Here is a 72,089-nt window from a genome sequence, read left to right on the forward strand (position 1 = left end):
TTATCACGTGGGGGCTCACTTTTATGAATTTTTTATATATATCCATGCCGATCATCCATTTTTTCAGCTCACTTTAGAAAGTTATACCAAAACTTATGCACATCCAAATCTCGTGTACCACACCACTGGAAAAGGTGGCGAATGACCATTAAAATTTTTTTAGGCCACGAAAGTATGGGATCAATTTGATATTTGTATTTTCCCTTCATCTAGGCCTGGTTGACCTTCATCAATAGGTGGATGGTAAATAAACATTATGGATATGCTTTCGGTGGGTCTTGGTAAGCTTTTTATGGTGGGTGTTCAATCACCACTTTTCCTGTGGTGTATTCTACCTAACATTTGGATCTATTTAAATTTTAGTACAACATTCTAAAATAGACTAAAAAAAGATGGACAGTGTGGATATACAACATATAATCAAGGTGAGCCCCATGGTAAGGGTAACATGTGTAATCCGGTAACACTTAATAGGGTGCCCTACGGCTCATGCCGATTGCGTGGTGTGCACAAGACCTTAGTGGTGCTTAGATGTTATCAAGTTTTGTGGACTCACTATGATGCATCTGTTATATTCATACCATTCATCCATTTCACAAGATCATTTTGGTGCATAAGTGAAAAAATTGAGGCAGATCGAAATCTAAGTGAACCAACACCAAAGAAAGGGTAAGGGACAATGATGCCCACCTTGAAACCTTCAAAGATACCAGCAAATAATGTTTATTTGCCATCTAACTTGTTCCTAAGGTCACAAAGACTTGGATGAGGATGAAAGGACAAAACAAATAAGAACTTGATCCAAAACTTCTGTGGCTCCCAAGAAGTCCTCAATATTAAGCGTTCAATCCCCTGCTTTCTATGTTGTGGTTCGCTTGAGCCCTGTATTCCCCTCATTATTGGGCTTATGCCCTAAAATGATATTGCAAAATGAATGTACCGTGTGGATATAACACTTATCATAGTGAGGCACACATAACTTACATTAGGCAATTCGTTTTTTATGCCCACATCTTGTCGTCCATATTGCCTGCGGTAAGTTAAGTGGTCCACCGTGATATTTGTGAGAAATCCACTCTGTCCAACCTTTTTGTCAGGTCATGTTAAGCCATGGGCCCAAATATAATCAGATCTAAAACTCAAGTGGGATGTGTGACAAGAAAAAGTAGGTAGGGAAATGCTTACCGTTGAAACTATTCTAGTGTCCACCGAGATGCTTATATGCCATCCATACCATTCACAAGTTCATTCCTAATGGGATGAACTGAAAACTCAAAAATATCAACCTCATCCAAAGCTTTTGTAGCCCCGCGAAATGTTGAGCAGTGGAGGTTCAGTCCTCACTTATTCTGTCATGCGGTCAATTTGATTTCCATTAATTAGACAACTAAGAATGCTGGGTCAGTGTTATTTTTGTATATGATAAATTAAAAATGAGACCAACAATTTGGTTGGTCTGGATAAATGTAAATCAGTGTAACATATGCAAAGAGGAAGACTGAACATTGAAAGTCTACATGGTGGGGAACTAACATTGAAAATCTACAGGAGTTTATAGTACATGTGCAAACGACAACCTCATTGGAGTTCTTCAAGTGGGACCCATGTATTATTTATTTAAAATTCACCCCAACTATCAGGTGAATCACCTCAAGCCTCTCGCCTAAAAATCAACTTCATCCGTGATTCAGATGGACTAAATGGTTGGAAAGTCTATATGAACATGCTTACCCTCTAAACTGTTTCTATGCCTGCAGCCCACCTGAATCATAGATGGACATGAGTTTTGGAACCAGGCATAAGATTAATGTGGAATATAATAGTTGGAGTAAATTTCATATAATTATTACGGTGGGCCCGTAAAAATCAAGCGTGGATGTTTATGCCAACATTTTTCTGTTTGTGTGACCCATTTGAATCAAAACACATCCTAATCATTTGGAAAAGGGCCTAACATGGGATTATGCATGTAATGGTTAGATTAGATCTCACACACAAAACTTCGAGAAAATATAATAAAAAATTATACATCCCGTAATTTCTGTAGCTTCTTCTTGGAAATAATTATTACATATTTCTATGGTATTTACCTCTGCACTTGAAAATCAAACAAGCCCTTTCATGTGGGGCCTAGTGTGATATGTGTCTAACATCATCAACACCGTCCATTTGATGGGTTCCCTTTCAAGTCACGGGATATCTAAAATATCAGCTGTACAGGAACTCAAGTGGGGCATATCATGTAAAACCATGTGAAGACATGCCAAAAACATATAAAAGAACTTGGTGAGCTTGAAATTTGGATGCAGCTAAAATTTGGTCTGACAAATAAACATCACTTTCGTCCCCACGATGGGTTCAACGATGGTTTTGGCGGTGGATTCCAGTCCATTTACCTACAGATTGGCTGTCTTGGAGCACGGACGAGTATCAACTCTCGATCTCGGCCCTAGATGGAACCTCCTTGCTGGCGGATGGGACTTGCTGGTAACCTGGAGTGCTCTCGCGGTCTAACTGTGTCATTTGTGTTTGGGATTTGTGCTGCGAAATCACACAGATCTAAATCTAGGATAGTAATTCTATAGTAAAAAAGCAATCACAGAAGAACACAAAGTTTTAACGTGGAAAACCTTTGCGGGAAAAAACCACGGTACAAAGCGACAGAGATCCACTGTGAAATAGAAATTACAAAGAGAGAGGACAATCTCACCCTTGCTACACCCTTTGATTTCCCTAAAACCCTTTTAAAAAGTTTTAGAATTATTTCCCATTCCCTAGAAAAGCCTTAGGAACACTTATTTATAGTTTAGGCAACTTCCCTTTCGCATCCTAGTTGCGAAAGGACTCAGATTTCCGCAATCCGCAAAATCGCGGAATGAATCTACGTAACTATGACTAGTCAAAGGGGAGCTACGACTGGTCGAGCTACGACTAGTTGAACAATCCCTACGACTGGTCGAAGGGCCCGGACATGAAAAACAGGGCTCGCTGGACTTTGAGTCGAGCGGGCTATGACTAGTCGAGTCGCTCCCATGACCAGTCGTGGCTGGCCCACGACCGGTCGAACAACCCAGAAAATTTCAGATTAAAGACTTCTGACAACAATCTCCACCAAGTCTTCAATCTTCAACCGTGTAGCTTCTTGACCTCTTCTCTTATCTCTTCATTGCATCATAGTTTCAATCAACGCTTCTCGTGCACACTCTGTCCTTCTTTTACGCCATCGCCAAGCCTAGAGAAGTTGTACAGAACATGAACTTCTTTGCAGGAACATTTTTATTGATCATGTCTGCCAGATCTAAATCCACATGCCTAACCACCTTTGCTCCTGTCTTCCCAAAAGAAAAGACGTAGTTTTCTTACCATCTCACCGCTACCCAATATTGCTTGCTAAGGTACTTGCTCACAACATTGATAGCCTGTGAAATAACCGGTCTAATCCAGACCATGGCATACACTGCCAACCACATTCAAATAAGGCTCATAGATATCCTATTTTCCCTCATCTGTTTTGAGACATGTCCTGAGGAAAACTCGAGGAGAGACACGTAGGGAACGCTCTCCGGCTTTACCTGGCCCATTACATCCTTGATCAATAACTACACACAAGGTATTCTTCCTATGATTACCAAAGTCTACTCCTCCTTCAGTCTTATTGCCGAGAACATCTTTGCAGCCCCCGATCCTTCATCTTGAATGACCCACTTAACCGAGTCTTCAGTACATTGATTTCAGACATATCATAATTAACGATCTACATGTCATCAATTCCTGACTCACCGTGAAGGAATCAAACCACTGCCTAGGCGACAGGTCAAACCACGACCTCCTGCAAAGTCTTTTCTCAGCCCCTTTAACTTCGAACTTCTCTGGTTGGTTCATGTAGATCTGCTCTTCACTTTCCCTTGCAGAAGTGCAGACTCCACATCCATCTTTCTAGCTTAAGATCACATTGGCCAACAAGCGCCAATCACGGATCTAATAGACACCTGCTATATCGTCGGCGTGAATATCTCTAAGAAGCCGATCCCTTCTCTTTGAGCATAACCCTTTGCTACAAACCTCGCCCTGTATCTATGCTGTATCCTCCTGAAGATCCACCTGCATCCAACCGCTCTCTGGCCCACTGGAAGCTCCACCAGCTCCCATATGTCGGTCTGGTACAACAAATCCATCACATCGCCCATAATCACCTTCTACTTCTCAGCACCAAGCTCACCTAGAGCCATCAGAATAGAGGATGAATCCCCTGAGATATTGGAGTCGTCCATGTACCACGCCGATATCCTGCGATTATACCGTGTGACTCTTCTCACAGGTGGTTGCTCCACCTGCTCTATATCCCTGTCCGCACATCTCAGCCTTCCTGCTCTGCCCGCTCATGTGGCCATGCCCAATATGCCATACACATGCAGAGGTGGAATCCACTACATCCACTATAGCTTCACCTTTTGAAGTGCTCCCCATCAACTTGTATAAGTTACTGAGTCGTTGCACTTTCATGATTACCCGTGCCCCCTTAGATACCTTAAGAGCACTATCAATTCCTGTGTACTTGTATCCTTTTGCCTCAAGTACACCAAGAGAAATCAGATTCTGCTTCAAATTAGGAACGTGCCTGACATCAGTCAGGGTGCGCTCTACCTCATCAAATATCCTGATGCGCACCATACCAGCAGCCACAACATTACAGGCAAAGCCATTGCCCATAAACACCTGTCCACCATCGCACTCCTTATAGCTAGCGAACCAACTCCGATGAGGAGTCATGTGAAAAGATGCTCCTGTGTCTAGCATCCACTCGTCCTTACGATCACTGTATGGCCGCCTGATAGTACACACTGACAAAACATCACCATCACATCCACTCGATCCATCTGACGTGGCAACATTGGCCTCCTTGTACGAAGCCTCAGAATCTTCTCTCTTCGATTTAAGATTTTTACAATCCTTCTTCACATGTCCTTCCTTCCCACAGTTTCAGCACTTTACCTTTCCTTTGCCATTGCCCTTGGATTTAGATCTAGAGGCTGAAGAACCTGTACCTTGTTTAGAATTTCTACCCCTTGTATGCAGTGCCTCAGAAGATATCTCCATGTCGACGTTATCTCATAGCTTTCCCTTGAAGGGTCGAGATAACGGTGTCGACACTCAGGGTTTTATTCGTGCTGCACATAGTATCCTTGAATGACTCATACGACGCCGGAAGAGAATTCAGCAACATACATGCTTGTTCTTCATCTTTCATCACTTCTTCCATATCCAGCAATTTGCAAACTAATTTATTAAAGTTGCTGACGTGAGCCTCTAGATCTCCACCCTCTGCCATCTTGAAGTTATACCACTGCCGCTTCAAGTGTAGGCAATTTTCAGAGGATTTTTTCTCATAGACATCCTCTAACTTTGCCCATAACTTAGCCGTAGTTTTCTCCCTCATGACATTATAGAGAACCTCATCCGTGAGACATAAACAGATCGATGATAAAGTTTTTTTATCAAGAGTATTCTAATCATCATCAGTCATAGTAGACTTTCGCTCCTCGAGAGCACCACCTTCGCCTTGCTTGATTAAGGAACTCATCATCTTGATCTTCCATAACTCAAAATTATTTTTTCCTGAGTACTTCTCAATCTCATACCTAGTACTTCCCATTATTACTAATCCCTCAGATTCAGATCTGTGCCCCAACGATTTCTCTGAAATCACTTGTTGGGGATTTGCTCTGCGGAATCACACAGATCTAAATCTAGGATAATAATTCTATAGTAAAAAGCAATCATAGAAGAACACAAAGTTTTAACGTGGAAAACCCTTGCGGGAAAAAACCACGGCATAAAGCGACAGAGATCCATTATGAAATAGAAATTACAAAGAGAGAGGACTTACCCGATTCGAACAACCTTGACTCTCACCCTTGCTATACCCTTTGATTTCCCTAGAATCCCTTTAAAAAGCTTTAAAATTATTTCTCATCCCCCAGAAAAGCCTTAGGAATAATTATTTATAGTTTAGGCAACTTCCCTTTCGCATCCCAGCTGCGAAAGGACTCAGATTTCCGCAATTTGCAAAATCGCGGAACGAATCTGCGTAACTATGACTAGTCGAAGGGTACGACTGGTCGAGCTATGACTAGTTGAACAATCCCTACGACTGGTCGAAGAGCCTGGACATGAAAAACAGGGCTCGCTAGACTTTGAGTCGAGCGGGCTACGACTAGTCGAGCCGCTCCCACGACCAGTCGTGGCTGGCCCACGACCAGTCGAACAATCCAGAAAATTTCAGATTAAAGACTTCTGACAACAATTTGTATTATAACCACACCGCCCGTTCGCTTCGCGAGCTCATTTTAATGCAACATGGAAGATTAAAAAATGAAGTGAGCCATATCACAGAAAAATGGTGGGGATGGAAATGTTTACTGTTGAAACCTTCTTGAGGGTCATACATACCATCCTACGTGGAAAACAAAAATATTAGCTTGATCCAAAACTTCTGCTAGCACTCAAGAAGGCTTAAATGGTGAACGTTCAATACCCACTATTTATTGTGGTGTGGCCCACTTGAGTTTTGCATCTCCCTTGTGTTTTTTTCATCTCTTGAAATAAGCTGGCGACATGGATGGATGGGGTTCATACACACAAACATGAAGGTGGGCCCCACAGAGCTTTAGGTTACTGGCAAGTCGCTTCCTTGCTTGTCTGATTGGCACAAAACCGGCAGAACCCAAGCAAGGGCCGAAAAGATAGACAGCTTTTGTTGCTTCTCCTTGAGAGCTTCACGTAAGGCGCACGTGACAGGGAATGGCAAGGAAGGGGAGATCGTCCTTAAGATGTGATTTGAGGAAGATCAGAGGTTAGCATTTCTTTTTTTCTTTTCTTCTTATTCTTTGCGAAATCTATGAGGGCTTGTCTGGATGCCTGTAAGTTGGGTAAGTGGGAAGTCACTTACAGGTGGTGTTTGGGGGAGAAAAATCACTTGTAAGTAACTTACAACCTGTAAGTCACTTACAGACAAATCTACCAAAAAACTGCAGGGCGAGGTGGGTGGGAAGTCACTTCCCTGTAAGTCACTTACAGGCTCAACGGTCATATTTTTAAAAAGAGGGGGAGAGGGAGAAACGCACCAACCCACAAACCACCATTATAGCCATGAAGCTCCAGCCAATGAAGAGGAAGCAGCAGCCATTGAAGGAACTCTAGCAAGCCTTGCAGCAGTTCAGCCAATCCACATCCTACAACACTATTACCATAGTAAAGCTTCATTATTACCGCACCAACAACCGCCATTTACCACACCAACAACCACCATTGATAAGCTTCTATAAAAAGGGGATTACAGGTTTTGTCTCTCCATCCCAAGCTCTCTCTCTCTCTCTCTCTCTCTCTCTCTCTCTCTCTCTCTCTCTCCCTCTCTGCAATCTCTATCCGTCTCTGCAATCTCTCGCTGGCAACCTCGCCGTAGTGCCTTCCATCTCTCTCCTCTCAAAACGGTAGGGTTTCATCCACCCATTTTCTCTCCTTTGAAAACGGGAGTGGTTTGACATTACTATATAAGGCACGCTGGCACACCAGCACACGTGCGCATATTTTCACACCTGTTATGGGCCTCTAATCCGAACGGACCATGTGATGCAGCATCCCATGAAAATGTTTAGGGACCAATTTGCGCCCTGATTTAAAACTCTGGTGGACCATAGAAAAGAGAGATGCAAATTAAGGTAGGAAAATGTTTTCTTTTTTCATGGCCTGTTAATATTTTAGAACCAAGTATAAGTTGACTAATGGGGGTTTCATGGGGTTCTGCATAACGTGGACCGTTCGGATTTTGGACTCAAATCACGTATTATGAGTTCTCAAAAAGTTCTCAAAAGAACTCTTGCCAAATGGTGCACGGGTGAGTATTATGCGGGAAGGAATCATGTGCTGAGTAATGTGTAAACTCTATGGATCCACCATGATATAAGTATTTGATCCACACTATCCATCCATTTTAATACTTAATTTTAGACGAAGAAATAGATGGACGGATTGGATAAACCAGTCCTAATTTGGGATTGCATTGAAACTGGTCCTAAACATCAATGGTGCATCTTGAATATTTTTGCTTACATCTCATGAAACCAGTCCTAATTTGGTTTCATAGCCGATTGTTATGTACTGGGAATTTCATAATTTGTTTCTATTTGGTTGGTGTTTTTCTTTCATGTTTGCATTGGTTTCTGTTGCAGTTCTTTATTTTATTGGTTTTGCCACTTGTTTCTACACAATGTATCTCTTGGTTTCTTCCTTTTCTTTTTTGCATTATTTTTTGCTTGCCTTCTCTTCTTTTCTTGGTTTTTCATTAGTTTATTTTCGCTGCTTTCTCATTCTCTCTCTTAGTTTTTCATTGGTTCACTTGTCATCTCAGTTTTCTTCATTAGTTTCTGTTTAGGCATGTTCTCTTGTTTTATTGGCTTAGTTGCTGTTCGCAGGTTCCTGTTTTCTTGATTTCTGGTTTCTGTTCATGGTTTCTCAGGCTTCCTTGAATTTTTATTATTTTCATTATGTGTATTGGTTTCTGTTTACAACTTCTCTTGTTTCTTGATTTCATGCATTGGGCTTCTGTTGGTGTGTTTTCTTCTTTTCTAGATTTACTACATTAGTTCTGATCATGTTGGATTTCTTTACTAGCTTTTTTTCTTCGACTCCTGGTATGGGTTCTCCTGTCCATAAGATTTTCTTTCGCCCTGTAAATCTTCAGGGTCTTGAAACCACTTCATAGCCGATTGGATAAATCATGTGCCGATTGAATATTTTTGGTTACATCTCATGAAACTGGTCCTAAACATCAATGGAATTTATTTCTCACATTCCGCATGTGCTGCACATTTACCATTATTACATCTGGTCTTATGAATTGGAACATCAGTTGTTGCTTTAGAAGGTTGGAAGTTGGGTTGTCAATGGGACAGTTACCTGTACTCGGGGTTGTTGCTGGATGGTTTGATTGCACATACACATGCATCTGGTCTTATGAATTAGAACATCAGTTGTTGTTGGGTGGATTTGATTGCGCATACACATGCCACTTCTATGCATAAACTGTGGTCTCTTTGTATGGCTCGACCCAAGCACGACTTGACTTTAACAGGGTACACCACATGGAACTAACCTGAACCCAACTGTGGTCTCTTTGTATGGCTCTTTGTGACCTTGCTAATCATTTGTTTCAATCTTTAACTTATCTTACTATATATTTATTCTTTGATTTTTAGATCTATTTGCCAAATGGATTCGAATTCTGAGATGGATTTTCATATGATGTCTACAATGACTACGGCTTGTGCATTAATGACTATTTGACTAGATAAAAATAATATGTTAGAAGAATCACAAGAACATTAACGAAATTGGACAGACGCACAGGCTGCGAATGCTATTATTAATGGACCGGGGCCAACATGCTTCAACTACATTCGTATGCACAAAGACGCTTTCTTTAGCCTTCGTGATATGATACAAGAAAAGAGTAACCTGCGAGGCACATTTTGCGTATCACTAGAAGAAGAGTTAGTAATTTTTCTTCATATAATTAGCCATAATATTAAGAACCGTGTCATGCAACATCATTTTAACCATTCTGGGAAAACAATTAGTCGTCACTTTAACAGAATGCTTAATGCAGTTGTACTTTTACAACGCGATATTATAAAACCACCTAGAAATGGTGTACCACCCGAAATAATGAATAGTACGAGGTTTTTCCCGTACTTTAAGGATTGTGTTGGAGCCATAGACTGCTCATATATTTCAGCAGTGATCAGTATAAAAGAGCAAGCCAAGTAGCGTAATCGAAAGAGATTTATTTCCCAAAATGTGTTAGCAAGCTGCTCTTTTGATTTAACATTTCAATATGTACTAGCGGGGTGGGAGGGATAGGCATCAGATTCACGAATACTAGCAGATGCTCTTAACCGACAACACAAATTGATTGTCCCCGCAGGTACTGATCTAAGTAGACATATATATATATATATATATATATATATATATATATATATATATATATATATATATATATATATATATATATTTATTTATTAATAAGCAGATTATATTTATATGACTTTTAAAGTGTTTTTTTTAAAAAGGTAAATATTACTTAGTAGATGCTGGTTTTGCGAATGCGCCGGGCTTTTTAACACCATTCCGTGGCATTCGGTATCATCTAAAAGAATTTAGGCAAGGTTGTCAACCTAGGACAAAGGAAGAGTTGTTTAATCTTTGTCATTCCTCATTGCGGAATGCTATAGAACGCGCTTTTGGAGTATTGAAGACACGATTTCCCATATTGAAGATTGCTTCAGGCTATCCTTTAAATACACAAGTCAATATAGTCGCTGCATGTTGTATCCTACATAATCATATTACCAATGAAAAACGTGATCAAGAGCTTGATTTTGAAAATAACAATGATATCGGTGATGGTGAAGATGAAAGTGAGATGCATGAAGATGAAGGTAATGAGAGTAGTGAAGAGGAGAATGAATGCGACTTCCGAAATGAATCTGCGGTTGCTAGGACGGAAAAACAAAGATGGAGGGAATTTTGACTTGGACTTGCGTCAGCTATATGAGAATTATATAAATCAAAACAGAACATCAATTAGTTTATATATATATATATATATATATATATATAGAATGTGGATGCTGATAGAAAATTATTGCAATTTATAATATTTCTACATCTATTTGCAATTTATATAATATTTCTACATCTTATGTGGCTTTACATGTTTGTAATGTTTAAATGTACAATGTTTTAAGGTATGTCACGAAATGCAAAGGCAAGCAGCAGTGGCCGAAAGGCACAAATTAACTAGACATCATACATGGATGAATGTATGGCAAATGCCTTAATTGAGAAAGTATCGCTGGGAAAAAAATTCTGACAACGCTTTTCGAGAAGCTAGTATGAATAAAGTTGCAAAAATTGTGATGGAGACATTTTCTATGCAAGTGGATGGAGAAAAGTGCAAGAATCGGTTACGAACGCTTAAAAAGAAATATAACTTGGCAAAGCTTGCACTTAGCAAAAGTAGCTTCGGTTGGGATGAAGAAAGGAAATGTGTTACCGCTGAACCAGACGTTTAGGATGAATTCATCAAGGTGAAGTTCATTCAAAACTTGAAGTCATTCATATACAGTGAAAACTAACTAAATTCCATTTGTTTTATAGGCAAAACCTGAAGCTATTCATATCAGAAACAAGCCATTCCCACTGCTAGCTCAGTTTGATATTGTATGTGGGGATGATTCTGCTACCGGGAATGTAGCACAAACTACATTCGATCTTGAGGAAGAAGTGTTCACTCCCCAAGTATAGGGTTGTGATGTAGTAATAAACTCGGTGAGACCGAGGTCAAATCCCAAGGGACTGATACCTGTACGTTATCTGAAACTAAGTAGAACTAGAACTAGACTAAGATGAAATCTAAATCAATTGTAATTTGAGTAATAATTGTGAAATATTAATCTAAAACTTAAGGAATTCAGAAGAAGAAAACTAGGGATTCAGAGGATTCACTTGTAGATATCAGGGAAGTCTACGCTTCATTCACGAACTCAACTGGACTTCGAGTCCCATCTTCATCCAGTTGGAAGATATATCACTAAAATCGAATCTGAATTGTTGTTGATCTAGTTTTCAAGAGACAAGAAGGATGTAAATTAGAATAGATTCCATCACAAAACCATGCCCATGAGACAAAGCAAACAACAGAATTAAACCAATCCATAGCCAATCTAAGTGATGTATGAATGTTAGGAAGGATTCCGTCATCTAACCATGTCCAAGGGGCGATGGTGAACAACAAGGTTTCCTAACTGCATAATAACAATAATGAAAAGGAAATACTCAAACCCATCGCAGATCTATTGTAATTTCAGTCACAACAAACCATTAAAAACTAAAGGTATTCCTTAAGATCAAACCAAGATCAACATCAGTTTAGTAATGAATCAAAGCCATAGAGTCTTCCCATCATGCCACAAGCTTCACCTCTTAGCCCCAGCTAAGAGGTTTAGCCAGCCATGAATGGGCTAGAACTTGAACAAAACAATAAAATAAGAAAACAAACTCTAACTCCTCTACTCTCTCTCCTCCTTTTGATGCATGTCCGACCAGCTACCGATTTTTCCTCCACGGTTGCCCGTCTAAGATTGGATGATCCCCCTCTCTCTCGTTTCCTTTTCTTTTATAGCAATAGGGAGGTCAGTGGTTGGAGTTGAGCACCGACCTCTCTTTCACAGTTCGTTTGCAACAGAGCCGGACTCCTTGTTTCACGTAGAAAAAAAAATCGCAAAAACAGCTTGCGTTTGAAGGATTACCTTGGACGGCCGATCGTTCATCTTTTCTACCTAACTCCATGGCTGGGATAATCCCAGACCTGAGCATCCTCTGGACTGTCTGGATTGGCCGATCGATCACATCCATGACCGCGCTCTAGCCCGCAATTTCCGGACGTGCGTAAGCAGCACCATTGGACTGACGCTGGACGTTGGTGGGGCCCATTTCTTGGTGTTGGTCGCAAGATCCAATCCGTTCATTGGATGAAGAACGAAAAATCAGTTAGAAATGACGTGGTATGGCTTGCATTCGGTGTGGCCTACAGAGATTTTTCTTACACCGTTCGTCTTCTTTTAGACGGTTTGAAAACTGATCTTCATTGTCTTCTGCAATTCGGTCACCTAGGCTTGGATGAGAGGGCACGTAGGCTCCTAATAGACGGTCCAGATTAGATCTTTGTTGTACGATGGTGGCCCACAAGAACCGTCCGCCAGCCATAAAAAATTCTACAAAACAGAGCTTCGCATCCAACGCTGTGATGGTTGGTGGGCCCATATTTGATGTCAGTGTGGAAATCCAATCCGTCCATTGCGTTCCTCTCGAAAAACTAGCTGGAAAAGAGTATTTCTATGTCTTTTGGTTTGGCCCATTAAATCTTTTCTTTCAACGTCCAGCCTTCATTTGATCGCTATTTACAAGTGTGTGCACGCATGGGAATAGAAGGACACCTAGGCGGGGGTCCAGCTTCCCCTCTGGACGCAATGGACGGTCCAGATCTTGTAAAAGGATGATGAGTGGGGCCCACTGGTGAAAACCGACGGACTAACGCCCGTCCGCTGAAGCTGTTTACGCAAAGAAGATGGGTCAGCGCACGCTGACCCGTTTTTTTGGTTTTTATGCACAGCTAGTGCCGTGCACATGGTGTACATACACTGGCCATGTGGGATCCATCGTGATGTATATGTACAATCCGTTCCGTCTATCTCTTTTCTTATATTTTTTTAACCATTGGGACTAAATTTGAGGCATATCCAGATTGCAGGTGGGCCCATAATCTGGATTTTAGGGGCTAATTTGTTCGTTAGGCCACTTTCAGAAGGATCCAAGGGATGAATTTCGACGTGAATGGTTAATTTATGGTCTTGAGGCCATCTATGAAGTTTCCAGTTGAATGGATGGTGAGAACCTTATGATCTTGTATTCTAGATAACTTTCAGGCCACCTGAGCTTCAGTTTCTCAATTTTCTCAGATCTCTAGTGTGTAGGTCTGTCCATCTTGGTCCCCTAGAGTCCGTCCCTTGCCTTGGTGAATTCTGAGCTCTAAATCCATACCTTTAGCATCATTTTTCAATTCAAGCTCGTAAATACACCTTGCATCACAAATACGATTAAATCGGGCCGTTAAACAGTACCACGTTCATAAATCCAGGTAATAACTAGGGTCTGATATGCAATATTTAACCTTCAACAAGAAGTCCTCCATTCATCTCATTACATGGATGACATCCCATTGTCCTCATACCCCTCTGGATCATATACACTATTTGCACCACCTAATGATGTATATTCCGATGGAACACAAAGTCAATATCAATATGACGAAGGAAGCGGTCAAAGGAATGTGAGAAACTCTGCTCCAAGGCCATTAAAGAAGAAGAAGAATGCCTATATTGCATCAACTGCTATTGAAAAGTTTGAACGCATGCAGGAAACAATTGATAAATATGTTTCATTCAAAACTAAAACAGCAGGAAGACTATGGGATGAGTTGGAGAATATGACAACCATTGATTCTAACATGATGTATAGGGCCTACACATTCCTTACGGAAAGACCGCATTTTGCTTCTACGTTCCTAGATCATGCAAGTCCTATTCAAAAGAATGAATGGTTGGAGAGGATGATTCCCTAGTAAAAATTTTAAATGTAATTTCTATAGTTAAAGAAGATATTGGTAATGTAATTTAATTATTAGATTTTCTATTAATATTTTTAAGTTTATTCTCAATGCTTAAATTGAGTTATTACTCCATATTATAGATATTTTGATTTCATGGGCCCACTTTTATAGCCCACTTAATGATTGGTTTAGCTTAATAATTATCTCAAATATTCATCTTGATGGGCTTAACAAAATAACATATTTGATCCTATGTTTTTTTATATGATTATAACATTTTAGAACGATTCCCCAATCCAAGCTCTGCTCGATGTGAATATACAGCTTTCTACCTGTAAGTAACTTATAGGCTATCCAAACAGAAAAACTAACTTATTTGTAAGTGACTTACAACTTACATCCAAACAGGTTACCTGTAAGTAACTTTCACCTGTAAGTGACTTACAGGTAAGTCACTTACAACTTAAAAGAACTTACAGGCATCCAAACAGGCCCTGAATGGGCAATGACAAATATACGGATAAAATGGTAGTGACGTAGCAATGGACGAGAAACCGCCTGCAACGTGTTCAACATTTTTCCCAAACTAGAGGACTCTGATGTCACTGTAGCATCAACGAATTCAATGCTGGGAGGAGGTAATTGGTGTCATGAGATTGGTGGTTGTCACTGTTTGCAATCGGATTCTAAAGTAAGTTTTTGAACTACTTTCCTTGTAACCGTTCCTTTGATTTTTCCTATAATTCAATTAGAGGCCCCTTAATCGCTGTGAATGTGTGTTTGTTTGTTTACTCACGTAAGTACAAAGACAAGACGTGAAATCCTTGAGATTGTTATTCTATCAATTGTGTTTTGCAACCTGGATTTTCAGCCTATGTAAACCCAAAAACTGTGTTTGGCGACCCTAGATTATAAAGGGAGCAAGAGAGTCATTTGAATTATGACCAATGGAGTGGATTTGTACGAAGATATCCCGTGTTGTATGTTGTTTTTCAGATGACATAGTTTTGATTAACAATATGAGGGAGGGCATAAACACAAAACTGGATTTATGGAGAGGTGCTTTAGAATATAAATGATTTAAAATTAGTCGGACTAAAACAGAGTATATGGAATGCAATTTTAGTAACAATAGGAGTAGGAATGAGGTTTTTTTTTTTTTTTTTTCAATAGAGATAACAGCCAATTTATTAGAAAACTTTTAAAAAGTGAGGAAAGAATACAAGTAGACAAAACAAAAACAAAGACAAAAAGCAGAACAAGAAAGCCAACCTAAGCTGACCAAACAGAGATTGCCTAATCCTCTGAAACAACTAACTAAAGCCGTCAATATCACCTCCAAGTACTCCAAGCTACGATTCTTAAAGCAGCGCTGATTCCCAGCCCTCACATTAGACCACAACACTACCATAAGAAGAAGCCTCCACTTAAGTTTCCCATCCCTTCCAACTTCACCATACCACAGCCATAGTAAATCCTCCACAGACTCGGCATCACCTAAGCCGTGTTAAACAAAGCAAGAAAATGGCTCCATACCTCAGTAGTGAGGGAGCAATGGATGAAGAGGTGATCAATCTACTCTCCATCCTTCATACACATCAAACATATGTTAGGGAGAATCATGGCCCTTCTCTCCAAGTTATCTATGGTAAGGATTCTCTTCCTTCCTAATAGCCAAACAAAAGCCCAAACTCGAGGAGGAGCCCCTTAGGACCACTAGTGAAGCTGGAGGGATATGAGACCAGGGTTGGAAACCCCAATCAAGTTGAATAATGACTTTACCGAGACTAGGCCATTGGTGCTCTTTACCCAAACCATTGAGTCCTCCTCTTGGTCGGAGAAATTGACTTTGGATAGAGTCTTCAAAAGCTCTAAAAACTCTCCATTTTCGCTTTCCAATAGATTTCTATGACAAGGAACCGAAACCACCAATCCCCTAGATAAGGAGAAACAATCCACCACCAAAATGGAGCGACCAAGGGTTATATGAGCGATGCTAAGAAACTGATCTTCAAGCACCTGGTCTCCACACCAAACATCCACCCAGAAACGGGTAAGATGCCCATTAGCCACGGAATAGGTGACACCTTGACAAGCAATGGATTCAGTAGATGTCGCTGCTTTCCAAAAGGTAGAGGCTTTGTAGTGAGAGGAATGCTTGACAAACAAATCGTCCTCATAAGTACCGTACTTAGAGGTGATCTACTCCTTCCAAAGCCTACCCCTCTTGGCTCCAAACCTCTGAATCCATTTTCCAAGAAAAGCAGTGTTCATGTCTCCTAAAGGATTAATGCCAGCACCCCCCTCGTTAAATAGTTTGAAGACCTCTTCCCATATGAGAAGATGGAACTTCTTTCCTTCACTAGCCCCCTTCCAGAGAAACTCCTGTCTCAGTTTTTTGAACCTATTCACCACTACCTTGCGACATTTGAATAGAGACATAAAATACACATGCATATTGGCCATAGCCACCTTAATAAGAGTTAGTTAGCCCCCTAAGGAAAGGTAGTGATGCTTCCAGGAGGCTAACTTCCTCTTGATCATCTCGATCACTCCTCCCACAAATGTTTGGGTGGCTTCCCGATACATAACACTTTCGTTAGTGGCCCCCCATGGAATGAAGAATTATTTAATATTGTTGACCAAGAAGTTCCCCAAAATGACCACTTTCGATATCTTGGGTTGATAATTCTTGAGAGTGAAGAGATTAAGAAGGATGTTGCCCACAAAATTCAAGTTGGGTGGAAGAAATGGAGATGCGCCGCTAGAGTTTTATGTGATAGTCATATACCACTTAAAGTAAAAGGGAAATTTTGTAAGATGGCTATAAGACCAGCCATGCTTTGTGGGAAAGAATGTTGGGCAGTTAAGGGACAACATGTCCATAGGATGAGTGTTGCTGAAATGAGGATGTTGAGATGGATCCATGGCAAGACAAGAATAGAAGTAGAAATGAATGCATTTGGGGGAATTTAGGAGTAAGACCATTAGGGAACAAGATGAGGTATAGTAGACTCAAATGGTTTGGTCATGCGCAACGGACACCAAGAACTATGCCAGTTAGAAGGATTGAGTTCGTGTGAGTTGAAGGCTCTAAAAGAGCAAGGGGAAGGCCCAAAAGTATGTGGGTGAATTAATGACTTATGGTCTAATTGAAGTTATGGCCATTGATAGAGTGAAATTGCACAAAAGGATTCATGCAGGTGACCCCAATTAGTTTGGATAAGGCTTTGATGATGTTAAGTCTTGAGTTGGTTATATTTAAGATTTAAAATTCATAAAAATATTTTGGAGTCTTGGGAAGTTTGAGTTTTATCGAGTTTTGTTGAGTCGAGTCAACCTAGTCAATAGAGTTTTGACTAAGTCATTAGCAAATGAGTTTTCCTTGAGCTACAGGGAAGTCTAGTGGAGTCGAGTTCACTTGGCCGATCCATTTTCGAGTTCTCAGACGTATATCCAGACACTCATGGATATTTCTCCCATTTTCTAAATAATATTCCATGGCATGTTAATTTCCAAAGTTACTTTTTTGTTTATAGCATTTATTCCAGGAGGCCGGGTCATCTACAATTGTTGTAGATTAAGCTTAACCTACAACTCTTTTTCATACACATGTAAAACATATTCGTATACATTTGAAACAAATTCATATACAACTTATTCGTATGTCCATAAAACTTATATGTTTTTGGTGGTTGTCCATTGTTTTTATAGTGTGGCTTACTTGATGATTGGATTGGCCTGTTTTTTGGTTTGCCCCATTTTCAGGTGTGGGAACCCTATTAGATGGGTTGGATGCCATACACACACTACAGTGGGCATCACATGCAGCTAGTTTCACCAAATTCTCATGAACAACAATGGTAGAGGAACCCACCTCTTATTCCTGAATAGTACTCTCTTTTGTTGGAGAAGCTAAGGCTAGATCATCTAAAGGCAAGCTGAACTACAACTACTAGAGAATTACAAGTATAATAAATAACAAGAAGAACAAATCATGACAGAAATTACATTTATAAGTCTAAGGGATATGTTACATTAGAATCTTTCCATATATATTCTATCTAAAAAATAACAGTCATTATTACATGTTCTAAAGAGGCTTTCTAATGCCGCCTAGGAGAATAGCCCGACCCAACCACACTGTATGTACATGCCAATTCGGCATATTTGTAAATTCCCAAGCTGACCCCACCGTGTTGATTCCCTGGCCCACAAATCAGGCTAGACCATTGATCAGGCATGCCATAGTCTATGAAAGCATATCTAATTTGTTTTGTGTATTATAGCAGATCTGATGAGTGAAGTTGCCAAATTTTTTAGCAATGGGATGTACACAGCAGGGTCCATATAATGAACAACTTGGATGCTTATAACATGCGCCAACTTAGTGTTTGTAGATGGGGTTGAACATAATCCCAGGTGGGGTGATCAAGCCCATATTCTTTATAACTAGACCATTGTGGTTTGTACCATGCCACTCACTTCGTCTGGTAGGAAGTAGTAGAAAAGCCCGTGGAATGCTTAAGGATGGATGTCGACGTCTCTAAACATTGGCTGAAAGTGGGCCTTGGCATGCTCTTTGGCCCATTCCAGCCCATCCCACCACCTCTTTTCTCCTCTGACCCACCGTAAGCAGGGCGCACTTCGTGCATCCAGGAGGAGCTTCTTCAAACTTAAACACTCTTTCACTGCGATCTCTTCCAATGATTGCCAGTCCAACACCCCTTCACATATATGTCCCAGTTTCGGCAGGCCACGTAACTCCAAGAATGTTAAATGGGGCAGCATTCCCTTATCGACCACCCCATCTGCTTGGGATATTATCACCTCAACTCCATCACAATTGTGTACATGAAACTCTACCATATTAGGTAGCCCCTTTGCTAGAGTCGATGAGAGGGCCACTTTCAATGCATTACATTTAACAAAGCTCAAGCATCAGACATTTTGGAGCGGTGCAACTGATCCCATCCAGATACTTCTCAGCTTCGGTAGACCCTCAAGATGCATAGTTTCGAGTTTTGGAAGCATATTTTCCTGTCGCAACCCTACTGTTGCACCCATAAGCACATACTCCAATTTTCCACAGTTATACACCTCGAGTTTCATTAGATTTTGCAAACGTTGCAATAAACCAGATGGGAATGCGTTGTTCATCTTGTCGCATTCCACCACTTTGACGTACCTTAGATTTTGAAACATTCTTTCTGGAAAAGATTCTTCATAGAAGACAATTGGCTCTAGCTTTTGAAGAAAATGGAGCTCTAATTGTTGCAAATTTTGTAACGTATTCTCCGTGGTGCCCTCTCCATCTAGCACGTATTCCATCTCTAGGCATTTATAGATTTCAAGATTTTCTAAACTTTCAAAACTGACCGCCACTGTCTTATCTGTAAGTCCAGAGATTGTTGTTAGGCCCCTACGATAATATAGCTACAGGAAGGTTGTTCTTGGGATCAAAATCTTAGCCCATTGAGGTACGCACTTGTGACCATCAATGATCATCATTCCACGATGACTTCTCATGTCATCAAAGACATTAGAATCATACTCTAACCGATCTATTCGGAAGCAAAACCTCTCCAAATTTTCCCAAGATTTAGATATGGCATCTTGCTGAAAACTGCCTACTTCTACTATGTCAAGGCACAAACAACTTAGCTGTCTCAAAGATGTGACTTCGGCTAAAGAAGCGTTGCTTTTGCCCCACCTTCTTGTCCCTGCAGCTTCCCACCCTGTAAAGCTTAAGACCATCTTTAGTTCTTCCAGACGAGTCAACTTCGTTATTACATTTGCTGGCAGATTTTTAAGTCTCGGATTGAAGGATAGGTCCAAATGCCTTAAATTGGCCAATTCACCTATTCCAGTTGGCAATTCACTGATCGCGCTTCGTGAAAGATTAAGAGATTTAACAAATATGACATTGATGATGGTAGTCGCGTGATAAAAGTTCTACCAAGGTCCAAAACACGAAGTGATTTTGCACCCTCAAAGAACCGATCTGGTATTTTGCTCAAATTGTCATTTTATTGCATCATCAACGTTAACAGTTCAGGACATTCCAACCTCTCAAGTAGCATTTCGATCTCGTTTTGCATCACCGAAATCCTCTTGTATTCTTCCCACCGGTCCACTTTTGGCCATTCTTTCAATGCCAATCCCGCTCTGACAAAGAATTTGTAGGAATCATCATTAGACACAATTGAAATGGCCACATCTCGAACTATGTCGTGCATCATTACATACCCTTCTTTGTCACAATCTAGTAACAAGCATGCAGCCTTGAGTTTTCCAACCAATGCGTGTCCCTTGTTCAGAACTTCCTCCAATGTTTCAACATCCTCTGGAAACCCTTCACCCATCCAACATCTAATCATTTGATCCACATCAATTTCGTAGTCTTTTGGAAATAGACTACAAAACAAGAAGCACAACTTTAACTCCTCTGTTTGCAAATGATCGTAGCTTAATTTTAGGGATTGATACACCTCTTGCTCCATGCCTCTGATGTTCTTTGGGGCGGACTTCTTCAATTTCGACAATGCATGATTCCACACTCTGAAGCTCTTCTCATCACAACGCCCTTCCAGCTGTCACAATTGCCAATGGTAGACCACGGCATTCATTAGCAACCTTCTCTGCCACAGTGTGCAATGTTGGACAATCAACAACCTTGCCTGCTTTCGCTTTGAACTATTTCCACGACTCGTCTTTGGAGAGCAGTTCCACCTTGATCTTGAATTCGGCCTCCATTTCTCTGCAAACATCTTCCCTCCGTGAAGTGAATATGATCTTAAAAGCTTTGTGGTGCTCGCTAGAAGGAATACCCACATTAGCCAGCTCGATTCTAGCCCATAGATCGTCAAAGATGATGAAGAACTTCTCCTCTTCCATCAGTCTCTTAATGAGTTGAGTCGCTCTATGAGATACGCTTTCGTCCTTGAGATCCAGGCCCAATCGCTTTGCAATGTCATTCTAGACCCTTTTCAGGTCCACTTCCTTGGACACTGCCACCATTATGACTCTACTGAAATTTAGTGTCCCTTTTAGATGGTGTTCACATTTCTCACGAGGGTAGTTTTTCCTACTCCCCCCATGCCATATACGCCAATAACCCTGAATTTTTCATCATTTAGAGCATCGAGAATTCTCTTCATAGATAATTTGGCTGATTCTAGACCCTCGATTGGTGGGGCATGGTAAATCTCTACAATTGAACAGGGTGGGGCCATGGTCACCTTTTCAAACACCGCTTTACCATAGTGACTAACAATAGCATATAACTTCAATTTTGCTTTCTTGCCAAACTCATAACGCCAGATCCAATTTGGACACCACCCCTTCAGCCATCTCTTGTTTACTCCTGCCTCCTCCTCTACCATCTTTGCATCTTCTTCCATGCTATCTGCTCTTTCTAGCCACCCTCGAACTTCTTCAGTGGTCACTTCACCATTTGCTTGACCTACGACCACTCATTTTTCAATGTCTGTTCTCCTCATCGCTAGCTCATTTGCATGGCTCCTCAAACCCACAATATTGCTCTTGAAATTTATAAGATAGCCCATGTGATGTTGAAGAGGAACCCGTAGGCAATTCGTGATTCCCATGCATGCTGAAACTACCAAGTCTTTCATTACATCCACGGCCACCTATTTTGACAAAGAGACACCGTAAGCAATGCTGGAGGAATACCAAACAAACACCAACAACATTGAATTAGAGTTTAAGAAAAAAACAAGTTGAGTTGACTTGCCTGGGTTGGCCTTAAACAGCCCACAAATTCGAATCACACTTTGAAAAGCTTGTGACACAGTCATTAAAAAAAAAAAAATCATTGACTTTATAAGTTGCTTTCCTTTTTATGTTGAAATATAAGTATGTAAAAGCTATGCTATTTCTTTCTTTCTTTTCCCTCAAGTTATCAGAACCTTGTTTGTACATGTGTCCCACACATACAATTACCAAACTAATCACTAAGCAAACCTTGAATGGAGGACTGTTGAGGAAAGGAAATGAATTGTTAAAAACAAGTCAAACCAAAATTAAAATGGTGCAATTTTTCTCAAAATAAAATTTAAAAAAATGATGCCGACGTTTGAGGTTTTCCGATTAGTGTGATTTTAGCCTATAGCCCATCCAAGGTCATCTGGAATCAGGTTGGACTTCTTACATGCATGTGCATTACGTGTCAAAGATAGTGGTCTGAAAACTTAGGGAAAAAGATGACAAACGCATTAGGTTTTTTCAATATATAATGCAATGTGACAGATAGACTGACCCTCTAGGCTTTGTTTGTGCCAAGGATTGTAGTCTAAGCATTCCTAATGGTGAGTTTGTATGCACTATCAATGTGAATTTCCATTATTAGTTTGACAAAGGGAAAAATCAAATTGCAATTTCTTTCCTTATCATTCATATCAAGGTTCTTGGCTCCAAAAGTCTGATTACTTTACCTTCAAGTTGAATTTGGAAGAAACGTAACTGCAAATTGAGGGCTACTTCTCTATGAATACTAAGCCGTCTTTGCTTATATAAGCCCATTAGATGCATGGTAAGCAACACTTTTCATTAATAATATTAATTTTATTTCTCTCTCTCTCTCTCTCTCTCTCTCTCTCTCTCTCTCTCTCTAGATTTTCTCTCCTCGTGGATTCAAGGGCTATTGCAGGGAAGAAGATGATGATCTCCTCTTTTATTTACACACCCATTCTGTTAGATTACTAACCGCGATCCATTGTAGTTAAATCATACCTATATATTGCTAGGATCCTCCATGGGGCTATTGTTGATGCGTACCCCTCCATTTATTGGATGGTTAAATAGTATGAGATTAAATATGGTTTTTTAGGGATCAACAATAAAAGGTGGGTCCTGGTGGATGGTACAATTTGTCCATTTGTTGATATTGGAGATGAATGGTATGGTTGGGTTGATATTTAAGATCAATGGTCCAACTTGGTTGATGTTGAAGATAAATGGTTAAAATGGTCTGACATCAAAGATGGCTAATCTGATTGGGTCAAAATTAAAGATAAATGGCCCATTTAGGTTGATATAAATAATCAACGAAATGATCGGGCCAATATTGAAGATGAACAGTTGGATTGTGTTAATAATGAAGATGAACGGGTTGATTAGATTGATGTCAAAATCAAATGGTCTGATATGAATGCTATAGAGCATCAATGGTTTGCTTGGACCAATTTGAAGATTAACAGTCTAACTAGGTGAAGTAGGTGATGAGTAGTTTGATTGGGTTGATCTTGAATACCCATGGTTAAAATGGACCAATATTAAAGTTGAATGGTTATCTTTGGCTGAAATAGAAGATGAATGGTCCAATTGAGTCATTGTTAATGATCAACAACCTAATTAGGCCAATAATGAAGATGGGCAGTCTGACTGGATCAATTGATTGTTCTTATTCTAACAAGATTTAAGATCAATAGTCAAGTTAGGTCAAAATTGGAGTTCAACGGTCCAATTGTACCAATATCAAAGATTAATGGTCCGATTAGGATGGAATTGTAGATGAATTGCTTGATTCAACCTATCTATTAATATTCAATCTAATTTAAGCTAGTTATTAATATTCTATCTTGGCCCAATTGAACCATTTATCTCCAATTTTGTTCCAATCAAACAATTGTACTTTAATATCATTACAATCTAACCGTCGATCTTTAATATTTGCTCAATGATACTATCGAAATGAATATCTTTAACATTTGCTCAATCATACTATCGATATGAATACAACTCGGTTAGACCATTTGTATGCTAAGTGGGACCAAACAAACTGGACGCTATTAGTTTGTTGATGTTTAATTTTGGTTTAGTGAGGCAATTGATCTTTAATATCATTCACATAAGAGCTATAGGCTTTAGTATCACTCCAATGAGACCATTCATCTTAAGCAGATTGTTGATCATAACATCCCCAATCAAACCGTTCAACTCCAAATATAGTCTAATCATACCATTCATCTTTGATATCAGTCAAATCAAACCATTCATTTTTGATATCAATGAAATCATACCATTGACCTTTAATCTACAACCAATTAGACAGTTGATCTTCAATATCGAACCAATCGTACCATTACTTTCAATTTTGGTCAATTTAGATGTCCAAATTGTTAGCATTCCAATCATACCGTCGATCTTTAATATCCACCCAACTGGATCATTGATCATCAATATCGGCCCAATCAGAATATTCATCTCCAATTCTGGCTCAACCTGACTATTCATCTTTGATATTTGTCCAATCATACCATTGAACCTCAATATCCGCCCTATGGAACCATTGGCCTTCAATATTAGTCACACCTTTCATCTCCAAATTCTAGCCAAATTAGCCCACTCATCTCTTTTATTTTTATTTTTTATTTTTTATTTTTTTTTTAATTATAAAAAAGCTAACGGTCCTATCTCATCCACCAGACTTGGTTGCCTGTCTCCTTAGCACTTAAGGATACAGAAGTACGAGCCCATAAAACAGATCCTGTTGAAGTAAGGTTGTGCCCATTCATCGCTGATATTAGTCAAATCATATGTTGATATTCGCCAATCATACCATTGATCTTCAATACCTCTTTAATTTTGGTCGAATTTGATAGCTCATCTTTTATAATCGACCAATCATACTATTATCTTCAATATCAGCTCAATCAGACCATTGGTCAATGATCTCATCTTGATAGAACTCTTCCCCTCCAATTTGGTTGTTCACTCCCCAAGTATAGGGTTGTGATGTAGTAATAAACTCGGTAAGACCGAGGTCGAATCCACAGGGACTGATACCTATACGTTATCGGAAACCAAGTAGAACTAGAACTAGACTAAGATGTGATATAAACCAAATAGAATTTAAGAAATAATTGTGGAGGAATTGTCTAAGACTTTAAGAAATTCAGAGGAAGGAAACTAGGGATTCAGAGGATCCACTTGTAGAGATCAGGGAGATCGTATGCCAGGATGGAAATTTACTGAACTGCCATTGATATAGGTTTCAAGAGGTGAAAGGTGTATGAATTAGAATGGATTCCATCACCAAACCATGCCCAGGAGACAAAGCAAACAACAGAATTAAACTAATTACCAATCAATCAACATGCCATGAAGGTTAGGAAGGTACTGTCATCCTACCATGCCCATGGGACAATGATGAACAACAGGGCTTCCTGACTTCATAAATATAAGAAGAGAAAGAAATACTCAAAGCCATTGCAAACCCATTGTAATTTCAGTCACAACATGCCATTAAAAAAAACTAAAAATATTCCCATAAAATTAAATCAAGAATAATCTCTTCAATCTTAATCAAAGGGCACCAGCAACATCTCTCCCATCAGGCTACAAGCTTCACCCCTTAGCCCTAGCTAAGAGGTTTAGCCGAGCATGATATGGGTTAAATTCCAACTAAAAAGAAGAAGAATGAAAAAAACATTAAAGGAAAGAAAAAAAAGAAAACCTCTTTCTTCCAATTCTCCTTCTGTTTTCTCCAGCCACGTCTAGCAGGAATCCCACCTGCTGCTTCTCTAAAAACGTGCAGCTGACCCTCCTTTCGTGCACAGCAGCTGCACTCCTCCCGTGCACAGCAGCTACACTGTACCCTTTCCACGCTGCCGTCCGTCTCAGCAAAACCACTTTCTTCCAGCAGCCTTAGCAAGAAAAAAAACTGCTGCTCTCGGAGAAAAAACTGCTGCTCTTTCTCCAGCCGTGAATAACATGAATCGCCCCCTTTCAAACCGAGCCTCCTCCCTTTTTATCTTTCTTCTCACCTCCCTTCTGTGGAGTCCTGGCAGGACTCAGCTGCGGAAGCTGGGACTCCTTGTATGTAGAGCAGGAGGTCCGTGCGAAAGGCCGGAGATCGCGGACGAGTTGGTTGCGGAGACGCACAGCAGCCAAACTCGGAGTCTTCTCCTCTTCTTCTTCTTTGCTTTCCTTCCAAAAGGACAACGTCCTCTGGGAGCTTTCTGGCCCACCTACATGATGAACGGCTCGGATCAGCCGTCCGACCGCCCCCAAGGGCGTACAACTCGCCGTGAAAGTCGGACGGCGTCCGGTTGCGAAAACAGGGTCATGTTATTGACGCTGTGACGATGGTGGGCCCCATTTCAATATCTTCTTGGAAAATCCGATCCGTCCACTGCGTTCTACTCGAAAAATCAGGTGGGAAGCACTACTTTTGGTCCTCATTTCATGTGGCCCACGTTATCTTTCAAGTCACCGTTAATCATCCGTTTTAACAGCTGAAATCCACTCTCCATTATCTTCCGAGATTACGCCACCTAGGCGATGTTCACGCCCACCCTCTTGATACAATGGACGGTTCGGATCATCACTTCAGGTGTCGAGTGGGCCCCACTGAGGAGGACCGGTGGACGACAGCGAAAACGCTGTTGCGTTTTTGAAGAGGACGCGGGTCAGCGGTGGCTGACCCTTTTGTAGGAATTCGGTGCACCGCAGGAGTGCACCGTCTATGCACTCGCATGCTCCTTGTGGGGTCCATCATGATGTATATATGAAATCCGCTCCGTCCATCCATTCTGTCACATCATTTAGACCGTGGAGACCGGAGATGAAGCAGATCCAAACAACAGGTGGGCCCAGAATCATGATTCCGAGGGATGATCTATCCATTAGGCCACTTCCACCAGGATACAACGGCCGAAATTCTCGATATGTACGGTTAATTTATGTTCTTCGGGTCCTGTATGATTTCGGGACAAACGGATGGTGAGAAACCTATGATCTTGCATTCGCCGACTTTTGGGCCACTTGAGCTTCATTTCTATTTTTTCGGATCTCAGCTGTGTAAAATCGTCGATCCCAATCCCGAGAGTCCATCCCATGCTTTGGTGTCATCCGATCGGTAAATCCATGCTTTTTAGTGTCCTTTCCCAGTCCAAGCTCATGAAGACGCCCTGCATCACAAATACAATTAAATTAGGCTATTAAACGGTGTCATGCTTGTAAATCCATACAATAAATGGGTCTGATATGCAATATTTGACCCTCAACACAACCCCCAACCAGCATTTTGCTAGTCCCGAGCAAAGTATGCGAAAAATAAGTTGAGAATTACAGGAGAATTTCTATGAACTCGAGTGATTTTGGAAAACAATCTAGATATTCAGAATTCAACAATTCATGAATGTTGGGCTTTACTCTCTCCTAGACTCAAACACACGGCAAACTTCATTCAAAGTATTAGTCCCTTAATTAGAAATAATCCTAAACATTGAGTTCCACAGATGTAAAGTGTAATCCCAACTTTCAACATTAATATTCAATTCTTTATTTCAGGATATCGTTGGTGATTAACAAGAGAATTCATAATAACCAAAGCTTGCCTCAAAGATCATCTTTTCATTCCTTCAGTTTTTTTTTTTTTTTTTTTTTTTTTTTTTTTTTTTTTTTTTTTAATGAAGTCCACACTTATAGGGAGCAAACCTATAGTGAAGATTCTTTGCCTAACCTTTTTCAACGGTATCTCTTCCTTTTAATTGATCTTGACGGACAATTGTTCAAGTTGGTTCCTTCTATGCTTACTGATCCCCAAATTAACCCTTCAGTTTTAAACTGAAATCTTGATGTGTAAGCGAGATGTGACATGTGAAATCATGACTCAATCAATGTTTACAACTTCTAATCATGGATTAATAATTAAACTTAACTGTGAAATCTAACGAGCAACTGAATCCAAGAGCAGTAAATCACCAACATTCCATATCCTGTGATTCTAAATCAAAGATGGTTGTCAAATCACTTTGAATTCACCAGAAAGTCCAGAAAAAATTTAAAAATTTTCACACTTTTTGCTCAAGATGAAAAAAAAACACTGATTAGGTAACCTAATCTCCCACCCCCAACTTAAAAGCTACATTGTCCTCAAGGTATATGTGTATGGAATGCGCATAGGACAACAAAAGTAAAGAAAAAGTGAAGGGAAGATAGTACCTGGATGATGAATCGTGAGAGACTTTCCAAGAGATCGCAGCATGGAATCCAGTCAGCACGAGAGAGAAAATAACACAAAACTAACAAAAATAAAATCCTACCTATACCACTTTCGCAGGTGCTCTCGATTGCATTTAGCACATGCAACAAGCCTTTAAACCCCTAGGTTACCCCTAGTGGACGAGTTGTAGTCTCGTGGGGGTTTGCGGCAATGCTACCCACAAACATTGAACTAATGAATGAGAAAAGTGAAATGGAATGAAAATTTGGGTTGCGTCCTAGGAGCGCTAAGTTTAACTTCAGCCAGACCAAAGCAACTACCATAATCCTATGAAAGCGATAAACCTACCTATACCTCCATCAGACTAAGAGATCAATCCTGGTAAACAGGAGCAGTCGAGGCATGGACATGTCCTCTGAATCAAATTTCTCGACAAATGGTTTTTAATCGATGTCCATTTACTTTAAACTCCTTGCCATTGTCGGGATCTCTTATCTCGACGGCCCCATGAGGATAAGCAAGTAATAACAATGTAAGGGCCGGTCCAACGAGATCGAAGCTTACCCGGAAAGAGATGTAATCGAGAATTATACAAAAGGACTTTCTGGCGTGAATGATTTTCGTAGAATATGTTGGTCATGAAACGCCTTTCATCTTGTCCTTGTAAATTCTCGAATTATCTACGCATCATCATTTAGGATTTCTTCAAGTTCATTCAATTGAAGTTTGCGTAGCGAGCCATTGTCCAGATTGAAATTAAGATTTTTGATCGCCCAGTACGCTTTATGTTCCAGCTCCACAGGCAAGTGACAAGCTTTCCCATAGACAAGTCTAAAGGGAGACATTCCAATAGGGGTTTTAAAGGCAGTACGGTATGCCCATAAGGCATCGGTCAATCGGATTGACCAATCCTTACGATCAGGGTTAACCGTTTTCTCCAAAATGTATTTAATCTCCCTATTAGAAATCTCAGCTTATCCACTTGTCTGTGGATGGTATGGGGTGCTCACCTTATGAGAGATACCGTATTTCTTCATTAAGCTCTCGAATGGTCTATTACAAAAGTGTGAACCCCATCACTAATGATGGCTCGAGGCGTTCCGAATCGAGAAAGGATGTTCTCTTTCAGGAATTTAATGACCGTGCGATGGTCATTCTTTCGACACGGAATCGCTTCAACCCATTTAGTGACATAATCCACGGCGAGCAAAATATACAGATTTCCAAACGATTGGGGAAATGGTCCCATGAAATCGATGCCCCAGCAATCAAATGCTTCAATGATAAGGATGGGATTCAAAGGCATCATATTTCGACGGGACAATGCTCCCAATTTCTGACAACGCTCACAAGCTTTGCAAAACTCATGAGTGTCCCTAAACATAGTAGGCCAGTAAAAGCCACACTGCAGAATCTTGGCCGTGGTCTTTTTAGCAGAAAAGTGACCACCACAGCCTGAGAGTGACAAAAGAGAGATAACATTCAGATGCTCATCGTCTGGCATACATCTCCTTAAGATTTAATCTGGGCAATATTTAAATAAATATGGATCGTCCCAAAAAAAGTTGCACACCTTGGTAAAGAATTTCTTCTTATCTTGCGCAGTCCAATGTGTTAGTATAGAACCTGTGATAAGAAAATTAGCAATATTAGCGAACCAAGGTGAATGGGAGACTCTAAACAATTGTTCCTCAGGGAACATGTCATTGATATGGGTTGTCTCAAGGGAATCGAGGTATTAAGGCGAGAAAGGTGATCGGCCACTACGTTCTCTACTCCCTTTTTATCTTTAATTTCCAAATCAAATTCTTGGAGTAGAAGGATCCATCTTATCAAGCGGGGCTTAGAATCATTCTTAGAAAGAAGATACTTCAGTGCCGCATGATCTGTATAGATAATGATCTTGGATCCGATCAGGTAGGACCTAAATTTGTCCAAGGCGAACACTACGGCTAAGAGTTCCTTTTCCGTAGTCGAGTAGTTCACTTGGGCAGGATTTAGAGTCCTACTTGCGTAATGAATGACGTAGGGCTTCTTATCTTTTCTCGGGCTAAGACCGCCCCAAGAGCATAATCGAAGCGTCGCACATAAGCTCAAAAGGAAGGTTCCAATCGGGTGGTGCATGATAGGTGCGATGGTTAACGTGCCTTTAAGCTTGGTGAAAGCTTCTGGCATTGCTCGATCCACTCGTACGGAACATCCTTTTGAAGAAGATTACATAATGGACGAGAGAGGAGACTAAAGTCCTTTATGAATCGCCTGTAAAATCCTGCGTGTCCTAAGAAGGATCGTACGTCTCTAATGTTCTTGGGTGGAGGTAGGTTAGAGATAAGATCGATTTTTGCCTTATCTACCTCGATTCCTTTGGACGAGATAATATGCCCAAGGACAATTCCCTTCTGAACCATGAAATGGCACTTCTCCCAATTAAGTACCAAGTTCTTCTCTTCACATCTTTTCAACACACATTTAAGACTTTCCAAGCACTTACTGAAAGATGGACCGTAAACAGAGAAATCGTTCATGAAGACCTCTAGATATTGTCCCACCATATCAGAAAAGATGTTAAGCATACATCGCTGAAAGGTGGCAGGGGCATTACATAGCCCGAATGGCATCCTTCGATAGGCAAAGGTGCCGTAGGGACATGTAAATGTGGTCTTTTCCTGGTCTTCAGGGGCTATCTCTATCTGGTTGTAGCCCGAATACCCGTCAAGGAAACTATAATAGGAATGACCAGCTAACCTTTCCAGGATCTGATCAATGAATGGTAAAGGAAAGTGGTCTTTCCTCGTGACGGTATTCAACTTCCTGTAGTCAATGCACATTCTCCAACCAGTAGTGACTCTAGTTGGCACGAGTTCATTATTAGCATTGGCTACGATGGTGATTCCGGACTTCTTAGGGACCACTTGAGTTGGACTCACCCATTGACTATCAGATATAGGGTATATAATACCCACGTCCAATAGTTTAAGAACCTCGGCCTTAACCACTTCCTTCATGTTTGGATTTAGTCTACGTTGTGGTTGCAGAGCGGTTTTTGCATTATCCTCAAGGTATATGTGATGAGTACAAATCGAGGATCGATTCCTTTGAGGTCCGCTATCGTCCATCCTGGGCTCCTTTATGCTCAATGAGAGTAGATATAAGCATACTCTCCTGTTCTTTCTCCAGTGGGCAGAGATCACCACCGGGTATGTCTCATCTTGACCTAAATAGGCATATTTCAAATCAGAGGGCAAAGGTTTTAGGTCAAGCTTCGGCGGCTTGAGGTTAGACGGTAGAGGCACTACATCGGTTTGTGGCAATTCTTCAAATTGTGGCCTCCACCGGTTAACTTCAAGTACCGGTGCAGTATCAAGCAAGGCACACGTCTCCCTAATCATGTCATCATCAAAATCATGGGAGTGGGCCAGGCACGTCTCTAGATGGTCGGAGGATAAGGTCAGAGGTGTCGTATCTTCCACGAAAGAGTCAATCATGTTAATGTCGTGGAAATCGTCATCATCCTCTGAGTTGCTGCCGTTATTGAAAAAAATGTTTGACTCCAATGTCAAATTTCCAAAAGACATAGTCATGATACCATTCCTGCAATTGATAATTGCATTTGACGTGGCAAGGAATGGGCGACCAAGAATGACGGGAATCTGAGTGCTCATGTTATTGATGGGTTCGGTGTCCAGGATGATAAAGTCTACAGGGTAGTAAAATCTATCAACTTGGACCAACACATCCTCAATTATCCCTCTTGGTACACGAACAGGAGCGATCAGCAAGTTGTAGTGTGGTTAGGGTGGGTTTTAATTCACCCAAACCTAACTGTTTGTATACCGAGTAGGGAATCAGATTGACGCTCGCTCCTAAGTCAAGAAGTGCGTGATCAATTCGATGGTTCCCGATTACACATGATATGGTTGGGCTACCGGGATCCTTGAATTTCTGCGGCACGTCTTGCTTCAGGATGGCACTCACTTTCTCAGTCAAGAAGATTTTCTTTTGAATAATTTTCCGTCGCTTGGTCGTGCATAAGTCTTTTAGGAATTTGGCATATGAAGGTATCTGTTTAACGACATCAAGTAGAGGAATGTTGACTTTCACCTGTTTCAACACCTCTAAGATATCCTGAGAGTTAGAGAGAGGTTTTGGTGAAACCAACCGTTGGGGGAATGGAGCAACTGGCTTCTCTAGAAGTTCCGGTTCTACTTTTTGTGGGGCATCACTGGATCCATCATTGTTGTCCTCTTTTGGTTCTTGAGGCTTTTCGGGCCTAACCGGAAGAGTTTTATCAATGATCTTCCCACTCCTAAGAGTGGTGATGGATTTAGCATGCCCCATCTGATTTGAAGAGCTGGGATCATTATTCTCGTACTGCGGTTTAGGATTGGGGAGAGGTTGTGCAGGAAGCATCCCCTTTTCTATAACCGTCATACGAGAATCTATCTTTTGCATAAAATCTGTGATTCCCCGCATTGCCTGAGCCAACTCTTGTATGGGATTTTGAACCGGTTCCTCTTGAGGTTTCACTTGATTTGGATTTTGATTGAAGAAACCTGGAGGAGTCGCCGTTTGTCCATTCCTCCAACTAAAGTTTGGATGATTTTTCCAGCCAGGATTGTATGTGTTGGAGTTGGGTCCAGTAAAAGGTCTTTGATAGTTATTTACGGCATTGGCTTGTTCATTCAACACTCCTCGAAAGGCAGGTATTGTAGGACAGTTTTCAGTTGTGTGAATGTTGCAATCACAGATGCCGCAAACAATTTCATTGACCTTATCCTTCTTTCCTTCCATGGCCTCAACTTTCCTTATGAGCGTAGTCACTTTACACTTGAGATCATCCTCTTCTTTCAAGAGATATAATCCACCTTTCTCCTTTAATTGAGTCGGCCTAGACGTGGTGTTCGACTTTGGGTAATAGTCCCAAGATTGTGTTTTTCAGCAAACTATCGAGGTAGTCCCATACCTCGTCGATATCTTTATTAATGAACTCTCCATTACACATTGTCTCGACCATTTGGCGCATGGAAGATGTCAGTCCATCATAGAAAAAATTTGTAATGCGCCACGTTTCAAATCCGTGTTGTGGGCATGAACTGACCAAATCTTTGAACCTTTCCCAACATTGAAAGAATGTTTCATCTTCCTTTTGGGCAAAGTTCATGATCGCTTTTCTGAGGGTAATCGTTTTATGATGTGGGAAGAATTTTTTTATGAATTCCCTCTGCATGTCGTTCCATGTGCCAATGGATCTAGGACGCAGTGAATGTAACCACGTCTTAGCTTTCTCTTTTAAGGAAAAAGGAAAGAGTTTCACTAATTGTATCCTCGGATACATTAGGAAAACATAATGTAGCTATAATCTCATCGAACTCTTTCAAATGTAAATATGGACTCTCCTGATTCAAGTCCATGGAATTTGGGAAGGAGTTGGATAACTCCCGGCTTGATGTCCATTTGTCCTGTGTTTTCAGGAAAAATCATGCATGAGGGCGTACTCACTCCCGCCGGTTGTAGATAATCTCGTAAAGTACGAGGCGGGGTGCTTGTTGCACCTCATTTTCATCTTGGGTATCCTCCACCCTGGGTGGAAGTAGAGGAGGTTGGTCTTCAGCCATAACCTCAGTTAACTCAGGGGATTTCGAGCGGTGTCTAATCCTGCGATGGATAGTCAACCCCTCAACTAATCCTCCTTCAGTCAAGAGACGTCGAGTGTTGTCACGGGCCCACTTGGGCATGAAACACTCGCAGCCCTCAATCAAATTCAAAGTCTAATCCTAAGAAAGGAAAAGAAAATCTAAAAAGAAAAAGAGAGTTGGAAAGAAATTACCAAATTGGAGTCCTAAGTTAAGGGCCTGCAAAATAAAAATAAAATAAGTTAGATTCTAAAAGAAAGTGGAAACTTCTAAAATAAACTAGGAAAGTCTTATACTAGAAAGTAAATTACTAAAAGAGAGTTGAAAAATAGAAAGTAGGGAAAGAGCTTACCAAATTAGAGATTTCTAACTTAAAGGCCTACAAAATAGGAAGGTTAGTTTCTGAACCAAAAATCCTAAAAATAAATGAGGAAACAAATTAGATTTTAAAAAGAGTTAAAAATAGAAAGTGAAAAACAAAAGAGAAAAGTTTCGAAAATTAGAGGATTTTTCTAGAAAGGGAAATAACTACCCTAGTTTCTAAAATAAACTGCTTCCTAAAAATAGAATAAAAATACTATAATTAAAAATTTCAAAATTTAGACCCTAATTCTAAAAGGTAGAAAGAGAGAGAGATTAGGAAGGAATTACCAATTTAGAACTTATGTCAGGATCCTACAAAACAGGAAAACAGGTTAAGTTCTAAAAATAGAATAAAATAAAATAAAAACTTCTATCCTAAAGTAAGTAAAATCCTAATCCTAACCTAATTCTAAAACTAATTAATTTCAGAAAAACGTAACCGTCAATTCGAAGAATGTTCACTCCCCAAGTATAGGGTTGTGATGTAGTAATAAACTCGGTAAGACCGAGGTCGAATCCACAGGGACTGATACCTGTACGTTATCTGAAACCAAGTAGAACTAGAACTAGACTAAGATGTGATCTAAACCAAATAGAATTTAAGAAATAATTGTGGAAGAATTGTCTAAGACTTTAAGGAATTCAGAGGAAGGAAACTAGGGATTCAGGGGATCCACTTGTAGAGATCAGGGAGATCGTATGCCAGGATCCCAAATTATGAAAATTTACTGAACTGCCATTGATATAGGTTTCAAGAGATGAAAGGTGTATGAATTAGAATGGATTCCATCACCAAACCATGCCCAAGAGACAAAGCAAACAACAGAATTAATCTAATTATCAATCAATCAACATGCCATGAAGGTCAGGAAGGTACCGTCATCCTACCATGCCCATAGGACAATGATGAACAACAGGGCTTCCTGACTTCATAAATATAGAAAGAGGAAAGAAATATTCAAAGCCATTGCAAGCCCATTGTAATTTCAGTCACAACATGCCATAAAAAAACTAAAAATATTCCCATAAAATTAAATCAAGAATAATCTCTTCAATCTTAATCAAAGGGCACCAGCAACATCTCTCCCATCAGGCTACAAGCTTCACCCCTTAGCCCTAGCTAAGAGGTTTAGCCGAGCATGATATGGGTTAAATTCCAACTAAAAAGAAGAAGAATGAAAAAAACATTAAAGGAAAGAAAAAAAAAGAAAACCTCTTTCTTCCAATTCTCCTTCTGTTTTCTCCAGCCACGTCTAGCAGGAATCCCACCTGCTGCTTCTCTAAAAACGTGCAGCTGACCCTCCTTTCGTGCACAGCAGCTGCACTCCTCCCGTGCACAGCAGCTACACTGTACTCTCTGCCAACGTCCAGCAGCAACAGACCTCTGCTCGTTCCGGCCTCCAAACCGAGCCTTTCCACGCTGCCGTCCGTCTCAGCAAAACCACTTTCTTCCAGCAGCCTTAGCAAGAAAAAAAAACTGCTGCTCTCGGAGAAAAAACTGCTGCTCTTTCTCCAGCCGTGAATAACATGAATCCCCCCCTTTCAAACCGAGCCTCCTCCCTTTTTATCTTTCTTCTCACCTCCCTTCTGTGGAGTCCTGGCAGGACTCAGCTGCGGAAGCTGGGACTCCTTGTATGTAGAGCAGGAGGTCCGTGCGAAAGGCCGGAGATCGCGGACGAGTTGGTTGCGGAGACGCACAGCAGCCAAACTCGGAGTCTTCTCCTCTTCTTCTTCTTTGCTTTCCTTCCAAAAGGACAACGTCCTCTGGGAGCTTTCTGGCCCACCTACATGATGAACGGCTCGGATCAGCCGTCCGACCGCCCCCAAGGGCGTACAACTCGCCGTGAAAGTCGGACGGCGTCCGGTTGCGAAAACAGGGTCATGTTATTGACGCTGTGACGATGGTGGGCCCCATTTCAATATCTTTTTGGAAAATCCGATCCGTCCACTGCGTTCTACTCGAAAAATCAGGTGGGAAGCACTACTTTTGGTCCTCATTTCATGTGGCCCACGTTATCTTTCAAGTCACCGTTAATCATCCGTTTTAACAGCTGAAATCCACTCTCCATTATCTTCCGAGATTACGCCACCTAGGCGATGTTCACGCCCACCCTCTTGATACAATGGACGGTTCGGATCATCACTTCAGGTGTCGAGTGGGCCCCACTGAGGAGGACCAGCGGACGACAGCGAAAACGCTGTTGCATTTTTTGAAGAGGACGCGGGTCAGCGGTAGCTGACCCTTTTGTAGGAATTCGGTGCACCGCAGGAGTGCACCGTCTATGCACTCGCATGCTCCTTGTGGGGTCCATCATGATGTATATATGAAATCCGCTCCGTCCATCCATTCTGTCACATCATTTAGACCGTGGAGACCGGAGATGAAGCAGATCCAAACAACAGGTGGGCCCAGAATCATGATTCCGAGGGATGATCTATCCATTAGGCCACTTCCACCAGGATACAACGGCCGAAATTCTGCATGTACGGTTAATTTATGTTCTTCAGGCCGTGTATGAAATTTCGGGACAAACGGATGGTGAGAAACCTATGATCTTGCATTCTGGCCGACTTTTGGGCCACTTGAGCTTCAGTTTCTCGATTTTTTCCGTATCTCGACTGTGTAAAATCGTCGATCCCAATCCCCAGGAGTCCGTCCCATGCTTTAGTGTCATCAGATCGGTAAATCCATGCTTTTTAGTGTCCTTTCCCAGTCCAAGCTCATGAAGACGCCCTGCATCACAAATACAATTAAATTAGCTCAATCAGACCATTGGTCAATGATCTCATCTTGATAGAACTCTTCCCCTCCAATTTTGGCCCAGTCGGATAGCTTACCTTTGATATCAGTTCACATGATAATGTTGACCTCTAAAATCAGCCCAGTGGGACCGTTCATTTTCGTTCAACCAGTTATACAATTCATCTCCAATTTTAGCTAAATCTGACAGTTAATCATTGATACTTGTAGAGTCAGAGTGTTTGTTTTTAACATTACTTAATTAGACCATTCATATTCAACAATGGTCTATTTGGGCCCTTTATCTTCAATGTAGGCCAAATCAGACCATTCATCTCTAACTTTGGCTCAATCAGGTTGTTGATCTAGATTTCAATGTAACAAGACCCTCTTTTTTTATTTTCAGTATTTGCCAAACCAACTGTTCATCTTTGATATCATTGTAATTGGATTTAATCTTGTGGTTGATCTTCAATATCCATCTAATTGAACAGTTGATCTCCAATATCAACCTGACTAGACTACTCATCTATAATTCTAGTCCTCTCGGAGCTAGTTGCTTAAGGATTGCGCCCCAACTTATTTCTGATGGCCCAACCGAACTGTTCATCTTTGATAGTGCCCCAATCGGATTATTGAACTTTAATGTTGCCTCAATTGGACCATTCATCTTCAATTTTGAAAAATAAGACCGTTCATCTCTGACAACGTTGTCAAATGCGATCACATAGTATGTATCCTATTGTATATTCTTAAATACGAGTACTAGGTGATTGTATATGCGAGCATGCGATTGCATAATGTCAACGGTCAAAAATATGACCGTTGGGACTTCTTCTTCTTCTTCTTCTTTTTCTTCTTATTTTTATTTTTATTTTTATTTTTAAATTTTTTGTAATTTCGGTCACTTTTTCTATAAATAGGCACTCAAATTCCTCCATTTTCATTATTCTCTTCTTTAAAGCTTACAATCGCTCACTTTTTTCTCTTTTGCTCTCTCTCTTAATCTAATCTCTCTACAAGGCTACAACTCTTTTCAATTCCAAGACTTCCAAGTTTCTCTATTACATTTACTTTTCATTTCCTATCCAAGATCAAGATTTAAGAATATCATCAAAGTTCGAACTTCGAATTTGAAGTTTAAAGTTGAAGTATTCAAAGATCAATATTCAAGAATACCATCATTCGAGATCATTTTATTTCTTTTTCGGTTCCTCCTATTTCTTTTATAGTTTTAGTTCTCATTCATTCATTTAGTAATATTCATTTATTCTTATTCTTTTCCTTTTATTTGTCATTCATTCATTGATTCATCCTCATCTCTCTCTCTCTCTCTCTCTCTCTCTCTCTCTCTCTCTCTCTTACATTCTTTCATTCATTCTCCCTTTTTCTTGCTCATTCTAAGACTTAGATTATTTTTTGTAATATCTCAAATTCTCTCATAAATCATAATATCTCACTCACTTATTCTCATATAATCTCATATTCTCATTCTTAGACCTAGATTCATCATTCATTCTTATTTATTTTTCTCTCATAGTTTCATGCTCCATTTTATTATTTTTTTTACTTACTTTCTCTTTCAACTTTTTTTTTTTTCAAGACTCAAGAGAGGATTCAAGCAAACTTACAACTTGTAAATTAACTTATAAGAGCAAGCTGCAAGTGTACAAGCAAGCCTACAACTACAAGTTACAAGTTAGAATGTACAACCACAAAAGTATAACTAACTATACAAGAACAACACAAGTTTAAAATTCAAGATTCAAGAAGATTAGAACTTAAGTCCTCTCTCTCTCTCTCTCTCTCTCTCTCTCTCTCTCTCTCTCTCTCTCTCTCTCTCTGTAGTCTCTGTAAGTGTTAGTGTGTAACTCTCTAACCTTTACAAGTGTTAAGTGTGTAACTCTCTCTAGTATTTACAAATGTAAGTGTTCAAGTCTCTCTAGTCTCTACAGTTATAACTCTCTAGCCTTTACAAGTGTACAAGATCATGCATTCTTCTTCCAAATCTTCTTCTTTGAAACCCAAATCAAATGACCTGGGTTAGAAGTACATGCACTATTGTATTGTGTGTGGTATGCGGGTTTATAAGTGCCGGTGACATTGCACTACACAAACAAAAACCTTACACATACGCCAAGATCAAATGCAAGAATATGTCCAACATTACTCCAGAATTCAGAAGAAAATCATAAGTACATGGATAAATTAAGCGAAGTTAATTCAACTAACCATCCTTTCATAATCTTTTTGGACATAAGTGCTAAATTGACTAAAATCATCGGAACCCATAGTGACCATTTTATGATTGATAGCCGGAGATGAGAAGCCACGAATGGGTTACATCTACTATGTGATGGAGAGAGCTAGAAACAAAATTATGGATCACTTCAACTATAAAGAATGATTATAGGCTCATTTTAGATATTATAAATAAGAGATGAGACAACCAAATGTCATCTCCATTTTTTTCAGTTGCCTATACCTTTAATGACCATATTCTTCAGTTTTGTCGATCGGACAAAGGCAGAAGTGATCCATAATTTTGTTGAGGGGGAGCAGTAGCAGTCAAAGGCAGGTGATAGATGCGATTGAGGAGATAGAAGAAGAAGATGATCAAGATCAACCATTAGATGTAAATGGAGTACTAGTGGGAACCAATGATGAAGAAACAGAAGAAGATGAAGTATACATCCAAGAAGGAGATGACTTTGATAATGATGATAATGGTAATCAGATGCCACAATGGAAACAATTAATGTATATAGTATTATTATATTAGTGTCTTATGTTAGCAAGTTTATTTATTTATATTTTGAAAGTTGTGCTTGTTTTTTGTAAATTATATTTGTACATTAAGTTGTAAGTTGTAACTTGTAAGTTGTTTAAGTTATCTACTTATCAATAAATTTTCTATGAATTTTTTAATAATTAATTCTCTCTTAATGTAACTTGTTGATTAATTTGTTAAAATTTATGTAAACATAATATAGTAAGTAATTAAATATATAATGTGCGATTACATATGCAATTACATATGCGATTTGACAACATTGATCTTAATTTAGTGTCATTCAAATTAAATCATTCAACTTAAATATCGATCTATTCGAACTGTGATCTTCAAACATGCCCCAATCAAACAATCCATTTCTAATTTCAGCCCAATCAAACCATTAATTTTCAACATCATTTCGATTTGTTCCCACCTTTATTTGTCAATCCCTTTTAAATGTCAATAAAAACGATTACCATAACCATTCTATCTTGGGCATGAAGATGAACAATGCATATTGATTATAATGGAGGTTGTGTAATAGATTTCGACTATAAATGATATGTGGTCTACCTTTGGTTGCTACTTTGGAGATGAAGGACTGGAAGAGATGAGGGGGGAGTGTGAGAGATGGCTGGGAGAGAGAGAGGCTCACGGATTTACCTATGAATGAATTAAGATTATAATTCTAATTAGGTTGTTAGAAATTAAGAAAGTATTTAATTGTACATGCATAATGGATCATTGACGCCGAACTGTTGCAGATGCGGGTAGGCAGTCCCACGATGGTCATGGCAGAAGACAGTATCGTACTCCATGTCTCACGAAGTCAGAGAAGCAAGATCGCATATGACATTCAGAAGAAGAGATGGCTCCGAGATGCCTTGGGTCACATAAGAAGGACTATTGGGCTTACTTTTGGTGACAATCCAAAGGACTTCATCGCCCTCTTCCACTGTATAGAGGGGCGGGATCGTCTTATCTCCCCTTTCAGCTCCCTAAGGAAGAATCGCTTCAAGAACAGCTCTAACAGAGAGTTGCAAGGCCTCAAATTGGACTTAAGCTCCAGCTTCGGTCTTGATTTCGGTACGACCAATGTTGGCCGAAGTGGTGGATCGGTTTCGTAATGTTAGTGCTCTCCTGGAATGTTTGAGGGGTGGGGTCAAAGAGCAAACACAGCATGATCAAAGACATCTGCTACAGAAGTAGGGCCAACATTGTTTGCTTGCAGGAAAACAAGGTTGCCAGCTTCAGTGACGCGCTTATGCAGTCTCTCTAGAAGGTGAAGGATGCTAAGTGGGTGGCTCTGGACGCGTTCGGAAGTTCGGGAGGGATCGTCATTGCCTGGAATTCTGTAGTTTGGATCCTTCAGATAAGTTGGGTGGGCGTCTTCTCTATCTCAGTTTTGCTCAAAGTTGTTTCTTCTAATCTCTCTTGCCTATTTACCTCTGTGTATGGCCCCAACCTAGTAGCTAGAAGAGCTGAATTCTGGGAGGAGCTTAATCAAGCCAGGATGCTTTTTAGTGGGCCGTGGTGCATTGGTGGGGACTTCAATGTCATCCATTATGCAGAGGAAAAATCGAGTGGGGGGAAAGTTTCGTCGGCTATGAGAAGATTCTCGCAGTGGATCAACGAGTAGGCTTTGATTGATCTCCCTCTCAATGGTGCTAGATTTACTTGGTCGAACGACAGGGCTATTCCTATTCGTGCTAAGTTAGATAGATTTCTAGTTTCTTATGATTAGCTAGAAGCCTTCCCCATGATTTGTCAGTCTCTGCTTCCTAGGCCTAGCTACGTCCGACCATAGCCTTCTTCTCCTTAGTGTGCAGGAGGATAATTGGGGCCCTAAGCCTTTCAAATTTGATATTTCCTGGCTCAAGTGGGTGGGCTTTCATCAGATGGTTTCGGAGTGGTGGAAGGGGCTCTCGGTAGATGGTTACCTCGGGTTCAAGCCGTTTAAGAAGTTAAAGATTCTGAAGGGTAATATTAAAGAATGGAAGAAAGAAATCCTATGCAAAAGACAGTCAGACTCTTTGGCTATTTTGGAAGAGATCTTGGCAGTAGATCTAGCAGTTAAAGATGGCCTGATGACAGCAGAAGACTGGATCCAGAGGTCCAACCTTATCCACACCTACTCCTCCATAACTCTTGAAGATGAAATCTCCTGGAAGCAGAAATCGTGGTCCTCTTGGGTAGCGGAAGGCGACAAAAACATGAAGTATTTCCATTACATAGCAAATGTTCGGGCGAGGATTAATAAAATCAGAGTTTTAGAAGTCGATGGGGTTAGAATTGAAAGTCAGGATCTTATTTTCGCAGAAGTAATCGAATACTTCAGAAATCTCCTTTCCAAAGACGACTGGGTCAGACCGAAGCTTGGTAATCTTCAGTTTCGGCAAATTCCTGCTGAGGAAGCTAGTGGGTTAGAATCTCAGATTACTGTTGCTGAAGTTAAGGAGGCCATCGGGGCCTTTTCAGGTGACAAAGCCCCTGGTCCAAACGGTTTTCCAATGCTCTTCTTCCAGTCCTTTTGGGAAGTTCTTTAGGGAGATATTATGGCATATATCCAGGAATTTTAAGGCAGAAGCTCCCTGTCCAAAGAGATGGGAGCGTCTTCATCGCCCTGATCCCAAAGATCTAGGGAGCTGTGGCTTGAAGGATTTTAGACCTATAAGCTTAATAGGAGGCCCATACAAGATCCGGGCGAAAATTCTTGCATCTTGCCTAAGAAGGGTGGTGGGGTATATTATTTTAGATAACCAAAGTGCTTTTGTTCCAGGTAGATAGATAATCGACAATGCCCTGTTTGCATCCGAGTGCCTCGACTCCATCAACAAATCCAAGTCTAAAAGTGTTATTTGCAAGCTAGATATCGAGAAGGCCTACGACCACGTCGATTGAGATTTTTTGATTTACATGCTCCAGTGCATGGGCTTTGGTGAGAAATGGTGTGGGTGGATCAAAACTTGTGTGGGTTCATCCTATTCCTCGGTGCTTATTAATACGTCCCCCATGGTCTTTTTTGCCAATTCTAGAGGTCTCCGCTAGGGAGACCCCCTGTCTCCTTTTCTCTTCTTAGTCGTGGGAGAGGCCCTGTCCAGGATGTTGTTGAAAGGCATAGAGAGCAACATTATCGGTGGCTGCCATATCAGCGGGATGGATCCTATATCCTATGTGCAGTACACGGACGACACTCTTCTTTTCTACAAAGCTAACCAGGAGAAGGCCAATAACCTTCGGACAATCATCCGCTGCTTTGAGGCGGTTTCGGGCCTCAGAATCAATCTGGCCAAGTCTACGATTTTTGGTGTTCACATGGGTGAGGAGGAGCTCGCCGAATTTACAGCTATATTCAATAGCGCGACTGGGTCCCTTCCTACTACGTTCGTTGGTCTTCCCCTTGCCATGGGTAAGCCTCCTAAATTCATTTGGGATAGAGTCATAGACAGATTTGAGAATCACCTTGCTTCCTAGAAATGCAAGTACCTTTCTATAGGGGGCCAGCTCACAATGATTAAAGCAGTTCTGTCCAGTTTGCCTCTCTATCATATGTCATTATTCAAATGCCCTCAACTCATTATTGACAGGCTCGAAAGAATTAGAAGGGATTTTCAGTGGTTTGGCAAGGGAGACAAGAAGAACTTTCATTTGGTGGATTGGAAAACCATGTGCTTGCATACTATAGATGGTGGGGCAAGCATCAGAAATTTGAAGTTAATGAACAGGGCTCTTATCGGTAAATGGACATGGAGACTTGGGACAGAACTTGCTTCTCTGTGGAACCGTTTGGTCAAATGCAAATATGGTAAGTCTGTCAGAGGTTGGTGGACTAGAAAATCCTCCACCTACAGAGCTTCAGCGATCTGGAAGGGCGTGCTTGAAATGAAGTAGGAGGTGTTAAATGGGATTCGGTTCTCGGTTGGCAATGGTGAGAGCATTTCGTTCTGGAACCACGTGTGGATTGGAAGTGCCCCACTTAAAGATTCTTTTCCGTCCATTTTCAGGCTAGACCCTGATCGAAACATCTCGGTGGCAGATTCTATGTCAGTCTCCAGCTCCAACGTCGCGTGGAATATTCGCTGCTGCAGAAACCTCCACGATCACGAGATAGAGTAGTTAGCGGGGCACCTCTCCCTCATCAGCAGCCCCCCTATTGATCATCAGGCCCTCGACAGTCCTATTTGGTCTCCTGACAAGAAGGGCATGTTCACGGTGAAGTCTCTTTCCAGTCTCCTATATAGGAATTCAGTTCTTCCCTCAGGTTCTAGGTCGAACTATCTGTGGAAGGTTAGAATCCCCCCTAAGTTCGTGGTTTTCAGTTTGTTGGTTAGTCTCAGAAAGGTGTTGACAGTTGATAATCTGCGGAAAAGAGTTATGTGCATCCCCAACATTTGTCTTTACTGCATGGAAGACACAGAATCAGTCAATCACCTCTTCATTCATTGTCCACTCACCCAGCAGATCTGGCCGGCCATCTTTTCCTGGTTTGATACTTCATGGGTTCACCCATTCTCTTCGGATTCCCTGGTTGCTTCTTGGCAAGGAACAAAATTTGGTAAGGTAATGTCCTTTGGAGAACGGCCTTAGTAGCTGTGTGGTGGACGGTTTGGGAAGAGAATGGGAGGTGTTTCAAAGGGGAATCCCATGCAGTGGGCCATCTGATCAAGAGGAGTCATTTTCTTGTCGTTGAATGGGCCGCCGTAGTGATTGTAATTCCTTGTTTTTCCTGTGTTCTTAGGTGGCCTGGCTCGCTAACTCAGCGGGCTGTGCTCCCCTTTTTTGCTTTTTTCTCTTTTTGCCTTGTATCCCCGTCATTTTATAGAATATATTGTCACTTTTCAAAAAATAAAAATAAAAATAAAAATACATGCATAATAACTTGAGATTATAGTAATAGGGTGCATGACATGTGTTGCATAGTTGGAGAGAGGAAGGAAGAACGGGGGAAAGAGTCCAATTGAGAAAAGAGAAAGTCATTGAACTTTTAGAAAGGTTAAAAAGGAGGAGATGATGAGTTGTTAAGTACAAAATTGTCACTTCCTTCAGTAAAGAATACTCTTCATGTCATGCAATTCTCACCATTGGAATTAATTATGTGAGTAAAATTTGCCGATGGCTACTTGCTTTTCCCGAATAAAATCTATGTCATTTATGGGATTTTAAAGGTAAAGTCTGAATTGTACATCGAATATCAATCACTTTTCTTTTTTCAAAAAATACCCCTAACTTCGTTTACAATGTCTTCACATGTCTTTTGAATATTCAAAGTTATCTATTTGGAGAAAACTAATTGCGAGGGTAAAATTAGTCAAACACTACGTGGGTTATATATAATATAGACCATGAACCATCCAAACACCAGCTTTTGAAATAATACATTCTACTGTAATGCATTATTCATGTAAAAATGCATTACTGGCTCCACAAAAGTACAATTTTTTGTAACTGTCAATTTTTCTTGAACAAAATTGATCACTTGATTAGCAGACCAACATTATTTTTGGTCCATGGCATGTACCCTAACTGATGAATGACCTAGATCCCTAACATGGAGCAATCCGTCTGGATCTCTGACATGTTCCATTCCTTAGCATGGCCTCTTGTTGAATCACGACAATAGTTAGCAAAACAATATACTGCACTGGATCTGAATGCTGTAAAAGTTCAGGTTTTATGGGTTTTGGACTTAAAAAAGAAAAAAAAATAGAGTGAACTGAAGGGCTCTAAGTGTACCTATACACATCTATATATTTCATATAAATAAGGTTAAAATATAAAATTTCAGATAAAAGTTAGAATTTCTATACGGTATGAGTCGAACGATGTTCCTTGGCTCTACTAAATCTATCCTTTCCAAATAATTATCATATAAATCAATTTGTCTCTACGAAAAAATTCATTTCCTACTCAATTGTATCAATGGGTGGTGGCCACACTATTTTTTAATGTCTCCAAAAGTTTGTTTTGAATAAAATGTGTTTTATTGAAAAAAAAAATTGTGTTTAACTCAATTTTCTCTAGAAAAAAAAAAAGAAAAAAAAAAAGAAAAGAAAAAACAAGAAGAAGAGCTTTTCCCATCTTTCTAAGAGCTTTGCTGTGCACCAATGTGTGTGCAATAAAGCTCATGTACTGGTGTCCCAGGTTAGCACATATGTGCGATATCTAATCTATCCATTGGGTTGGTCCTACCTTCAATATGTTTTCCCAAAAAGAAGATCTGGTCTAGTCTCATGTGGGCCACAACATTGGAAACAGGGGAATTGGTTAGAAAATTTCAACAAAGATTTTCAGCACTGTAGACTTGTTTTGCATACTTTGGCCCACTGGACTAGTGGATCAACTTGTTCTTGAATAGGGCGTCAATATACATGCATAATAAGTTGAGATTATAGTTATAGGGTGCGTGGCATGTGTGACATGCATGAAGTGAAGAAGGAAGACAGATGGGGAAGGAGAGTCCTATTGAGGAAAGAGATAGTTGTCAAGCCTTTGAAAACTAGAATTTTTTTATTATATATATATATATATATATATATATATATATATATATATATATATATATATATATATATATATATTTAAAGGTTAAAAAGTACGAGATGATGAGTTGTTATGTTATAAAATGCCATTTCTTTTGGGAAAAAATCCCTTCTATACCCTGTAGTTCCTACTACCAGAACTAACTACAAGGGTTATATTGTCTAGGGTTGCTTTTTGTGGGTAAATTCTAAACCGTTTTCAGGATTTTGAAGGTAAAGTCTGAACTATACATTAGATATGTTAGTAACAATTATTTATTTATTATTATTTTTGTTCTAAAAAATATCCATAGTTAGCAAAATGGTATACAACACAAGATCTGAATTAGGTAAAAGTTCAAGTTTGATAGGTTTAGACTAAAATAAAAATAAAAATGGAGTAAACAAAAGGGCTATATGTTTGTGTGTGCGTGCGCCCACTACTAATAAAATTCTTCACTTTCTGCTCAATTGTATGAACAGGTGGACCATAATCTCTATTTGTTAAATTGTTTTTATTTTTTTGTTTTTGTTTTTTGTTTTTTTTTGAAGAAACAAATGTTTAATGCAGTTTGTCCAGAAATTTTTTTTCCCCAATCTTTGGAAGAACTTAGCTGGGTGCACATGCCTTTGCAATAAAGCTCGGGTACATGCGACGCATATGTGAGAGTTCTACTCCATCCATAAAGATGGTCCTACCTTCTACATATTTTCCCAAAAATAAAATCTGGTCCAGTCTGCATGTGGGCCACAATATTGGAAACTGGGGAATGAGTTAGAAACCTTCAACAAAGTTTTTCAGTGACGTAGATTTGTTTTGTGGACTTTGGCCTGAGACCTATCATGCCATGCTGGTGCATGTGTAGTGCATACATGGGCTTTATTGCACAAGCACGTGGGTATATCGAAGCTCTCTTTCAAAATAAAGAGATTTAAACGTCTGATCAACTCTACTAGTTTATGTTAGAGAGTTTAAAACAGAGCTTTGCTAACTACAATGACGACCCAAAATGAAATTCCATCAGGAGGAAAAAAAAACATTCATGGAAGGAATTGCTATTTGCAACCACATCCCAAAAATCCAATACATCCATCTGATGATTGGTCGCTGCTACAAGTGAATAAGGCTAGGATAAGGACAACCACCAATCCATATTCATGCAACATGTGAGATCCACCCAATGAGTTCACTTAGTGGTGCAAGTCGGCATGTGTGGAGCATCTTAGGCATGTGTGGGATGTCCAGCTGCAAATAGCATTCGCTTTCACAATATTATTCAGTTTCACATCCAAAGAATCTGGTGTCCTTTGCATTCCATAATGGCGAGTTGCAAGCACCAGATTTTGATGATGTTGCGGTAATGAAGTTAGAAAGTAAAATGCTTGACTCGGTTTTATGTCCAACGTGGAGAAAATGCTTAAATTAGTTAGAAAGAGTGAAATTAAATAAAATGATGTCCAAGTCCTACCGGTTGCATCACAAGGTAAGGTCCACCCAACGGACAAAGGTCGGCGCACCATGAGGAAATTAGCCTTATTTACTTATTATGTGGGCCATACCATGGTTCAGTCGATGAGTTGATATGGATCGATTGAAAGGTCGGGAGTTGTACACTAGGTGGACTGTAACGCAACCAATCGGACTTGAGACTCAAATAAAATGATCACACAAAAGAAGAGAGGAACAGGCTCAGCGTACCTCCATTTTGCAATCTCTCTCTCTCTCTCTCTCTCTCTCTCTCTCTCTCTCTCTACAGATGGAGAAGTGAATGTAACTAGGAAATCCGAAGGTAGTTCTGTGCATTTTATAACCATGGAGTGGCAAAACGTGAACAATCATATTCTCTACTACAAGTAAGGTACATGTATTATTTAGGATTTTTACAAATTAGAACTTTGTTAATATAATATTTACATTCTGTTGCCTTTTAAAATTCAGTTTTCATTAAGATGCCTCATTAATGAAGTTATTGCCAGAGAGGCACCTTTTGTTAGTTTTTCTTGACTTCCGTTGTAATTTTTCTTAAAATAACAAAAATGCCCACTAATTAGACTCACGCAAGAAAATTAAATACATAGTTACATGGAAAGGGGATTGCGTCCCGCCATGCCTAGATGATAATCCGTCCTGGCAGGGGCTGTGTGGAGTCCACCGTGATATATGGGTTTCATCCACACCGTCCATCCATTTTTACAGGTCATTTTAGGGCATGAGCTCCAGAATGAGGTAGATCCAAGGCTTAAGTGGACCACATCACAGGAAGCAACGGTGATAATGACACCTACTCTTGAAACCTTCCAAGGGGCCACCGTGCTGTTTATTTTCCATTCACCCTATTCGTAAGGTCACAGGTCCTAGATGAAGGAAAAAAACACATTAATTTCATCTTGATCTAAAACTTTTGTGACCCCTCAAAAAGTTTTCAGTAGTAGATGTTTAATCCCAAATGTATGGTCCACTTGAGCCTTTTAACTGACTCACTTTTTGGCTTGTATCTAAAATGATCTGGCAAAATTGATGTATGGCGTGGATGAAAAACTCATATGTCAATATGGCCCCACCGAGCCCTGTAGGAGGAAGTCCACTTTAAGTGAGATGTAATTATCATTAATGAGGTATAATTATGGAGAAAATCTTAAAAAGAGAAAAAATATCTAAAGTCTTTTTTTTTTTTTTCCCGAAGGCAGGTTGCATAGGGATCTGGTTAATGGTCGGTGATATGTGGGCTCACCATGATGTATGTGTTTTATACACGCCATCCATCCATTTTTGGAAATCATTTTAGGGCATGACCCTATTTCCAAGTTTCAGGCGGACCACAGGGCAGGAAACCGTGGTGATTAAATGTCTGCCATTAAAAAAATCTTGTGGGCTACAAATGTTTTGGATGAAGCTGATATTTGATTTTCTCTTCATCCAAGTTTGTGTGTCCTTATCAACAGTTGGATGGAAAATAAACATTATGGTGGACATTACAGTATGCCCTTATGCCCTAGGAGGTTTTTAATGGAGGAGTACAATAAGCACTGTTGACTATGGTATGGTCAACCTGATATTTGGATCTACTTAATTTTTTTGGTTCATGCCCTAAAAGGAATTGGCAAAATGATAGACAACATGGATGTGCAATACTACATCAGGCTGGGCCCAACGGTCAGGGCCAGTGAGGCCCATCCGTATGTAATCCGGAAACCCTTTAACGGCAGGGATGACTGTGACATACATCAGAGTGGGCCCAATGGCCAGAGCCGGTGAGGCCCATCCTTAAATAATCCGGAAACCCTTTAACAGTAGGGATGACTGTGACCCCGGACATAAGAGATATTTCTGTTCCTGGTGCTCTGTGGGGTCCACAGAGATGTTTGTAACAAATCCACTATTCATTTGCATACTGTGCTTCTTAGGCCCTTACCTACACTGTCCATTCGTTTCGTCGTATCATAAGCATGAGCCGAAAATGACCCATATCTAAATCTCAGGTGGACCACACCATAAGAACAGGGGTGATTCAACGACCACCCTAAAAACCTCTTCGGGGGCCACAAAAGTTTTGGATCAAGCTGTACTTTTGTTTTCTGATCATCTAGGTCTGCGTGACCGGGTTGGAAGGAAAATACACATTACGGTGGGTCTTAGGAAGTTTTTAATGGTGGGTGTTCAATCACCATTGTTTCCTATGTTGTGGTCCACAAGAGATTTGAATTTCTCCTTTTTGGGCTCATGTCCTAAAATGATCTCGAAAAACGGATGGACGCAATGGATAAAACACATACATTATGGTGGGCCACATAGCACCGACCCGTGGCGACGTCCCAATGCAATCTGCGTAAAAGAAAAAAATCAGATTTTTTAAAAAAGTATTTTCTTGATAATTACACCTACTAGCTGAAATTACACCTACCTACTTTTTTAAAAAAAATTTCTCATGCGGTCTCTGGTGGGCATGTTTGTTATTCTAGGAAAAATTATAACAGAAAGTTAAGGAAAACTAACCGAAAGTACCCATTAACAATAACTTGATTAATGAGGTATCTTAATAATAAGATAACTTAAAAAGGTACTAGAGTGTAAATACTGTATTAATGAAGTACTAATTTGTAAAAATCCCTATTATCTATATGGGTATTACACGCCGCCACATGTCCCACAGGTGCAGATCCAAGCCGTCGATCTGCTGTGTCTAACCGTGTAGATGATATGGCCTCGAAATTAGACTGGCTCCACCTATCAGGTGGGCCACACTACTATATAAATAAGGAGATATGGTTTACAATAATGGTGGCAGGTTTGTTTCAGTTGATCGCTTGTTAATCTGTGATCTACCTGATTTGTGGACATTACTTCTTGGGCCAAGTGGACCCACATGATGGCCGATTGGATCTTTTATGCCCCACATAGATGGTCTATCGTGTGCATGCGTGTCGGTTCAGCAAAGCTTTTATTTATATATGTATTTTGTGTACTGTTCGTGTGGGTTCAGCAAAGCTTTTATTCATTTATTTTTTGTGTACCGTGCGTGTGGGTTCAACAAAGCTCATTGAAGGAAAGAATAGAAGAATAGCATTACTTGGGCATGGTGTTCTACAGCTGCCATGGTTTTCCATTTGCTTGCTTTTGGAGAAAGGTAGTCGTCTGAGCATCAAAGCATGCAAGGGAGTGTAACCATCTAACCCATGCAAAAGATGGCCCCACGGTGAGGATCACCTCTCTCTCTCTCTCTCTCTCTCTCTCTCTCTCTCTCACTCAGATGAGGCTGATCAACTTACACAGTGAGTTAGGTTTCTATGATGAATCTAGCCATCAAATATCATTGATGTGTGTTGGGAGACGCGCAAAAGCAACACTAAGTTAGAATCAAATAATAAGAGAGAGAATAAATCAAGCTCACAGAGAATACAAGGTTTTACGTGAAAAAGTCTTAGTGGGTAAAAACACTGCACCAAGTGACAATTAATCTACTATGATAATTAATGTTTCAAGAGATGGGTGAACTTACCAATTTGAGAATATACCCCTGTTGAAGCACAAAAAAATATATAGTGGTATAGAAGCTTTCTAAAGCGCCGCTCCATGTTAGAAAAGGTTGTAAGCTCCACATTTTGGTAAAAAAGAGTGAATGGGGTTATTTTGGTAAAAAGGAGTGAATGAGGTTATTTTGGTAAAAAGGAGTGCATGGGTGTCATTTTAATGGAGAAGGGATGTTGCCTTATATGAAGGAAGAAGTGGTTGTACACCACTATTTAAGGGAGAAGTTGGTGAACACCATTATTTAAGGAAGAATGATGGATGTTGTGTGAAGAGAGAAGTGGTGGTGATCACTACTATTTAAAGAGTGAGGGGCCTAGGATGCCTATAAATATCCCTCCCCATGCCTCATTTGAGGGGTTGGAAGGCAAGAAGTTAGAAGACAAGAAATAAGGAGGACAAGAAAGAGAGGAGAAAGAGTGTTTGCGCGGTTCATGTAACAAAGAGAGGGGAAAAAAGTGTTTGCGCGGTTCGCGCAACGGAAGGAGAGCAAAGCTCTTTACATCACACCTCATGAAGTCTTGTCCTAAAGCATGGCTTTGCACGGTTCACGCAATTGAAGTATGAGAGGAAAGGGGATGGTACGCCACTTCTTGTGGACTCTTGTCCAAAGGAGAGGCTCTTTGCGCCATTCTCTCACTTAGTGAGGAATTTTGTCCAAACAGAAGGGTTTTTGCGGAATGTTGTCCAGACGGAAGGCTCTTTGTGAGCCCACGCAACCATTTCTACAAAGAAAGCCTTTGCGCAAGTTCGCGTAACCACTTTCCAAAAGAAACCCTTTGCGCGAGCCCGCGTAACCATTTCTGCAAAGAAGCCTCTGCGCCACTTTGTGTGGAGGTATGTCCAAGAGAAATCTCCATGCGTCACTTTGTGAGGAGATTGTCTTAATGCAAGGCTTTTGTTGTCTTGAAGCAAGCTCCATGTGCCACTTCTTCTCTCCTTTGTCTCAACGCAAGGCTTTTGTTGTCCTGAAGCAAGCTCCATTCGCCACTTTCAAAGGAATACTATCCTGAAACCTGTCTCTTACGCCACTTCATGTGGAATATTGTCCTGAAGCAAGTCCCATGCACCACTCCTTGTGGAAACTTGTCCTAATGTATGGTTTTTTGTCTTGAAGTAAGCCTTGTGCACTCCACATTCTCTGTCTAGGCTTGTGCACTTCCATCTTCGAACAGACGACCTCCACACCTGTTGAATGTTTATAAATACCTCTCTCCTATCTCCATTTGGAGAGGGTAGTGAGAGAGAGAAGTAAGAAGGAGAAGTGAGAGAAGATAGAAATTGGAGAGCTTCAAGAAGCTTGCAGAGGAGAGAGAAATGTGAAGTGTAGAGAAAGAGTTCCAAGAGAAAGAAAGTTCGTCCGTATGACTGGAAGGATGAACGGAAGAATGATCAGAACCTAACACATGACCAAATCAAGGGTTTCAAGTCCGCAAAACCCATTTGCCTTTGCGATGAACATCAAAAGCGTCGAAATGCTGCCAAAATCGCCATCGGGTTGTCTTTTCTTTCATTCATTGTGTTGGTTGATTGTACTCTGTTTTCATAATTAAGGGATATCCGATGATGTAAATGAACTCGGAATGAATAGATATCTTGTGATCATTGTTCTCTCATCGAATTTTTTATTATCATCAAATGAAATCCTTTAAATCAAACGCGTTCGTTTCTTGTCGAAACAAAATGGTGACTCCACTGGAGATTTTTCAATGATAACTTAGAAAATATTCAGAGAACATCTATTACTTTTTGGCATCTGTATGGACGCCAAAATGACGACTATCAGTGGGAACATCCTCCCCTTCATCTCTAAAGACAAAGTACAATTTTATTGAATTAAAATAACTAGCACTCTGTTTCGAATAACAGGTATACCGCAATGGATTTTATCTCGACTAACATGACTGTCTGCTTCGCACCTAACGGATTTCCACCAAAAAGTATCAGAGAAGATCAAATCAGTTGCGATCAAGGACAGACAATACCAGGTAATATTTGGAATAGTTTCTGCTTCACCGGTAGCGTATCAAGACGATGAAGAACGGATGATAGTGACATTTGAAAAAATGAAGGGTTCGATCCTCTTTCACAAAGAATACCGTCCTGTTGAGTATGATTAACGGATTGATCATACACAATACTATGAGGCACGCTTTTACCTCAGTTCATCCTCTTCGATGGCATCAGCAACGCAGTTTTCACTTTCTCCTTCGATATCAGTGCATTCGAAGTGTGCAGAAAATAGAAAATTTGCCAGCAGATGTTAATTAGCCTTCACCAGATGAACATGTTACTGAAGACACTAATTCTCCAACAGCAACTATCGTGAACAACATTTCTCCCTCAGGAAAGCCCTCAGATGAGAAGTTAGTTCGACTGAATTAGGCACTGCTCGCTAATAAGAAGACGAATCAATTAACGAATTCAACAGTCAATAGAGAACCCTGGGGGCATCGTCACAACTTGCCAGAGTAGAAGAGCAAGTTAAATTTGCAATTTGAAAAGAGTCAAAGTGAAGCTGCTCAACTCTCATGTGAATCGGCTATTTCAAAGTCTTAAGAGAACAACAGTAGATATTGCCGAAGAAAGAAAGCAAAATGAAGGATCGTCAAAAGTAAAGAGTTGAAATTCCGATAAAGAAAACATCGATGATTTTACAAATAAGAAAGTAAAGAAAGGGTTCGGACAATTCAAGGACTACAGGAAATATACATTTGAAGAAGACGACATACTCCTTATGATGGCTAGCTGCGGAGAAAATTGAATTTCCATGGCCAAAGTATTCAAAGGAAATGAAGCAAAGAAAAAAAGGTATTCTACCAAAGATGATCAATGAAAATAAAATTGTCATAAAGAGGACATATGAAATAAGAGAGAAAGTAATGATACATGGTCCCGATTAGAGATATTCACTCTATAGAAGAACAAACAAGAAGAAAGCAAGACAAGTATATTCATCATTGGAGCAAATTTTTATCAATATACCTGCCAGTTCAACAAAATATATTATCCCTAAATACTAAGAAGATTCATGGCGTTTTGATTCAGAAGATTCACGGCATAATTGTTCAGGGGGCAGACAAAAGCATACATCATTCCTGAAGATAATTACAGTTTTGATTTCAAAGATTATTAGCATAATACTTCCAAATCAAAATGGGGCAAGACAAGCGAAGTTTCAGAATGCAAGTTTCAGAATGCCGAAGTCTCAGAAGGCCAAAGTCTCAAAGTCTCAGAATGCCGATGTCATACATGAATAAAAGATAGATTCCCAAGCATATCAAGTTGAAGTATATTATTATTGTCGAGCATCGACAATGGTTGCTGGATTAGATTAGTAAAACTACCACTGTCATCGCCATATCGCTGATGTGAAGACTTTTCTATTATCGAAGTTTATCGAAATTAATATTATTACCAAGCTGAAGCTTCATTTGGACCAAATTTTATAATATCATCAATAGCAGCAGGGGCGATATATCAATCATTGATCTGTTATCTTCAGTCATTGATTTGTTATCTTCAGCAAAGCTTGTAAGACAACTATAACGTCAGCGACAACAGATTATCATTCAAGGCAGCCTAGCCAAGCCCTATACAGCCAACTACGCATAAGGCCTGTCACCATCATCATTCGGGCAACAGTGAGAAGCCAGTGGCCTTAAAAAGCCCGTGAAGGCCATCATATGCATACCCATGCGGGCAGCGGACGAAGCCAATGACTAAGAGTCCTAAAAGGCCAAAAGTCCTCAACGACCAGTCATGCGTAACACCAATGCCGTCTGTATAACTTTCCGACAGCGTCATGGGGAACGGATGAAATTACCTTCCCATGAATGAGTCCGACCTTACAGACGAAGAAAAAGCAGGCTGCAGCGTGCGCTCTTTGGCCATTGTTCATAAATAAGCCAACCATGCATAAGACCCCCTAGATCTTTAGCTTGATTTCAGTAGTGACTAATGAGGAAGGGTTCTAATCTACTCATCGATGGACTAACGACCTTAAATTTGGTACCCCAAAGGTACCCATATGAGCCCCGTGAACTCTAGAGAGTTACTGCGGCCAACCCCGTGCGTAAATCCGACAGAGTTCACGGCCCCGGTAGCTTTACTAAGCCCCTCTGATGATCACGGTTTGTGAACTCACCAGTCTGTGAAAAGTTCAGCGAACTCATAAGAGTTACAGAGACGATCACGTGAGACCCGACTCCAATTACTTAAGAGTCTAAAAAACTGTCTTGCTCCACTACTCAAAAGCTTAAACTGTGTGATCTCTCCACTGCTCAAGAGCCTAAACTGTGTGTGGAAGTGTCAGTCCAATCAAGTCCAGTCCAGTCAAGTCAGGACAAGTTCGGTCTTGTCTAGTCAAAGTAAGGTTAGTCAAAAGTACATTAGCTCCACTGCTCAAGAGTTTAAATTATGTGTAGCATCAAAATGCTGTAGATATATATTTTACTTTATATGTGCTCAAATATGCAATTGCTTGATGAAAATTTTAAATATTAGAGTAAACAATATGCAAAAATGCGTTTTTCTTGAATTGTGTTCAAATTATAGTAACAACAAATGCATTCAAAATATTGGCAATTATCTACTCAAAAGTTCAAATCTTCAAGATCAATTAATATATTGACAAGAGTCGTGAGGTCTTTTTATCTCTTGCCTTCTTAATGATAGAGAAATATCATTTCACAAGATTCTCAAAGGCGACAGAGAATAAATTAGTGAAGAATTATCATTCTATTCCGGACAATTTAAAAATCTAAATATATTTTTTGGATTCGTTAAAGGAGCAGCAAAGATTATCCATCCTTCAAGGGTATCCGCAGGCTTCACTTTGGAAGTATTATCTTCTGAAGAAATCTTTATGCGAAGTTGACCTGGAAAGCGGGCATGATCTATGTCTTCAAAGTAATCTATGCCTTGGTCTTTTAATAATCTCTTATGCGTGGTGGAGGAATTCATATGCTAAGAATTATGAAGTATGGTTCAGTGTGAACGTTCAAGAGTTGTTTTTATATCAAGGCCCAGTTATATGGCCCAATGCCGTAACTTTTCATTGCTCTAGTAATGATATCGCAAGACTCCAAGTACCAGATTTGATGGAGACAAAGAACAAACGAAATCATCATTAGTAACTTCTATGTCCCTTGGAAAGCTATTTAATGAAACTGAAAGAAGTCTTATTTATCTATTTCTCAGAATTAGCAAAGGTCTAAGGAAAACATACTCTTAGCCAGTCTATGAAGAAATGCCAAAGAGCACAAACTAGAAAAGACTCAGCAAAAGATTCAGCAGTTGAACCTTTGTAGCTGGAAATGACATCCCCAAAAGCAGAAGCAAAGGATGCAACAAATACAATGCGAAGCACGATGACAAGCACAAAGATAAAATGATTAAATCATTATCATCTTGCGAATATTATAATCATTCTAGAAGTTTTCAACTTATTTCAAAATTATCAATACTTCATGAAGCTAAATTGGAAAATTATAATGTCTTGAGATACTAATTCTGATCAATTTGGCAGGAAAGATTATCATTCGAAAGCTTGGGTTATTTAGATCATGAATAAAGGAAACAATCAAAAAAGTTGTTGTAGCAGGAGTAGTATTAAAGAACAACTCCCTAGATGCAGAGTTCAAAGAAAGAGTCGCCGGAGTTGATCAAAAAGACCGTTGTAGTAGCAACAGCATTGAAAGATACTTCTCTGATCAAGTTACTGAAAGATGAAGTCGTCACAGCTGTTACAGTGACGACTTCGATGAAAAGAGAATTTTACCCTCTCTAGTGAAGCATTTGTTCGACACTGCTAGCTGGGAGCATTCAAGTCTTTCATTCAAACCCGATAATTCAAATCTTCTGTTCAAACGCAATCATTCAAGTCTTCCGTTCGACCATGATCATTCAAGTCTTTCGATCAAACGCGATCATTCAAGTCTTCCGATCGAACGCGATCATTCAAGTCTTCCGTTCGAACACGATCATTCAAGTCTTCCGATCGAACGCGATCATTCAAGTCTTCCATTTGAGCGCGATCATTCAGTCTTCCATTCAAGTATGATCGTTCAGTCTTCCATGCAGGCATGATCATTCAGTCATCCTTCAGTTGCGGTTCATTTGATTTTTCGGTTAGAAGAAGATCGATCCTCCATTTGATTTCATGAATCAATCAAAGAAGGATCAAGGGGGGTATCTGTTGAGGCACAAAAAATATGTATAGTGGTATAGAAGCTTTTTGAAGCACCGCTTCATGTTAGAAGAGGTACACTCCATGTTTTGGTAAAAAGGAGTGAATGGGGTTATTTTGGTAAAAAGGAGTGAATAAGGTTATTTTGGTAAAAAAGAGTGAATGGGGTTATTTTGGTAAAAAGGAGTGCATGGGTGTCATTTTAATGGAGGAGGGATGTTGCCTTATATGAAGGAAGAAGTGGTTGTACACCACTATTTAAGGGAGAGGTTGGTGAACACCATTATTTAAGGAAGAAGAATGGATGTTGTATGAAGAGAGAAGTGGTGGTGATCACCACTATTTAAAGAGTGAGGGGCCTGGGATGCCTATAAATACCCTTCCTCATGCCTCATTTGAGGGGTTGGAAGGCAAGAAATTAGAAGATAAGAAATAAGGAGGACAAGAAAGTGAGGAGAAAGAGTGTTTGCGCGGTTCGCGCAACAGAGTTAAAGAGAAAAAAGTGTTTGCGCAATTCGCACAATAAAGAGGGGAAAAAGTGTTTGCGCAGTTCGCACAACAGAAGGAGAGCAAAGCTCTTTGTGCCACACCTCATGGAGTCTTGTCCTAAAGCAAGGCTTTGCGCGGTTCACGCAATTGAAGTATGAGAGGAAAGGGGCTGGTGCGCCACTTCTTGTGGACTCTTGTCCAAAGGAGAGGCTCTTTGCGCCATTCTCTAAGGAAGCTTGTCTTAAGATCTGGCTCTTGCACCACTTACTGAGGAATGTTGTCCAAGCAGAAGGGTTTTTGCGCCACTTCATATGGAATGTTGTCTAGACGGAAGGCTCTTTGCGAGCTCGCACAACCATTTCTCCAAAGAAACCCTTTGCGCGAGCCCGCGCAACCATTTCTACAAAGAAGCCTCTGCGCTACTTTGTGTGGAGGCATGTCTAAGAGAAATCTCCATGCGCCACTTTGTGAGGAGATTGTCTTAATGCAAGGCTTTTGTTGTCCTGAAGCATGCTTCATGCACCACTTCTCTCTCTCCTTTGTCTCAATGCAAGGCTTTTGTTGTCCTGAAGCAAGCTCCATGCGCCACTTTGAAAGGAATACTGTCCTGAAGCCTGCCTCTTGCGCTACTTCATGTGGAATATTGTCCTGAAGCAAGTCCCATGCACCACTCCTTGTGGAAACTTGTCCTAATGTATGGTTTTTGTTCTGAAGTAAGCCTTGTGCACTCCACATTCTCTGTCTAAGCTTGTGCACTTCCATCTTCGGACAGATGACCTTCACACTTGTTGAATGTCTATAAATACCTCTCCTATCTCCATTTGGAGAGGGCAGTGAGAGAGAAACAAGAAGGAGAAGTGAGAGAAGATAGAAATTGGAGAGCTTCAAGAAGCTCACAGAGGAGAGAGAAATGTAAAGTATAGAGAAAGAGTTCCAGGAGAAAGAAAGTTCGTCCGTATGACTGGAAGGATGAACGGAAGGATGATCAGAACCTATCACATGACCAAATTAAGGGTTTCAAGTCCACACAGCCCATTCGCCTTTGCGATGAACTTCGAAAGTGTCGAAATGCTGCCAGAATCGCCATCGGGCTGTCTTTTCTTTCATTCATTGCATTGGTTGATTGTACTCTGTTTTTAGAATTAAGGGATATCCGAGGATGTAAATAAACTTAGAATGAATAGATATCTTTTGATCATTGTTCCCTCATCGAATTCTTTGTTATCATTGAATGAAATCCCCCAAATCAAATGCATTCGCTTCTTGTCAAAACAACCCCAAATACCACAAAAATCCTAGCTTAATTTGAACTTCCTTTGCTCACCAAAAAGCCCTAAGCACATTTTTAATACCCTAATCCTTGATTACAAACCCTTAGAAATGATTAAAATGAATTAGGAAACAAAACCCGCGATTCCGTAAAATTACATAAGTCGATCGAAGCCACCTTTAATTAGATCGATCTTGAACAAAAAACTATCCAGCAAGTAAAGGCCAAAATATAAGATTTTCTTGATGGAATTGAGTGGGCTATCAATGGGATCAAATGGTCTATAGATGCCATCGACAGACCCAATTATAGATAAATTAAAGACATTTAACAATAATTTCCACCATATTTTCAATTATCATAAATCACAGCTCAAAGCTCCATCTCTAATTGCCTCCATCATAGCTCCACCATCGTTGTCACTTCTCATGTACACTCTGACTTTGTCAAGCATTTTCTGCACACTTTACCTTTGTTAAGCATTTTCCAAGTCCAGATAAATCGCACAGAACTTGAAATTCTATACAGGAACTGCCTTCGTAAATATGTCCATTAGATTTACGCTTATGTGGATCTTCTCAAGAGTCGCTCAACCTTCCTCTACCACCTATTGAATAAAATGATGACGAACATCAATATGTTTACTACGAAATGATAAACCAAGTTCCTCGCCAAATTAATTACTCTTTCATTGTCACAATTTTCTAGCACGGCTTCCTGCTCAAGCACAAGCTAATTTATCATCCCTCTCAATCAAACACCTTCTTTGAATGCTTTCGTCACCGCCATATACTCACTTTCGGTTGTGGAAAGAGTCACCACATACCGAAACTTCAACATTCAATTGATCACTCTACCTGCTAGCACAAATGAGTTGTTGAAAGTCGATCTTTTGTTATCCATATTTCCTGCATAATCGACATCCACATAGCCTACTAACTTGTCCTCACACCTTTCAAACATCAAGACATAGTTTATTGTATCTCAAATATAACAAAGTAACCATTTCATTGCTTCTCAGTATTGCTTGTCAGGGTTAGCCATGTATCTACGCATGACACCCATTGCATGTGAAATATTAAGTCTCATAGAGACCATGACATACATCAAACTGACAACAACACTTGAAAAGGACACACACGATATCACTTACTTTTTTTTATTTGTAGTAGGCCATTATTCAAAAGAAAGCTTAAAGTAAGCAGCATGGAGTGTGCTAACTGGTTTCCCCATATCCATACTAAACTTACCCAGTACATTTTCAAGGTATTCTGCCTATGATAACCGTATCCTGTTCCTCTGTCTGTCTTTATAGCCCACAAATCTTTCTTTTCAAATGTCTATGGTAATTGAGTTTTCAATGTATCGATCTTAGATATGCTATGGTTGGCAATAAGCATGTCATCTACGTGTAATACCAATATGATGAATTGTCCATCATTTAGTGTCTTATAATTGACGTAATGATCATATTCACTTCTAGTAAATCTCTGACCCATTATGAAAGTATCAAACCTTTTGTACCACTGCCTAGATAACTATTTCAAGCTACATAATGATTTACTTAACCTGCAAACTTTATTCTGTCCCTTTCACTTCGAACCCTTTTGGTTGCTTCATGTAAATTTACTCTTCCAACTCTCCATGAAGGAAAATAGTTTTCACATACATTTGTTCCAATTCTAGATTATATTAAAACCATCGCCAATCTAAATATGATTGACGCTTGCTTAACTACATGTGTGAAAATCTCGTTGAAGTCGACACTTTCTTTTTACGCATACCCTTTCGTGACTAATCTTGCCTTGTATATATCTTATTAGTTCTTGTAAATTCACTTAGAACCTATCGCTCTTACACTCCACTATAAGCTTTACTGATTCCCATGTTTCATTCTTTCAAAGGGAATACATCTCATCATGCATGGCCATTATCCACTTCTCAGCATCAGAACCATCTAATGCTTCTTAGAAGGTAAATGAATCCACTCATCCATAATGAGGGTGAATGTAACATTCGAGTCATCCTTGTATTGGATGACAATCTGTGATCTCTTGACGGATCTCTTTTAAGAGATAGTGGCTCTACCTGCTCCTGTACCTTTGCCAGCGGTTCAAGCTTTGTATGTGTAACTTCTTTTCAATCTTGATATTAATGACCGTTGATTCTTCCAGTTCCTTGTGTTCGTCTTTACAGAAAAAGGAATCTTCATTAAACATGACATCTCGACTAATTATGATCTTCTATGTGACTTGGTCGTATAGCCTGACTCTTTCACACCATCACCATAGCTCATAAAAATACACTTGTTAATCATTTGGTATAACTTATATTTCTCAACTGACAGAATATAAGAGTAAGCATCATAACTAAATACATGTAACTGTGAGTAGTATACCACATTACCAGCCCACACTTCTTCAGGAATCTTGCAGTCTATCGGCATAGATGGGGACTGATTTACTAGTTAAGAAGTCCTATTAATGGCCTTCGTTCATAACTCATTACCAAATCCAGCATTAATCAACATGCTTTGGACTCTCTCTAAGAGAGTCTGATTCATCCTTCTGCCACTCCATTCTGCTAAGAACTGTGCCTCATTATATTGTGGTGACTCTTCTTTGCAAAATTGATTGAATTCCTTTCAAGTGAATTCACCTCCGTTATTAGTCATTAAAACCTTAAGTTTATGCCTTGTCTGCCTTTCGACTATCGCCTTCCATACTTTAAATGTGGCGAAAACATTGAATTTATTTTTAAGAAAATAAATCCACTTTTTTCTAAAGTAGTCATCAATGAATGAGACAAAATACGATGACCCCCCAGCAGAAACAACATACGATGAGCCTCATACATCTAAATGTGCATACTCAAGGACACATTTTTCGAACTCTTTTCAGTTTTAAAAGTTAGCCTTGATTGTTTACCATATATACAATGCTTGCAAGTACTAAGTTCGATATTTTTAAAAATAAAAGTCAAACAATGATCAGAAAGTACCTTCATGTCGTGTATGCTCATGTGGCTGCTTAGGCATGCATGCTACATTCTTGCCAAGTTGGATTCCTCTACAAACGTGTTAGCTCCACTCATTTTAGTGTTTTCGACCAACTTGTATATGTTACTGCTCCGTTGTTCTTTCATAACAATAAGTACCCCTTTCGAAACTTTAAAGACCATGTCATAGCCATTGAACTTGTAATCAATTGCCTCAAAAGCCTCTAGCAATATTAAATTCTTCTTGAGGTCCGGAATATGTTGAACATCTGTCAGAATATGCTCCACCCCATCGAATATTCTAATGCGTGTTGAATCGATTCCAACAACTTTAGATGCAACGTCATTGCTCATAAAAATATGACCACCATTGTACTCACTATATGTGTTGAAATAATCCCTGTGAGAAGTCATGTGATATGAGGCCACCGAATTCAAAATTCAGTTGTTACTAAGGTAATCAGATTTAGATGTGGTCAAGACATCATCACCATCCACCTCCTCACATAATTGCACTGTGTTGACCTCTTTTGATGCATTCTCTAATTTTTCTCTCTTTTGAGCCTTAGGGTTACTGCAATCCTTCTTCATATGCCCTATCATCCCATAATTCTAGCACTTCATCTTACCTTTTCCTTTTGATTTAGATCACGAATGAGAATTGCCCTTATCTATTTTTGTATTCCTTCTCCTACCAACCAACACATCTGCAGATGTACATTTGTTACTTTCTTTCTCAACTGCTTCTCATGAAGGGTTGAGATGGCAACCTCCACATCGATGGTATTCCTATCATGGATCAGAGCATGTCTAACAGATTCTCAAAAGTTAGTTGAAGCAAATTTAAGATAATCAAGGCTTAATCTTCCCCTTTGATCTTAAGCTTCACATTCGTTAGTTTATATACTAACTCACTAAAAGTCCTCATGTGTTCATTAATGTCAGACATCTTTGTTATCTTAAAATTATAGAATTGTTTCTTAATATACAGACGGCTACTTAGGGATTTCTGCGTTTACAAACCATCCAATTTCGTCCATACTCCTACGATTGTCTTTTGATATAGGACATTATATAAGACATTGTCAGCTAGACACAATTGTATCGAGATTATAGCCATCTCGTCTAGTTCATCACACTCTTCATCAGTCATATATGCAGTACTCTTCGCCTTGCCATGGAGAACGTGTTGCAATCTTTATTGAAATAGGATGCCTCTCATCTTAACTTTCTATAGTTCAAAGTTATTTCTCCTATTGAACTTATCCATTTCATACTTAATATTAGATCCCTTCAAAATATTTTTTCATATTAAAAAATTTTAAAACCCCAATGTTAGTTCTGATACCACTTGTTGGGGGAACACGCGGAAGCAACCCTAAGTTAGAATCAAACAAACAATAAGAGATTGAACAAACCAAACGTGAAAAAACCTTTGTGAGAAAAAAATTCCCATACAAAGGGACATCAAATCCACTATGATGATCAATGTTATAAGTGATAAGAGAGCTTACCGATCCGAAAATACACCCCAAATACTACAAAAACCCTACCTTTGAACTCTCTTTACTCCCTAAAAGCCTTAAGCACGTTTCCAGAATCAAAATCTTCTATTACAAACCCTTAAAATTGATTAAAAATAAATTAAGAAATAAAACCCGTAATTATGCAAAACTGTGTAAGTCGGTCGATGGGAGCTTCGATCATATCGAGTGCCATTGATGACTTATCGATGGGATCGAAGCCACCTTCGATCAGATCGATTTGGACCCAAAAACTGTTTAGCAAGCAAAGATTAAAATATGGAATTTTCTCGATGGGATCGAGTGGTCAGTTAATGCCATCGACATACCCATTTACAAACAAATTAAAAACATTTAACAATAATCCAACTGTGTGACTTGCTTGTTGAGTAGACATGGAAAAGTTGGGCCCCACCATGAAAGATTGATCATATGTCTTAGAAACTAGGTAGATACACTCGTTGAGTGGTCTACGTGTTGAATCAAACCATCGGTTATCACTTCTATGGAGTGGGCAAGCCTAAGTTTCGTTCTCCGGTGATCTTCACGGTGGGGCCACCCAAATTCAGCTTGCTTTAGGTCGGGTTTGGATTGCGTTGGATCCAAGTCTGAGTTTTAAGCCTCAATAAATTGGGTCGGACCCGGCCTGTGATACTTAACTGTCAAATCTAACAAAAACTAGGCGTGTCCACTCATCAAACTTCAACACCATTGGAATGGTCGAACTCAACATACAAGTATGGTCAACCTCGTGATTGGAATGGTTGAACTCAACATTCAAGTATGGCCCACCTCGTGAGTGGATCATAGCCTGATCTTCATGGTGGTGTCTAGCTTTCCACAGTGCGGATGTCTTGTAGAGGTGGTGTGTTAGCATGATCAGTTGAATATCTTCATAAGCTATATTGTTTCTTGGAAGTGTTTGGTTCTCTCAGAGTCATATGCCTTGCCAAGAGAACTCTCCCACATATAAGCTACTCCATTTTCCCTATTCTTCTATCAAACTCAATGTGTTGAGTAGTTTTTTGAAACCTTGTAATTTGCGTCGGCTTATTTCATTTTTTTTCCCATGCGATTCGAGCTTTGTGGGTTCACCCGTGATGTCTATGTACAGTCCAAACCGTGCTTATATAAGGTGTGCTACATCTTCAACTCACATCACAAGAATCATTTTGATCCAAGACTCAGGTGGGACACACTGCACATAGAATGTATACAATCCCATCTAAATCCTATACTTTCACATGGTGTTGCTCACCTAAGTTTTTTAGTAGTCTATTTTTCAGCACATCTGTTTAATTTGGTCTGTCTCACATGATGACTAGTTTGGATGGATGTAAAAGACACGGTGAAACTAATTCCATCTAAAAATTTCTATGATAGGGGTCACCTTTCCTAGTGTCCTCCATTTTCAATTTGGTGTGACCCACTTGATAGATAGTGCTGGACTTTGGAATCTAGGCCTACCATGACTAAGCTCATTAGATGTAAGGTTTGGATTCCACGTAAACATCACCACCCAACAAGGTTATAAAGCAGGGCAACTTAACTATATTCAAGGGCATATGCACTCTTTTATTCCTTCGTATTTCATCACATGGAAGGTGGCCTATCACCCAAGAAAGCTTACACTTAAGGAACTTTGAAATGTTGAACGTGAAGTGGTCACTGCCCTTCACCATCTTTGTGTGGTTTACTTGTATTTTCAACATCTTTGTGTAGTTTACTTGTATTTTCAATTCAAGCAAGTGAGGCCATTGTGTGAACCCTCAGAGTTCTTTGCACATGTCCCATCTCAGAGGAGGGACGTGAATTCCTAAACCCTAATGTGACCTAATGATAGTGTGCCATGTATACTTGCTAGATTTGGGCTTCATAGTGAAATGCAAAGATTTTTTGGTGTGAAATGTTGATATTATCTTTTTCATCGAGGACCATACATCTAACAAGCAAGTTATTATCTATGTTAGGAATTTCGTCAATTAGTATTCTAGCCATGACCTTAATAATCTTCTAAGGATGGCAATGCAAACATTTTGGTTTCCAGGGATACAAATAGGTGGTTGAGAGCTATAGGCTGTTTGGATCTCTCGGCATCTTTAGAGCATTCCCTATCAATGGTTGCACTCAATAAATCAATGGTATAGATTATTCAACCATGGCTACCCTTTTCAAAAGTGGGATTTTATTTTTTTTGGTATATTTTACAAAGATATGGGCCACAAGTAATATGATCCTCACTGTTTGATACCATGAGAGTTCATGGAAAATAGTTAACCATATAAGTTCTTAAAAAATAAATAAATATGGTAATCAGAAGTTAAATCTTACAATCAATCTGATTATCTAACTTTTGATTTTATGGTAATCAGAAGTTAAATCTTGCAATCAATGGTATAGATTATTCAACCATGATTTTATAGCTCCACCAGAATTGATATTTTTTTTTTCCATGGAGAGCCCCTAGGATCGACTATGCGATATGCGATATGCGGATGCGATGAATAATGTATGATTTCATCATTTCATAAACACTTGTGTTAATTTAGATTGTAAGCATGTGATTCCATCATTTTTCTAAAAATTAAATGTGAGAACATAAATTAGAATGTGATACAATTTCATGAATCAACATCAATTATATCAAAACATCAATCAATCAATTATACAAATAATTCCATTTTAATTTCTATGAACATGATGCATGTTGGGTTACTCACCTGAGTCTAGTAGTGAAGAATTCACAAGATGATCTGATGGATTTGAATTTGGAAATCCTAACAATCATACAACTAGATTATTGTTTGATCCAATTACATCACTACTAGATCTCACCTTTGATTCAACACCTTAAGTGGTCAACCACTATGCAGTAACCTTCAACAATCACTTAATTGGAGTTTACATGCATGATATATTCATTTGATTCGATTATCAAAGCTCGGATTCTGTACAGACACTTGTCAATCGATACAGTCAATCGATCGAGGAAGCCTCGATCGCTCAAATTTCAAATTCGGCACCTTCGATTGATCGATGATATGCAGATAAGCTCGAAATTTTGGCATTTACTTTAATTAATGGTCTAAGGTTCATTTAACCACAATGGACAGATCTATTCTCATTATTAACCCCTCATTAGCTAATAATTAGAGAGGCTCATAAATTGTTAATATGAACCATTCACATGCTTATTTACATCTTGATTCTAAAATTGAATGGCAAATTATTGATCAAGGTGGCCCACTGGATTATTGGATCATCTAGATTCTTGAATTCTTGGCATATTTTACTTCTACACATTGGATGCATGGTGTATATCTAACCACACATACACCGATGACCCATATCGACTTTCTATGCCAAGTGATACCAATACTTGCATAGAAAATTTGAACTTTTCTTATTAAACACTTCCAGATCTAACAATACAATAATTATATTGCTGATCGCCCATTTATTGCCTTGTCCAAATAATTAAATATTAATTGTATGAAAATTGATAATAACGTATCTATCTCACAAATATAAATCTATCATCATTCGTAGAGAGAAATTCTTTGAACTGAAACTATACTATTTGCGGAAAGAATTGATCATCTCCATTCAAGCGTGTACGATGGTTGGAGGACTAATCCAAACAATTCATCGCACCCACCCAGTGCTTGAAATATTGGTCTTGTGATACGGATACATATCAGTTATCGCATGGGATATATTGGTAGTATTGCATAATGTATCATTGTTGTTGGAAATATTGGGAAATTGGTCCAATTTTCAATGAAGCTTCAATGATTGTTAAAAAAGACATTAATACATAATTATAAATCAAAACATTACAAAAAATAAATGCACATAATATGTTTTCTTTGTATGAGGTCCTAATTTATGCAATGTGTAACTAAATTGATGCAAATATATTCAAAGTTTATTCATATAATTTATAGATGTAAGAAGACATGTGGAAACACAAGCAATACATTCAAAAGTAAAAGAAAAATCACTAGATCAGGTTATATACGTGTTTGATTTTATGTTTAGACACAATTATTGCAACCGATTTGTGAGAAATTGAAAATTTTTATTTTTTTTCAATTTTTCGCAACCCGGCCTATCTCTAGCAAATCTCAAAATTGAAACTCCCAATCAATGATTTTTCATGCAAGACATGAAAAATTATGGATTTGTAACAATTTGACAACGACTTTACATGATTTACAGAAAAAATAAACGAAAATTGAAAATGCTCACTGGATAAAAAAATGTGGGATATATCCCACTACCTGTATGTTCCGTATCACGTAGGCGGGATACAAGATATATCGTGGGATATATCGGCTGATATCATCGATATTTAAAACACTGATTGCACCCATCTATCCATATATTACACTAAAATTATAATGGTACCAACTTGAAATTACTTTCCTACCAATCCTCTCTCTCTCTCTCTAACTCTCTCTGTTGTACGTAGGATGCCTTTTGGTTAATATTTGAGTTTGAGTAAAACTCCTATTACAACAACTATCCTCAAAGAAAAGGCTGGTTAGGAGGTTAAGAGATATGGGAAGAGAGTTGGAGAGATAAAAGGGAGAGAGATTAACGATAGAGATAAGATATGAGCTTAGGATTAGATAAAAAGTTAGGGATTATGTTTGGATGAAAGAGAGATATGAAATATGAAATCTCTCTCTCAAATTCAAAATATTTTTTTGTTTGTCACAGACATTACATCACTTATGTCATGAATTGTTCCAATTTCTAGGCTCATGGTGAAAATTTTGAGGCGCACCCAGAATTGCATCCGATGCATGTTCCGCAGAGATAGTGAAGTTTGGAAAGTCAGGGCTCCCCATGCCTACGCGAGACAGGCCAGGCCATATTGTAGTCCAAAGTTCAAGAGTGGTGATTCTTCAACCGTGCGTACAATGGGAACAAATTAGGTGAGACCCCGGATGTGACTTTGAGGTGGGTGGGACTCTTGACTTTGAGGTCCAGTATGATGAATTTGATTGCATCCGCGCTGTCCATCTGTAATGAAAGCTCATTTTAATGCATGATAAAAAAAAATGAAGCAGTTCCAAATCCCAGATGGACCTTAGTACAAGAAATAGTCATGATTAACCATTAAAAACTTCTCGTGAGCCACAAAAGCTTTGGATCAAGATACTATGTGGTCTCTTCATATAGTCCTATATGTTTGTGACCTTATCAACAGGTTGGATGGCAAATAAACATTCCCGTGGAATCCGGGAAGTTTTTAATGGTGGGAATTCAATCCAAGTTGTTTCATGTGGTGTTGTCCACCTAAGATTTGAGTCAGCCTCATTTTTGGGATCATGCTGAGCTTTCAAAATGGTTGGACGGTGTGGATTTAAGACACAACCATCACTGTGAGGCCCACAGTCAGGGGTCCCACTGGCCTTGGTGGATGCGGGGTCTCACCTAATCGGCTCGGGTGTATGACATAGTTGTATCACAATTCAGACCACCCATGTTATTAATGCAATCCTGGATGGAGTATAACCCAAACAATTACGCCAAGAACAACATTTTGCTATTCCCATTTGATGGCTATTAATTGGATGGTTAATATTTCCTGATCAGCTTCATTTTTTTGGACCACGTTTTAAAATAAGCTTTCAAAACGGATGGACAGCGAGGATGTAAGACACATGCATCACAGTGGGCCCCACAGTCAGGGATCCAACAAAGCGCATCCACTTAACGGTGCTTTCAGTTGGACCGTAATGTTCTACAACACTTATGTTAGGGGGTGCGTAAAATACGGAAATCTGTAGGGCCTACGTATTGTTAATGTAAAATCCAATCCGTTGAGTGGGGTTTATCCTTGATGTGAAGTCCTGAAGTAAAAAATTGGCTAAATCTACAACTTATGTGGGACACACAATGGGATGCTGAACATAAGTTTGAGAGTGGGGCCAGTATGGTGTATACTTTAGTCAAACAAGTTAATCATGAGTAACACCCCAGGATGGAGATAAATATACAGAGCCTAGCCTAATAAAAAAGCTCATACACGCCACACCGTGTGAAATTAGTACTGGTCGTGGACGCAGTTTTACATTGGTCCCATTGGTGTCGCTCATATGAGATTTAAATTAGCCTTACTTTTGTATCTACAGTGAAAATAATATTTCTCACCAGATGGACGGAATAGATTTTACGTATCCAACATGGTGGAACTCACAAACCTTTAGTGTCTTAAGCATGATAATTGAGTCCTTTTCAGTTTGTACATGTGGGTCTCTTTTATTGCATTATTGCCTTCCCTTACAACTAAGAAATGCACCACGTGTCCCCTCCCAAGTCAAGGTCATCCCCACTCAAGTCGAAAAGCCTGGGAAGGGATTAGGTGCAGGCCGCCGGGACTAATCGAAGAAGGTGTGGTCCCAACTGTAGGGCCTAAATGCAGGTATTCTATATCCATTCCGTTCATTCATTTTTTCATACTATTTTATGGTATGAAGGAGACACAGGGAGGGAAGGACCTGATGAGGTTGATCACAGTCTTCTTTAGGGATAACTACTCTAAATCTAAATAGTTTCTTTGGACTCTTCATAGAGATTCCTCAAATACATGAGGGATGAAAACTTAAATAATTTCTAATAATTCAAAATACATTAATTGATGATAAAAAAATAAAATTACAATCCTTTAAATATTGAAATCAAACTTAGGATGAAGTTTTAGAATCAAACTCCAATTCAAACTCTCTAAAAATGTGACTTACTATAAATAGTAAACTTACTATGTATAGACGTTCATAATTCCTACGGCAAAAAATATTAAGTGTCTAATTTGGCTAACCACGCTATTCTCTTAATTTTTCTAAGCCCTTCTCATGTTGGGCACGACTCCTAAAACTCAAAGGATCAAGATTTATGAATGAATTAAAACTTACTATTTATAGTAAAAACAGAAATAAAAAGGACTTTCGACCGTCGATTTGATGGAATCTTGCAAATTTGGCATGGACAACCCAATATAGCAGGGTTGGTTGGCTAAAGTAGCTTCTCCTACCCCAAAATCATATATGATATGTCGAAAAACTCATTCCAGTTTGTAAGATATGACTGTTTTGATGTTTAAATGTCCCTTGATCACTTCTGCCTTCGATCAAGTCTTCTCTGGTCCATCTTGGCCATGAAAGTGTCGCGACCCACTCTACATCAATTCCCTCTACTTTAAAAGAACTCGTCATCAAGTTCTCGTCCTGCTTCATTTTATGATACTCGGTTAGGTCTACGATGTTGAAAGTGCACGAGGCCTCCGTATCATCCAGAGGATCAACAACATAAGCATTGTCGTTGATCTTTCAGAGGAACGGTACCGATCTAATCTTCTTTTTCTTCAACTTGTTGTAAGTCCCGGTCGGAAATCTCTACTTGCATAGATGGACTATAACATGGTCGCCCACCTCGAATACCTTTTATCGCCGATGTTTCTCAGCTTGCTCATTGTACTTGTCATTCAAGGCATGTAACATGGCTTGCACCTCCGCATGCATGAATGCTCATGATTCAGTTTGTTATATGTTCTTCTACAATGCTCATGCCCGGGAGCTTGGCCAAAGGGACCAAATCAAGTGCGTGTTGGTGCACTCAACCATAAACAATTTGGAACAAGGACTTCCTTGTCGAGCGGTTCACCATGTTATTGAATACAAACTCCTCTTGAGATAAGGCCAAATCCCATTGCTTCATTTTGTCACCTGAAATACACCGAAAGAGGTTTCTCAATATTTGATTCACAACTTCAGTTTGCCCATCAGTCTATGGGTGGTAGGCACTGCTGAATTGAAGTTGTGTACCAAAAATGATTCCACAAAGTCCACCATAAATGGCTAATAAACTTCGTGTCACAGTAAGAAGTAATGATCTTAGGAATCCTGTATAGCCACACTATCTCTCTGAAGAATAGATTTTTTACGTGTGTTGCATCGAGAGTCTTCTTACATGAGATAAAGTGCGTTATATTTGAGAAACGATATACCACCACGAACATCGAATCCATACTGTACTGTGTTCGTGGGAGACTAAGCATGAAGTCCATATATAAGTCCTCCCAAGGGCCGTTAGGCACATGTAACAGGGTGTAAAGGCCCATATTCTGAGACTTCCCTTTAGAAGTCTGACAAACATTGCAGCACTGCACTGCTTTACCCACATCACATACCAATTGTGACCAACAATACCTGTCATCAACAAGAGCCCGCGTCTTGTCATGCCCAAGGTGTTCACTAACGCCACTTCCATGTAGCTCTTGAATAGTCTTCTCCCTTAAAGAACTTTGGTGGTTAGAGGTTGTCAGGGATGAAGAAGGGTCTTCTCTCCACTA

At 39.7% G+C, this 72,089-nt stretch overlaps 3 protein-coding genes, 1 non-coding gene and 1 pseudogene across 4 annotated transcripts; 4 read left to right on the plus strand and 1 right to left on the minus strand.

Moving 5' to 3' along the window:
* Positions 1-2,352: 2,352 nt before the first annotated feature.
* Positions 2,353-10,591, plus strand: LOC131224207 (uncharacterized). The gene is made up of 3 exons (XM_058219745.1): positions 2,353-2,487; positions 8,472-8,493; positions 10,131-10,591. Exons 1-3 carry the CDS (start codon positions 2,353-2,355, stop codon positions 10,589-10,591), a joined length of 618 nt encoding a protein of 205 aa, XP_058075728.1.
* A 4,140-nt stretch (positions 10,592-14,731) lies between these two features.
* On the plus strand, positions 14,732-40,856 carry LOC131223480 (uncharacterized). Its single transcript, XM_058218916.1, has 2 exons — positions 14,732-14,921; positions 40,479-40,856. Exons 1-2 carry the CDS (start codon positions 14,856-14,858, stop codon positions 40,839-40,841), a joined length of 429 nt encoding a protein of 142 aa, XP_058074899.1. The 5' UTR covers positions 14,732-14,855; the 3' UTR covers positions 40,842-40,856.
* LOC131224589 (small nucleolar RNA U3) lies at positions 24,524-24,758 on the minus strand (annotated as a pseudogene).
* On the plus strand, positions 33,275-33,381 carry LOC131224492 (small nucleolar RNA R71). Its single transcript, XR_009160972.1, has one exon. It is a non-coding gene; the product is annotated as a small nucleolar RNA R71 (small nucleolar RNA).
* A 756-nt stretch (positions 40,857-41,612) lies between the features above and the next one.
* On the plus strand, positions 41,613-42,260 carry LOC131224208 (uncharacterized). Its single transcript, XM_058219746.1, has one exon. The coding sequence runs from the start codon at positions 41,613-41,615 to the stop codon at positions 42,258-42,260; it is 648 nt and encodes a 215-aa protein (XP_058075729.1).
* The last annotated feature ends 29,829 nt before the right edge of the window (positions 42,261-72,089 follow it).

This window comes from Magnolia sinica, chromosome 13, assembly GCF_029962835.1.
Source record: "Magnolia sinica isolate HGM2019 chromosome 13, MsV1, whole genome shotgun sequence".
NCBI lineage: Eukaryota > Viridiplantae > Streptophyta > Magnoliopsida > Magnoliales > Magnoliaceae > Magnolia > Magnolia sinica.

What these genes read in the sequence shown, in the direction of transcription:
- LOC131224207 (XM_058219745.1), top strand. Translation starts at nt 2,353, where the DNA reads ATGGGTTCAACGATGGTTTTGGCGGTGGATTCCAGTCCATTTACCTAC. An exon ending in CTGGCGGATGGGACTTGCTG is followed by an intron (nt 2,488 to 8,471) that starts GTAACCTGGAGT and finishes TGCTGTTCGCAG; the next exon opens with GTTCCTGTTTTCTTGATTTC. An exon ending in TCCTGTTTTCTTGATTTCTG is followed by an intron (nt 8,494 to 10,130) that starts GTTTCTGTTCAT and finishes TTTTTTAAAAAG; the next exon opens with GTAAATATTACTTAGTAGAT.
- LOC131223480 (XM_058218916.1), top strand. Translation starts at nt 14,856, where the DNA reads ATGCTGGGAGGAGGTAATTGGTGTCATGAGATTGGTGGTTGTCACTGT. An exon ending in GTTTGCAATCGGATTCTAAA is followed by an intron (nt 14,922 to 40,478) that starts GTAAGTTTTTGA and finishes GAACTGTTGCAG; the next exon opens with ATGCGGGTAGGCAGTCCCAC.
- LOC131224208 (XM_058219746.1), top strand. Translation starts at nt 41,613, where the DNA reads ATGGTTTCGGAGTGGTGGAAGGGGCTCTCGGTAGATGGTTACCTCGGG.